This window comes from Rattus norvegicus, chromosome 5 (genome assembly GCF_036323735.1).
Source record: "Rattus norvegicus strain BN/NHsdMcwi chromosome 5, GRCr8, whole genome shotgun sequence".
In the NCBI taxonomy this organism is placed as follows: domain Eukaryota; kingdom Metazoa; phylum Chordata; class Mammalia; order Rodentia; family Muridae; genus Rattus; species Rattus norvegicus.
In genome coordinates, this window is record NC_086023.1 from 125,984,500 (window position 1) to 126,056,588 (window position 72,089).

Below are 72,089 nucleotides of genomic sequence, written 5' to 3' on the forward strand. Positions count from 1 at the left end.
TCAACAAGCCCCAGGCTTACTGTTTATCAAGAAGCTAACCAGAAATTTTCCAGAGAAGCAGACCTGTGAGCTAATCCACACAGGGCCTTGAGCAGGGGACAAGTCACGTCCGTTTTCAGTGCTTCAGGTCTTCAGCTTTTGAATGAAGCTAGCCCTACTCCCCAGTATTCATTCCCTTCCCTTCCTTCTTATGACAGAGACGCCACTGGAAACTGTAATCCTAAGTTTCATTTGCAGTTAAATATGGTCACTTGACTAAGTCCAGTTCAGGATGTGTTAACTTTCAGGTCGTGCCTTAAAGACAAGTTCACTACTTATCAAGCCCCAAATCTCCTCCTCCTCCTCCTCCTCCTCCTCCTCTTCCTCTTCCTCCTCCTCTTTTCCCTCTCCATCTCCCTCCTCCTTCCCCTCCCCCTCCCCTTTTCCCTTCCTCCTCCTCCTCTTCTTCCTCCTCCTCCTCCTCCTCCTCCTCTTCCTCTTCCTCCTCCTCTTCTTCCCTCTCCATCTCCCTCCTCCTTCCCCTCCCCCTCCCCTTTTCCCTTCCTCCTCCTCCTCTTCCTCCTCCTCCTCCTCCTCCTCCTCCTCTTCTTCTTCTTCTTCAGGTTACAAAATGGAAACAAGAGGAGTCATTGCAATGCCTTGCATGCAGATGACTGACTAGCCTGAAAGCCTGTGTTCCTGGATGTTCCTTTAGAATACAGAAGTTCTGCCTATCCTGGACCAATTACTCTTGGATTATTGGTTAAGAGAAGGATAAATAACTGCTTTACTGGAGCCGTGGAACACCTGGGTCCCTTGGTGGTACCAACCTTAGCTGTGGCCTAGGTGATCTTCAGCCTTGTTTTGGAGGTTGTAGGTAGTATGTTGAAAACCGCTTGACATGTTGGCTCTGTGATGAGTGCATCCCAGCACCTGTCAAGAAGGTGAACTGATAGAACACGCTGACTCCCTAGCTGTGGGTGCACACATAGGAGATCACTGGACTCTGGGATTTCAGCCTGGGGATTTGGCCATGATGACAGCAATGAGAGTGGAGTGAGGAAGGTTAGGGGGAGAGAGGAGAAGCAGGCTTTCACTGTGTGGAATGGGCTTGTTGGCAGGGCTCTCTGAAAAAGACGCCAACAGGCAATTGAAATGAGAACTGAAATTGAGGCTTGGAAACAAAGATTCCGTGAAGTGAGGCTGTGGGAACAATGGGGTTCCTGAAGGAGGAGAACTGCAGACACCAGGAATGGAAGGCTAATGAGGAGTCAAGTCTGGCAGCTGGTAAAGCTTCTTGGAGTAGGAGAGGAAGAAGGGCCTGGAAAGCAAGTAGGGCCAGACATGGCCGGGCTGCAGATGCCTGCTAAGGAGTCAGGGCTTGTTCTGCAGACCATGGGAACTATGGTGGAGGTGGAAGAGGAAGAAAAGGAGGAGGAAGGAGCTACCTGTTATGCCAGAGTTTCCCTGTGGGTGAGGATAGGGGAACAGAGGAGTCCACTTCCTCTAGAAGATTGTCAGCCACTACTTAGAACCATTTCACTGCTTCCTTAACAAGTGCATAAAACATGAAGAATAACAGCTTCTGTGTGGTATAGCACAGAGCTAGAATGTTTCAAATGCAAAAGGTTAGGTACAATGAAAGTTTTTATCTCAGTGTGCATTATGAACTTGGTAAGCCAAGATATATCAAGCTGAAGAGATTACTATGGAGACAATGAAATCAAAGCTATGGTCAGAGGACCACATGGGTTAGAAGAGAAGACCTTGAAGTAAGAATGGGGGAAGGGATCTCTCATTCATTGCTTCAGTCATCGATCAGCAAATGTTTGCAGAGTGTCTTCGTGCCTCTGTGCACCAGATCCATCTGTCTTTCACCCTGGATGTAGGGCTGAGCCCAAAAATAAACAAACATTCTAGGAGTTTCTGAGTGCTGTGGTGAAAGATAACGCTGGGTACAAATATAAACAAAGGGCACAGCTACTCACCTCAAGGAAGTTCTCAGAGGTGACCTTGGAGCCCAGACATGTGGCAATGGAAGGAAGCCATGTGGCTCTTGGGGCCAGAACATCCCAGTTGAAAGGGACAGCAAGGGCTGAGGGCATGAGGCACGGCCTGTTTGAGAACCAGCCAAGAGCCGAAAGCTGGAAAGAGAATAAAGTAAGCAAAAGATCTGAATGTAAAAGAAAGCCCTCCCTCCCAAAGCCTCACAGCTCATCACTGTGCCTCCTGTCTTGCCTTCCTTTGATCCAAGCCCTGGTGGCAGGAACCAAGCTGCACATGCACACACATTCTACTTCCAAGATTGAAAATACCATGAGTCTATGAACTCAACAAAATGCCTGAGAGAATGTCTTAAAAAGAGAAAGAGTTACTTTGGTTCATGGTTTCAGATGGATCATTCCAGAATTTCTTGGCCCTGTGTACTTGAACATCATATCATGGTAGGAGGAACATGGGAAAGAAAACCTTCCTTACCATGTTTATAAGAAGCAAAGACTAGAGAAGGGGTGAAGACCAGGTACAGCCTTCCAATTTAGGCCCCTGAGTAACCACCACCTCAGCCAGGTTCCATCTACTGAAGTCCCCAGAACCTCCTAGAATTACACCAGCAGCCAGGGCTAAGCATTCAATCCTAGAGCCCAGTGAGGGATGTCTCACACTCAAACTTACAACCAGGACACTGTTGCATCAACGAGCCAACTCCCATGATCATGTTTTACAAATACCTTTTGTGGGAACACAGTGCTGAACTACTTCTTAATCTTCTCCAGAACCGTTGGGTTCTTCGCATCCCTCAGTCACATGCTGACTCCTTTCTCCTTGCTTTACTCTTTGGGAAGGGCCCATGAACTCCTGTTTCACCCTGCCATGGGCTCTGCCTACAGCAGACTCCAAGGCAAGTTTAGACTAAGTTGGAGTACCCTGCTGTATCCTGCCTTATGGAAAAAGAATCATTGCAGAGCCTTAGAGGGACCTCTTCCCTGAGGTTGGAAGGACTGGGGACACTTAGATCCTGGATACTGGCTACTCTAAATTTCCACTTGACTCATGGTGCCCTGCCCAGGGAGACTGCTGGACCCCAGCTGCTCACAGTTCTGGATGCCAGGATCAGTTTGCAAATACAGGATGAGCAAAGAATGGAAAGTCTGGCCCCATATGCAGGGAGCACCCAGGACAGTCTGCCATTCATTGCGAGAACCTGATAGCAGGAAGAACCTGGGAGAGGGGAAGCTCAGCATTCTGGAGATCTCCAAAGCCAAAATATAGGGGTCACCACCAAGAAAGCTGACCTGAGACAAGAGCAAGCAGGCTGAAGAAGTCACTGTGATTTCTTCCCATGTGGGTTTCAACCATTAATGTCTCATTACCCAGAGTGATGGAAGCAATAAGGCCAAGGCCCTAGCCCTAACCAGGATGAGTGGGAGGGTCAGTCTCCAGATCTAGGAAATTCACGATGGGCTACAGTCCAGTCTCGAATAATTCTTTCCTGCCTTGAACTATATAAAGTGCTTCTGCTTGCTCTATACTATCTCCACAGCCTTCCGAGGTGTGCCTTACTATTCCTATTTTTCAAATGAAGAAACTGAGGCCCAAAGAAGGCAAAATGACTTAGCCAAGGCCACATGGCACACTGGAATTCTGTCCCATATCTACTAGAACCTAGGGCATCATTGGAATTCTGTCCCATATCTACTAGAACCTAGGACATCTAGCGAATGCAATGCATGGCACAGACAACCCTAAGAGGTAGGAGCTTATCACTTGCCAGGTTCAGAAGCCTCACACAAGCCAACTTCAAAGGCTGGAGGGTGAACCCCAATTTCTAAACACCAGCAGTAAGGCTCCTCCTACCACTTCATGCTCTATTCACATCTCATACATGATGACTTCTCTTCAAACTGCCCTAGCAGCGTCTGGCAGGTACCAGGTGCCGATGCCTAGCAGATGACTGAGTCCTTCCTTGGGGTGGAGTTGTGTTAGGAGAATGGGGGTCTTAGCTATATGAGACAAATGTCAGTGATTCACCACACTCCAAGCCAAGGTATGAATTAGAGGAAAAGCAGTTGAGTTAACCATGAAGTGTGTCCCTGGGCTCAACTCCAGTTAAAAGAGAACGAGTAGGGGCTGGGGATTTAGCTCAGTGGTAGAGCGCTTACCTAGGAAGCGCAAGGTCCTGGGTTCGGTCCCCAGCTCCGAAAAAAAAGAACCAAAAAAAAAAAAAAAAAAAAAAAGAGAGAACGAGTAAAGGAAATCTCCATTACAGTCTGCCATGAAGAAGGTTTTAGGCTTCTCAACTCCAAGGGATTCATAGAAAAGTGTGGTTCTTAACAACCTTGTCATATCAGAGAGACAGGCAACTAAGTAGCCATCCTCCTCTCCCTGCCCTCTCTCCTTCCAAGTGTCTGGCACAATGTTAAGGTAGACCCACTCACTGAAAATTGGTTGCATTAATAAAACAACGCAGGTGTTTATCTCCAGGGAAAATCCACTCCTGTCGCCCCAAACAGCTAAAGGAGGCAATGAGGGAAAGATGCTGTCACGTGTCAACTTCTCATCCAGACAGGATCCCATTCCACCCTCACAGTAACCTGCAATGGAGCTCAGAGGACCATCCCATCATCATAGGAAAACTAGGACAATGGATATTCTAGATGTAGTTAATTTCCACTGGCAAAACCTGGATTCAAACCTACGACTTCCAGCCTGTGTTGTTCCCACCTGCCCACCATAGCTAGCTAGCATATCGGTAGTGGCAACATTCAGCAAGAACAGTGCCTTACAAGTCAACTCCACATGCTTAGTCTCAGGGTCCTGAGGATCAAATGAGCAGAGCAGAGGAGAAGCAATTTCCATCACCAATGGGCAAGCTGAGGCTTAGCGGTCAGTAGGACTCCTGCATATAGCATATATTAATGTTGAATTCTTATTATATGATGCTTCTGAACTGGCATTCCCTGCTCTCCCAACATCAGTTTAATATTTGGTAAAATAACAGTGAGTTTAAGAAACAAAGCCAGCTCAAAAGTGGATACGTTTGGAATTTAAATCTAGAGCTTTCCAACTTGAAAACTTTTCAGTGTCCTATAGCTCCTACTGTGTGTCATGGAAAGGATGCCTCCTAAAGTATGTGAACAGAGCATCTGGCTGATTGCTGAGCAGGCTGGAGTCTCAGGCTCTATATGGCATACAGATAGCCTTCAACTGTAAGACTTCTAGCCCACTTGTTGGGTCCCAAGCATGACTCAACCTGTGTATGGAACCTGCTTCTGAATAGACTGCTGGATGCACCACCCATGAAGCAGTATAGAGAAGGAAGTTGTGATTATTTTCCTCCCAGAGAGTGGATGATCATTGCTCTATGCCAAATGCTTAACTGGTGATGTTGAAAATTAGAATAGCCTTTGTCCTCTTGAAGGACACAGAAGGCCTTATTGGTCCAAACCACATAGGACAGTCAGGAAGACATTGCTAATCTTGCAGAGATGTTCCTTTTCATTGACCCAAACCCACAGGAATAAGTGTCCATAACAGTGAAGTGTTAAGTGGGAGATTGGGATGGGGAATGCGAAAGCAATAGCTGGGACCAGGAGGTCTTGCAGAAGCTCATGAGTAATGCCAAGTAAGTTTGCTAAGAACCACAGCATCTTATATAATGTTTGCAGGAGCAAAATGGCCAAGGTCAGTGGAAGTATAAATCAAACAATGTTGGCAAAGAGAACACAGGATACCTCAGACCACAGCTGCCTTAGGACTGACAACCACAGCTCTTCAGAGGTAAAAAGGCCAGGTTCCCAAGAAACAAAATCTTAATTATTTTGAAGCCCTGACTCCCAGCCCCAGACCAGACCCTGCCAAGTCTTCCCCTGAACAAGGACAGAGAACTTGAATTCCCTTTGTCCTTTTACTAGGGTTCCTGAGAAAGCCTTGGATCCATCTGACTTCGAACGGCTACTAAGCACCAACCACATGCTCAGGAAAGGTCTCTGGGATGCCTAGAGGAGCCACACTGAAATTTACTGAGAGGATATGAGCACAGATGAAGATTGTGTGCTTCTCTGGAGCTCAAGAGGTGCTAAAGGCTGCGACCTGTGATGGTCTCAGAGGAAGCACTGACACAAGTCAAGGCCTTAGTTTGGAAACCAGAAGCAAACACCACACTGGGTAAAGTGTGAATGTCTAGGCCACAATTTTGTACTTAATTCATTAGGCAATTTTTGAGGGTTTAAGTAGCAACAGATATGATCATAATATTTTAGATAAGTTAGTCTTGTCTTGATTCATCAATTGCCTACCGAGCACATTGCCAGCCTAGATATGTTTTCATCCCTGTGGTGAGCAAAATACTTCACACAGAGACAAATGTCATGACTGTGGTTTACTATCCACATGATTGTGGTAACCGACTTCTAAGACAGCCACTGACTTCCTGGCTTCTATACTGTTATGTAAGGCATTCCCCAGCCATGGACCAGGTACAAACTCACTGAGTCACCCATGCTATGAGCAGTCCCGTGAGGAGGTCTACATGTGGTCACCCCAAATTCAGCCTCCTGACAGAATTTTAACTTGGAGGGGAACGGACCAATCACAGATGACTATCTTCTCTTGAGGTAGCCTAGTCAGAACCACCCAGCCAAGCCCTGCCCAGCTTCCCACACTCAGAAAGAATCCACATGAACGCATCCCTGACTGTCATCTGCAGCTACTGAAAGCTTCTCATGTTAAATCTTGCTTTCTGTGGAAAGAAAAGGAAATAGTAGTAGTCTTATAGCAGTAGTCTTCCTAGAAGGGATGATGCGAGGAAAAAGTGAAATAAGAAAATCCCTGAGAGAGGAGGAAGCCAGGCAGAATGGGAGCCCTCAGACCGCCTGAGGAGGAAAGCCCTGAGCATCCGCAAGCAAGCACTGACCTGTGACCTCACGTAGAACAAAGTGTCTCACTGAACTCTAGCCTCTTCAGCATCAAATGGCTGAGTGATAGTTTTTCCAGAAGGAAACTGAAGTCCAGTCCCATTTGGTGCCTGGAAATCGTTCAGGGTAGGGAACGAGTGATGGGTTTGAGGATTGCTGGGTGATATGAGGGATGGGGGAGATATGAGCCTTGCTGACAAGGAGATCAGGCAACCCTGAAAGAAAGGTCTCTCCTCCCTCCCAAGCCAGCTGAGACTCGAGCTGAGCAGGACTCTCTACAGGGCTGCCTTACTTTGGATCCTTCTAAAGCAAAAGAATTCACAGTGTACCCAGACCATGTGGATTCCCAGAAGGGCCATTCCCCACCCTCCTGATGTCCAGGAACAGCGTCCTGAGAAGGAACAGGGCATGCTCACCACTCCTTCCCGTCAGCAGCCCAACCCGGCTCTATCAAAAAATGACTGGTGCACTTTGCAGCCCGCTCCTAAGAGGGAGTTGCTGGTTGCTGCCAGATGGGATTCCCACAGTCTTGGAAGTGACTGGATGTGGTAGAAAGTGGGAATCTGGACCCTCACCTGGCTGGCAGTGAGACACCAGGACCACCTGGCCATGGCAGCTGCTAAGCTACTATTTCATTTCCAAATTGCCATTGTTTTATTCATTGTTTGTCTGTCTGTTCTGAATCCAGACCTCCTGGCCTTGAACTTAATAGGGATTGCCCTAAAGTTGGCAGTGCCAGGGTTGAAACAATAGGTCTTGAGCACACTATGCACTCTAACCGTAAGTGCAAGCCCAAGTCTAGCCTTTACTTGTTAATGTTATAAAGTATAAAAAGACCCATGGCGTGGGCATCTTGTAAGTGAAACGCACACTGCAGAGATGTATGGTTACAAAAACCAAGCTATGTCTACCAGAAACCCAACTGTGTTCATGATAATCGCACTTAACAGATAAGTATCTGTGCTTTGAAACTTGTAAACTACATTTTCTCTTTGCTTTCACAGCACCCTTTATAGCCCCAGAGTAAAGGCCATGGTCTACTCTGAAGAGACTGGCATCCTGGGTATCAGAATGGGGTGGAAGGAGTGAGGTAAGAAGCAGACACACTCTTCACTCCCTGGCCTGGAGTGTCTTCCACTAGTGCCCTCCCGTGTAAGAACACATATCTGCTTCTGTGAGGCCAGGAGGCTGACAGCTTCCTCACAGCACTTCAGATGCAATGATTACTCAGTGCTACTCTTCAGATCTTGAATATCTCTATGTTAAAGTTTTAACTCTTAGCCCAGGCTTAGTTTTTGAGGTTCTGGCACCTTTAGGAAGTTGGGTCTCATGAGGGGAAGCTAGGTGCCTGAGAGAGTGTTCTGGAAAAGGTTATTGGGACCCTCTCCCTTCCTGCCATCTTTCTGTCATGCCCTAGCAGTCTTGAGCTAAGCCGCTTCCTCTGCCACATACTCCCACCTGGAACCAGTGAGCCACTGTACCACAGACAAGAGTCTTCAAAACTGTGAGCCAACATGATCCTCTCCACTTTTTAAGTCAACCGTCTAGGGTATTTCCTCATAGTAGCAAAAAGCTGACTACTAACAGTTCGGTAATGACTACTCTTCCTCCTGTGCAGTTCTTCCTGGAATTGTGTTGGCGTCCACTTCAGGAAAACAGGGAAGGAGCAGCAGGACTTTGCAAATTCATTGTGTGGTGCCGGGAATTGGAGCTGTCCCTTTTTTAGGAAGCAAAGTTGGGCATTACAACATGGATTTCTATTCCTTTGGTGATTAACTGTGTGATTTTTCTTTATCCCAAGTAGCTGGGCATGGTCTGTGGAGATGCATCCCAGGGCAAAACAAACAAACAAACAAACCCACTCTCACGAGAGGAAGGAGCATGGGGAAGCCGGGTGGAGAACAAAACTGCTATGCTCTGCCTTAAATGCCTTTGAAGATTCAGCCTTTCCTCCTGGCTCCTGGATGAAGTAACTGACATGAGTCTGTGACCTTTCAGTGTGTCCCTAGAGCCTAAAAGATGAGATAAATCTGCCCTCATTGAGTCCCTCCCTAAGAGGCTCCTCACTACCATGCAAACCCCAGTCCCTCTGAGCAAATATCCCTCCACCCAAACCTCACTCCTCCCCTTCCCAGAACATTGCGGCTCTTCCAACCATCCAAACCCTTGTCCTTGCTGTCGCCTTTGTCTGAAACACCTTCCCTCCCTTCACTGTGAACTCCTGTGTATTCCTCTATAGGGAGGTTTGCCTGTCCCGTCAGTAGACGTCTCCCTAGAGATGGTTATAGAAACCTCGAGCATCACTTTGTCCTCTATTTAGCTCAAGACCTATTCAGAAGATTTTGGAGCCAGAAGGCTGAAGACTTGCACTCATATGTTGATAACAGGGGACTGTGCTAGTGGAGATTTGTCTCTACAACCTCTCAGTTCTAGAAACCGTGTTAGGCTTCCTAATATAGATATTTGGTCATTTTCAGATTTCTGACGGGGTTGAAGACTGATTATAGTTTCATAGTTTATCAGGCTGTTTAACTCCAAAAATACATATTTTATTGGATAGTTATCAGATAGTATACAAGCTAGCCAAGATATAATATAGATTTTAAGCCTTTCTTAAGCTGGAATGGATAACTAAATGTTCTGTTTAACTGATATAGTGATGGACTGGGTGTTGAGTATATCATATGCTTTATAAATTGTAGAATGGTAATAATTGTACTCCATTTATATATAAGTGAAAAGGCTCTTTAACTGGACAAAAAGGGGGAAATGTTATGGTTTGCCCTGAAGTTATCTATATTTTGATGCTAATTCCACTGCCCCAAGGACAGCTGCCTAGTCGTATTCAGGAATCAGTTGACTTCACCAGAGCCTTCTCCCCATTGAATTTGTAAAATACAGGTGAGGGGCAGGTACAGTATCCTGAAGGAGGCCTGTCATTGGAGGAGAAGGAAGGATGGGTGGGAGAGAAATTTGAAGGAAGAGGAGGAGACTGGAATGGAAAGGAGGAGAGGAGAGGGGGAGAGAGAAGCCGTGGCAGGACAATATGGCAGGTGACGTTAAGATTCTACATTGTACCTTTACAGGTTGTTACAAATGTTTTTAAGGGATGGATGGTACTGGGCTTTGTATATTAAGTGGGCAATTATATCTTACCAATTAGGTCAAAGATTTAAAAGAAGAAGAAGAAGAAGAAGAAGAAGAAGAAGAAGAAGAAGAAGAAGAAGAAGAAGAAGAAGAAGAAGAAGAAGAAGAAGAAGAAGAAGAAGAAGAAGAAGGTGGTGATGGGGAGAATGGCTGTTACCTCAGTAATCACATGTCTCTTGGCATCGATTATTTTTAAAGGGAGGGATCCTCTAATACTAACCATGGAAAGACCATCACAGACTTTAAGACACATCATTTAAGAGAGGAGGGCTTCTGTCCATGACCACATCTCACCGGGCCCTGGACATACAGGTGCAGTGGGGAGGAACGGAGCAGTGATAAACCAGTGACACACGCTGACTCTGACAGCTTAGAAAGTCCAGTTAGGACTCACTCACAAGGACAGGACATGAGCTGCCCCTCCCTGTAGCCCTATCATCAGATCCTAACATCCCCACTGCTGGTCTCAGTGGCACTGAATCCAGTCACTGTTTCCTATCAGGTAGAGGTCCAGTTAGAGAAACCAAACCCTTGTTCTGCCACTGGACATCCCTCTCCCTCTCCCTCTCCCTCTCCCTCTCCCTCTCCCTCTCCCTCTCCCTCTCCCTCTCCCTCTCCCTCTCCCTCTCCCTCTCCCTCTCCCTCTCCCTCTCCCCCTCCCCATTACCCTCCCCCTCTCTCGCACGTGCACACACTCACATACCTACTCCAAGAGTTCCAGACATCTCTATCTATGTAGCACCGACCACTATGCTGAGTCCTTTCCTCACCCGGCACTTCAGCCTTTAGCATGTGCCTTCCAGATGGGAGCCCCACAGCTGTCCTCTTCTGCTTCCCACATGGACCAAGCTGGTAAAGTGGAGTGGCTCTTGCATGAAAGGCAGAGACTGTTTATGCCTAGAACAAAAAACAAACGAAAAATAAAAAACAAAACTGCCCACCTTTAAGATCAAAGCAGGAGCTTCTGGGAACACCGGGACTTCTTTCTTGTTGGACCCACGAGTCTACTATGTGCCATAAACCCTAGGCCAAGGTCTCGACCTGTCAGTCCATATCTTCAGAGTCTAGCTCCATGTCTGCTGAATGATTGATGATAAGGTTGATAAAGAAATGAATGAAAATGGAAGAACTTCCTATAAATTTTAAGGGACTGTCTTTGGCAGAGTCAGAACCTAGAAGTGAAACAGTGGCATTGTCACAGAAGCCAGCCAGGCCTGAAATCCACTACCACTGTTATAGCTGACAAGACAGCACATGTTTTGGATCACAATGCACTCTAAGTTTTGCCAGCTACCCAACTGAAAGAGAGTTCTTGTTGAGACTATACAAAGAACTCAAAAACCTAAGCACAGACAAAACAATCCAATTAAGATGGGTTATGAAACCAGAGTTTTAAGAAGAAGAAATGCAAATGACTGGGAATATTTCAAGCGTTCACCTTCCTCATCAGTGAGAAATGATTTGGTTAATAGCTTGACATACCTGCGAAAAAGAACCCTCAACTGAAGAACTGTCTCCTTCAGATTGGCCTGTGTCATGTCTGTGAGGTGCTTTCTTAGCTGCTAATTGGCATAGGAAGGCCCACCCCACTGTGAATGGTACCATCCTTAAGCTGATGGGAAAGGGAAAGCTGAGGAAGCCACCGGAAGCAAGCCTACTTAGTAAGCAGCATTTCTTCTTTGGTTTCTGCTTCAACCTCCTTCTTGCCTTGAATTCCTTGGTCTCACTAATGATGGGCGGTAACCTGTAAACTACAAAAAAAACTTCCCAGTCGAGGTAATGTGCCCTGTACTTATCTACCAGGTCACAGCTGACTCAAGCTTTGGGACACGGTGTTTACCAGAGAAATAAAAAGCAAACTAGGACATGAGCCATCAGGGAAATCAAATTAAAATTGCTTTGAGATTTCATCTTATTTCAGCCAGAATGGCTATGATTAAGAAAGCAAAACCTAGCAAATATTGGTGATTGTGCAAGAAAGAAGAAATTCTCATCTGCTGATGATGGTGGTGCAAACTGCAGCAGCCACTATGGAAATCGGTGTGGCAGTTCCTCAAAACACTAGAAATGGATGTCCCATATGACCCAGCTATGCCATTCCTGGGCATGTATGCAAAGGACTCTACAGCCTGCTCCAGAGACACAGTTCACTCCTGTTTGTCCCTGTTCTGTACACAAAAGCTAAGACACTGGAACAGCCTAGATGCCCCTCACACGATGAATGGATATAAGAAAATGCCATGTCCACACACAATTGAATGTTCTAAGAAGCCAAATCGCTGTGCGAGAGTGCTTGTCTAGCTTGGGTAAGAGGTTGCTAAGACAAGCTGAGCAGTGAGAATGCTATGTGACCACAGAGACTGGGATTACAGTGACGCTTCTAACAGCCAAGGATTCGGGTGGACCAGAAGCTAGTCAGAGCAAGGGGCCTCTTCCCAGAGCTTCCTGAGGAGCACAGCCCTGCTGACACTTAGGATGGGGTATCTCACTGTAATTACAGTCTTAAACCACTCAGTCTGTGGTACCTTGTTATAGCAACCTCTGGAATACAAAGGCTGCAAGAAGAGAGGTTTCTCTGCAAGACAAACAAAGTGGAAAGCTTTGGAGAAAACCAGTAAAGATACTGATGGGGACAAAGCCACAATTCTAATGAACTCAGAGACCCAATGGCCCCTGTTCACACAGCTTAGGAGGCTAGAAGGCAAATACCATTATCAACACAATCATGCTAATTTCTAGAACCCCATGTGAGTGATATGTTTACATGGTTGGGAGCGGTACTCTCGCCTGACACTCAACTTATTTGCTCATCATTTGGACAAAAGTCAATGCATTCACTCAGCCAACAGTCGGAACGAAAGGGGCTGCTACTGAGTTGGGTGCACACACTGTGTTGCATTTTAAAAAGCATTTGTTTGTTTGTTGTTTGTTGTACTGGGGGGCAAGTGTGTCATCGTGTGCATATGTTGAGGTCAGAGGACGACTTGCAGAGTGAGTTCTTCCCTCCTTCCATGTGCGTTCCAGGGATTGAACTCAGGTAGAAGGGGCTTGGTAGCAAATGTCTTTTCCCACTGAGCACTTTGGCTGGCTCCACATTCAAGGGCGTTGAACCAAAACTCTTGGAACCTTAAGAAGGTAAACAAACAAGAGCTAACCAAGGAGGCACAGACTAGAGCTGAGTCAAGGAGGAATGTGGTTGTTGACAATACAGAGCTAGCAGCAGACCTTCCAGGAGTCTTTACGATAGAAAAGGCTCACACACAAAGCCCAGAGCCCAGCTCATTGAGAGATGATGGCATTCCCAAGGTGGGCCTTTGCAAAGGGGACGGAGCTGAATTAGAGTCATTGATTACATGATTAGCAGGTGAGAATTTCTCCCTGTATCCATTCAAGTGTATAAGAAACACAACTTATTTTCTCTGCCAGGTACATTCTAGGAAAAGTCTGTCCAGGGGCAGAAATTCTAATTAATAACTCACTGAGATTTTTTTATCCCCAGTAAATCATGGTTTGCTCCTTCCTAAGTAGTTCTGAAGATGGCCCATTCTGATGGGAAGAGGGTGCTGGAATAGGAAGTCTACCCTGTAGTTGCATAGTGTCAAGACACTAGGAGGAGGGCCGGGGAGTCTCTGATGTGTCTCCCATCTCGGCAGTGGCCGTTACAGGATTGCTTATGTGCCTCGTGTCTTCTCCTGTCCCTCTACCTACCCTGTGGCTCTAGATCTGCCCAACCTCAGTGCTGCTTTCTGTAGCTTCAGTCATATGTATCAGGGTCACTAAGCTAGAACTACATGTCCCAGAATTCACTTACAATATAACATTACATTGGAATTGGTCCAAACATCTATGCAAGATTTAGAAATTAAATTAAAGTAGTATTCTCTGTTCTCTTGAGACCGTTCTGTGTAAACTCAGTGAGAGTCCACTGCAGAAGGGCTGCCCAGAATAATAAGGCATCATTTCCCTTCTTCATGAGTCTCACGAGGGTCAGCTCAAGACTTCTTCCTGGTCCTTTAACTGCCTTTAACTATACATAGTCATTCCCCCAGGTTTCCTACAATCACTCGATGTCGTATTACATTGAAAGACAAACTTTAGAAAAATTACATTTATCAGAGGGCCAGCCAGATGGTTCACTGAATAAAGGTGCCTGATGACTTGTGTTCAATACCCAGAACCCACAGGGTAGGAGAGAACTGACTTCCACAAGCTGTCCTTTGACCTTCACAAATGAACCATGGCATGCGTGCACACACAAACACACACAAACACACATAAACAAGTAAATAGATATAACAGATTTTAAAATTAACTTGTGTGCTTTCCCTGAATATATCTCTAGTCCTTATGTGCATGCAGTGCATGGCCTCTGCAGAGGCTAGAAGAGGGCATCAGATCTCCTAAGACTGGAGTTAAACATGGTTATGAGCGGCCCTGCAGATGCCAGGAATAGAACCGGAGTCCTTTGGAAGAGCAACCAATGCTCCTAACTGCAGAGTCATCTCTCCAGCCCCAGATTCATTTGAGAAAAAGAAACAGTTTGTGAACCAGGTAGCTCTGGGTACTGAGAGTGGCTGGGTATGCTCTGCCCAATCTCTTGGCAGGCTATTTTACAACAGGAGACAGTAACAGAGGTGATTTGCAAAAGGACCTGATTGGCTAGTGTTGGCATTTGCCTTGCTGTGATTGGTTGGAGGCCCTGCCATTCCTGTTGGCAGAGATTTGATATCCTGTGAGGGTATACTTTCAGGTTAGGGTATGGGATATGATGCTTACATATCAAATTAGGGTACGATTCACTGCATTCAGGAACACCCTTAGGCTAAACTTAAAATACATACAGAAGTGTCTCTAAATTGAATTTAATTCCTCCTAACATTTCTATAACAAATGTCCCATCTCCCGAACATAACAATTACCTTCTTTGAGCCCTGAGTGAACAGTGGCAAAGCTATTTTCTTTAACCTCGCTGTGCTAAGGCTGCTTGTTCCCCAGTGTCTACTCGATCCTGATTCCTGTTCACTGTAGCCTCATACCTGCACACTGTGGCCTTGCAGGGCTGTGGTCATGGAAGTAAAGACTGTATTTCTTCCATATTGCTAAGAGTAACTCGTGACCAAGCCCTGCCAGTCCCACACCTCAGACTAAGAACCAACAAAAGAGCAGTTGGGGGAGCATGAAAGGGTCCCTGAGAGACAAGAGTCAGGACCATACCACAACCCTGGATCACCCACCATCCACATTTCCACTCACCCTGTTGTGATTTGGGGTCAAAGAGACAGAGCAAATATTCTATTTGTTCTGTTTTGCCTGCTGCAAGCCACTCTTGAGAGAGCAAAGCAGATAAGCCCCTCATAAACTTTACTAAGAGAAAAACCAGTCACTGAGCAGTGGCTTCGCACATTCACTTCTTTGGGAGTCAGTCAGACCCCAGACTGGGTTAGGGTTGAGACTGACCTTCTGCATACCTCCGGGAGACAAGGCAACACTTGTATCAGAGACTCACGCCATCTCCCTGTGAGCTGGGAACGCTTTGACCGATTCTGCAAGAAAAAAAGCAGTGTTCCTACGTCTTCCTTGTTTAAAGCAGAAACTTCCTGCCGAGTCCAGGCGTATCTGCTACACAGACTTCTTCAGATACCTACATAGAAAGTCGAAAGCTACAGTGGGGAGTGTGTGTGTGTGTGTGTGTGTGTGTGTGTGTGTGTGTGTCTGTTGTGTCCACGCCCACATGTGTAGAGGTCAGAGGTCATTCTTGGGTATCATCCCCCACCTTCTACCTTATTCGAAAGGCAGATCTCTTGTTCCCCACTAAGTACAGCAGGCTAGCTGGGATATGAGCCTCCAGGAATTCTCCCATTTCTGCCTGCAGCCTGCTGCAGCAATGCTGAAATCAGGGGTATGTCACTACTGACTTTATGTGGGTCCTGGGGACCAGAGGTCAGAGAACTCAGAACTGTAGCCTAGCTTAGCAACCGTTTGGCCATCTCTCCAACTCCCAAACAAAAAAATTTTTTAAACTAGTGTCTCTGCCCTAACAGCCCTGTCCCATGAATAGTGTGTCCCAATCACATTTACTGAACACAGAGAAGAGGAGGGTACCTCGATTAACATGTCAAAGCATCCCCCACACCTGTGATGTGCACACCTCCTGCTTGTCAGGGCTCATGTCTCTGTGACCCAGGCTTGAGGACTAATTCCCTCACATTCGAAATGGGCATAGTATGACCCAGAGGAATTAAGTCCAAACTTTCATGGTTGGGAAACATTGGGTCAGAAGTGGATCTGGAATCCATGCCTTGACAGCTGTGCCCCTTGCACAGAATACCAGGCGAAGGTTAAGTGACAAGCTCCTTGGAAGTCAGACTAAGGAAGATAAATGAGCGTTCTCTTCTGACTTTCAGTTTAGTTTTGTTTGGTGCTAAAAAGTTTTTAATAATTGCCTTCCTTTCATTTTCTTCATAAAGACCTTGATTAAATTCATGTTTAACTTTTTATATTGCATAAAATTCTAAGCTTTAAATAACACGAATGTCAAACCATGCTTCATTTCAGGAAAAAAAACTGAGATATTAAAACAGAAGCATTGGGAGCTTTTTCAAAGTCACACTTGAACACAGTATTGAATTCTAAACTGTTACTATGTCACACCGATCATTTTGACAATCTACATATTAAAATTTTCCCTGTGTAGTAAATGAACATTGAGAACGACATCTTGCCTTTGAAAACCTGTGATTTCTACAATTAAGTAGAAATGTGTATAAACGTTTTGACTGTTTTCCTGTTGAAACTGAGCCCTGTTTACGTGCAAGGCTGCCAAAAAACGATCCCTTTGCTTCCTGCCAATGCAAAGGTGCATGCGAGAGAAGAAAGCACAACTATGACCATTCTCGTTGTTGCTGTCATGAGTCACCCCAGAGTTCGTGGCTTAAGACAAAGATTTATTCTCTAGCATTTCTGGAGGTCAGAACTCAAAATTCAACTACTCGACACTAAAGGCAAGGTGTCAGTGGATCGATTCCTTCCAGAGACTCGAGGGTGATCTATTTCCTTGTGTGGATCAGTGTTGCAGCTGCTTTCTACATCTAAAAAAATCGTCACCTCGATGCCATTTCCTCTGACTGCCATTTAGCTGGTTAGTCTTACAAAGACCAAGGTGTTTACACCTGTCCCACCAGACCATTCTGCATCAACTACCCATGTGCTAAGGCCCCGCCCCAGCCCCGCCCCCTGTCCCGCCCCAACCCTGCTCCACCCCACCCCCATCGCACTAGGCATACTCAGAAGCCTAGTGGGTAGATAAGGTCATTTCTGGGGACCGTCATTCAGGTTAATACATGAGAATACTTGGGTGAGGGGCTGTGGCTAGGAGTCTGATAGAAACAGAAGACGTGTCTAAGTGATACTACAATGAGGGGGAAGCAGAGATCTGGAGGCTAGAGAGGCCGGTTCAGGACCAGATGTGGGACTTTCAAAGCCTAGTGCGGAATCAAAGTGCAGGGTCTGTGTCCTGAACTGACTAAGGATTTCAATGCGGGAAGAGCTGTCCATTGGAGGAAACATGGGCTTCCCCTGCAGCACCTGGGTGGCAATTGCCTGGGAAGCAGGCCTGAAACTGGGAAGAATCCATACTGGAGCATTTGCTGATTCTGTGGCCTTGGACAGAGTCATAAACCTTTTCTTGGGCTGTTTTCTTCTCTGAAGAGTAAAAAATAATCTCTGTATTATAGGCCTGTTGGTTTCTTGGAAAACAAGTGCTGTTAGAACAAATTACCAAAAACTTCCAGACTTGCATGGAAATTTATTTTCTCACAGCCTTGAGGCTAAAAGCGTGAAATCAAGGTGTTGGCAGAGTTGATTCCTTTCTGAGTCTCTGAGGGGGAAAAAAATCCCATGTTTCCCTACTGGGATCCAGTGACAGCTAGCGATCTTGGTAATCCTCGACCTGAGGAGTCATCCCTCCAGTCTTTGGCCTCATAGCATCTTCTGTGCCCTTACCCGTGGAGACAGTGTGTGTGTGTGTGTGTGTGTGTGTGTGTGTGTGTGTGTGTGTGTAACTGTGTGTGCATATATATGTGTGTCTGTGTAAGTGTGTGTGCGTATATATGTGTGTCTGTGTAAGTGTGTGTGTATATGTGTGTATGTGTAAGTATGTGTGTATGTATGTGTGTGCCTGTGTATGTGTGTTTATGTGTGTGTAGGTGTGTGTGTATGTGTGTGTCTGTGTAAGTGTGTATGTGCATGTGTGTCTGTTTAAGTGTGTGTGTATGTATGTGTGTGTCTGTGTAAGTGTGTGTATGTGTGTGTCTGTGTGTAAGTGTGTGTGTGTCTGTATAAGTGTGTGTAGAGATGTGTGTGTGTATGTGTGTGTAGGTGTATGTGTATGTATATGTGTGTGTGTGTAGGTATCTGTGTGTAGGTGTGTGTATGTAGGGGTATGTGTGTGTATATATGTGTGTGTATGTATGTGCATGTAGGGGTGTGTGTAGGGGTGTGTATGTGTGTATATATGAATGTATACATACCTACATAACCACACACATACACATACATACATACACATAAACACACAGATACATAATCACACACATGCACACTACACACATGCATTCACACACACACACACTCAGGAAGAGTTGGGAGGGGAAAGGAACAGAGTACTGAGAGACATGAATGCAGCACTCACGTACAAAGTTCTAAATTTAAAGAACAAATAGAAAACATGGCAGATATGGGTTGATATCTGTGCACGCTCTGTCATCAACTTACTGAACTTGAGTCAGGCACAGTGGCAGGCCATGAGGACACCAAACGCAGAAATAAAATCATACTTTTATCTATTTCTTTGATATGGCCTTTGTAAAGCTTCTTTGCTCTTACCATGAAATTAATGCAAGGTTCTTGGTAAATAGTGAAGGCAAACAAAAGAACTGAGCAGACACTGCTGGGGCTCAAACTTGAGGCTTTGAAGCCAGACCAAGTGGGTGTAACCCTGCACATACACACGCCTCAGCCATGTCAAACCAGCTCTCTGAGCCTCTGCTTCCTCTGTAAGAAGGCTGCAATTGACTTCTGTCCCAATGGAAGAGGTTCTATAAGGTAACACACAAAGCAGTTGGGAGCACATGTGGAATGTGAGGGCTTACGACAAAGACTGCCTTGCAGATGGGTGTTTTGGAGAGTCCCAAATGTGTTTGCACTCTGCTCTATGTGACATTACTACCTCCTAGGTTGATGCTCATCAGACACCAACAGGCCGTTGTTTCCTGGGTTGTTGCTGGTTGCGTTTTCTTCCTCATTTCAAGCAAGATTATTTTCCTCCCCATGTGGTAGCTGGAAAGGAAAGCAAGAAATATAGACTACAGTGAAATTGGGAAGTCTTTCCTGTAAAAACCCCAGCAGATTTATCACAGATGTCTGGCTTACTCATGGCCCTTCTCCTGAATTCTATTAAGAATAATAACAAACAATCAGGAAACTGAACCCCAAAGCCCAGAAAACAGTGTTCTGGGTCTTTGGCAAAGTGGGGTCATGTACACACACAGGGGACCCGAGGCCCTCCGGGCACTTCTTGGTTGCTGCGACGAGGAAGCAGGCAATTAGAAAGCACCACTGTGCACAGCACCGCCGAACAGGGCTCTTTCACAGCCCTAAGCCCTTTTAGATCCTTTCAGAGATCCTTAGGTCCCAGTGGCCCCCATTTTCAAGTGAGAAAGTGGGGGACTCAGAGAAGATGAATGCTCTATGCTAGAGTTCTTGGGTAGGGAGTTGCATCCCAGCCACTGGGCGAGCTTCCTTGAACAGAGGTTGCTATCACGTAGGTCATTGGCAAGACCACAAGACAGACTTCATTTTGGAGGTGTCAGATGTAATGCCAGTGGGTGTCTTCTGCTGCTGGCTCTTCTGTTCTCCACCCGAGCCAATCATGCAACAGGTAGCAATTCACTTACCTGCTCTGAGTCTCTGCTCTCTCCTCTGCTACTTGGGAACGTAAGACTCCATTGATTTCAGCCAGGGTTAAATGTGCAGTGGGTGCTTTTATCGGTGGCCATAGCACACAAAGTGCTTGTGTTATCCCCTCCCCTCATCACCTCAACAGAATCTTGTAAGGAATAAAAAGAATATATTTGGGACCAGGCACGCTAGTTGGGTTTTGTCAATTTGACACAAACCTAGACATGTCAGGAAGGAGGGACTCTTCATTGAGAAAACACCTTGGTAAGATTGCCGTGTAGGCAAGTCTGTAGGGCATTTTCTTGATTCACGATTGATGCAGGCGGGCCCATCGCTTTGTGGGTGGTGCCATCCTTGGGCAAGTGAACCTGAGTGGTATAAGAAAGCAGACTGAGAAAGCCATCCTGATCAAGCTAGTAAGCAGCTCCCCTCCATGACCTCTGCATCAGCTATTGCCTTGTGTTCCTGCCCTGACTTCCCTGGATGACGGGCTCGAAGCTGTAAGGTAACGCAGGTTGCCTTCAGTCTGGTGTTCATCACAACAACAGAAACCTGGATGGTTTAGTCTACCATGGAGGGGAAGGCACAGCAGAATTCATGGTGGTCAGAGCCTATCACAAGAGCAGCCGAGAGGCAGAGAAAACCACTTAGAATCAGCAGTTGGTCTAACCTCAGTGACACACTTCTACCAGCCAGGTTCTGCTTCCTAAGGGCTGCATGGCCTTCAAACCAGCGCTACAAGCTGGCAACTAAGTCTTCTAACATGAGCCTTGGAGGTGCACTGCACCGTGCTCAGTCATGGAACTGAAAAGTCCAAGAGCTGATTAGTCCTGTGACCTTGAGCAATTACCTGAACTCTGACCCTTTCTGTCCTCTTCTGTAAAGTGAAACCTCCAGCTAACATCTTGCTCTGTTTAACCTTGGACAAGCCCCTAGCTCCTCCCACTGTGAGGAGGGATGTTAAGGAAGGAAGCAATGATCATGGGCTGAGGAATTGAGCAAGAAAACATTGACTACTCCAGACCAACGTGCTTTTGTTCTGTCCTCTGAAGAACTGGCCCGTCTTCTGCAAACCATATCTCAGCCAACACTTGCTGACATGTTTGCGAATCACTCCCAACGTATTCTTCCCAAGATGCTCTCTCTGTGCTGCCCAGGGTTACATAACAGGCCATGTGCAGTGGGGAGGGGCATGACTGAGACAGACCACAAGAGTTCCATGATCTAATTCTTCTGCTCTCAATCACAGGCTTGGATGAGTAACAGGTAGAACATACATCCCTTCCACTAGTGTTTGTGAAGCACCGACTATGTGCTGGGTGCTGAAGGCACTGAGACAAGACACAAATCCAGTCCTTGTGTGTCTCCTGCAAAGGAGGAGAACAATCAGGAAGGAGTCAGGAATGTGACAAGGAAAAAACGAGTGGCTGGGGTTGCTCAAAGATAACTTCAGTGCCAAGTTCAGGTTATTTTATACATTGATTCCTTCATATGAGGACCTACTATGTGCCAGGCTCTAAAGAAGGCTCTGAGTTTTCTGGTTCTTCCTCAGAATCAGTCTTGAGATTTGAGCCATTTGTAACTCAGGATACAGAGATCTCACCCACCCATGCCCTAACAGTGATATTCAATGTTTTTGTATCCCTTTGCATTGGAGCCTCTAGAGTCCTAGGCAGCTGGAATTTCCAGCCTCTATGAGGAGGAGGCTGGGAGGGCCTGCCATCTAACAGAAAAGAGAAGTCAGAGGGAGGGAGAAGCTGTGTATCCTGGATGAAGAAAGGAATGAAAATGTCTCTCAGATAGACTGCTCAGTAGGGCTGAAAGCCCTTAGGACTAGAGATACAGCCCTGTCCAAAGCCCAGGCAGAGGCCTTGGCAAAGCTGGAACCTGTAGGTTGATGTCATTATGCAGGTGAAGGCAGACAAGATAAAACGAGGCCTGTCATTGGATGAGAAGGAGGGGAGGCGGGAATAGAGGTTTTAGAAGGGAGGGGGAAGCAGGAGAGAAGGAGCCAGAGTGAGGAGAAGGAGCTGGGAGAACATGGTGGCAGATGTTAAGATTCCTCTCTGCGCATAGATATAGGTTCTAATGAATATTTCTAAGAGATGGGTGTGTGTAGGATTTTGTGCTGTCTGGATGGGCAAATGATATCTTATTAATTGGATCAGAGGTTATTGTGTGGTGTGTTTTTTCATGTGGCGATTTAATTGAGTTCAAGAAAATGTGTGGTGGCAGGATGCACCAAGCCCACCATGGAATTGGGATGTGAATGCCTGGCGTGGTAAGAACCCACCAAGGGAACTGTAAATGGAAGCAAATGACTCAGGAATGCCCCATGGGGGCCAGCATGGAGCCACTGGGATAGATTAGCTCTAGGTCCTATAGCACGACCGCCAGGGTCAGAGAGAGAGAGCCCAGGAGAAAAGCAAGGAGTGGGACACACCAAAACAGGCTGCACCTTTTTTCTTTTCATCACAACAGGAACCCAAGGCCTTGATCACAGCAACACTCCCGGAGAGCCTCATTGGAAGCTACACATGGGCTCCAAAGGAGGTGACATGTGCAGCCCCAGACGTGTATGTCGGTATTAAAAGAGGGGTGAGCACTGTTCGCCTTTAAATGTGTCTTACTTTGTAACTCTCCTTGGACTTTCGCACTTGCTCTCGGGTTTTCTATGATAGCCCCAGAGAGGTTACTGTTGCCTTGGTGAAGGGCATTGGCCAAGGCCCTGATCTCCACAGAACTCTATCTACGAGTAGCTCTCCCCTTAACGTCAACGTCACTTCCTGATCTGCCTACACAAAGATCTAAGGACTGAAAGGAAGGAAAAAAATTAAGTTCCCCAAGGTGTTGACACTTCCTAGAACTGTGCAGTTTCCAAGACACAAAGTCTGCCCTGGGCCTGTGTGCACAGGGCCATTTCATACAGGCAAGCATCCTGCCCACCCTCAGAGGGGAGGCTGATGACTCTGCAATTTCTCACAGGAAAAGAAATATGGCCAGAAAGAAAGCTCATTAATCTCCCCATATCCCCTTCCTATGGGAAGGAGAGAGATGGCCCAGAAAGAGACTTCAGGTGGAACTGAGCAAATTTTGGCACGAGTGTGGGCCCAGGAGAAATCAGTCTTGGGAGTGAATCCCCAGAGCTCACCCCTCAGCCAAACCCAGTCTGAGGAGACCAGCAGGGAGGACTGCAGACGAGATCTGACAGATGTTAAATAATCCCAATCATGGTGGCTTCCTAGGGGCCAGGAGCTATTCTAGGACCACAATACCTGGCTCCTCCATCGTTTCACATCAACCCTCAAGAGCAACAACACTGCTCAGATGCAAGTCGTCAGGCTCCAAGAGACACACTAAAGGTCACATGGTTAGTGGAAAAGGCAGGAGGCTGGAATCTGAACTCTGACTCCAGGCAGGGCACTTGACCAGGCCTCTATGTCTTTGTCCTTTTGTAAGCCACATGTCTCCAGGAAAATAGAACAGTTATTTAATTCCCATACAGTAGACTTGAGCAAAGAATCTTCAGAAAGAACTTTCTGAAGCCTGGCATTGCAGCTCCTACTATTTTCCCCAAAGCTCCACTCTGCACTGAGAAGAGGCAAGGGGCCCACACCCTGGCTTGGCTTTCTCAGACTGACACAGACACTCGAAGTCTGCCTTCCTGGCTTCTATTTAAACATTCTTCTCACAGCAAGATAATACAAGCACTTCACAGAACCAGGGACAGGTACAAGTTTATCCCAAATGTCCAAAGACAAGACAAATGGATGACCCCTGAGGGACACTGTGCCTCCCAGGAGCTGGCCACCCACCATTAGCCTCTGGCTAGAACCACCCCTCCCCCTTCCAGGCCTCAACCCCACTGGTTTTCTCCCACTCTTTCAACAATCATTCCTCATTCTGGAGAGAGAGAAAGGCTGGCACTGTGTAGAAGATAAGCTTCAATATGACGTTCCCATCAATCAGATGTCCGTGCCCTTCCTGTTGTTTTCCTTGAACTAACCTGGAATCTAGTCACTCTAAGAGTGAAGGAAAACAGAGCTTTTCCAAGTCTGCTTCTATCTGGCCCCAGTTCAGCCTGTCACTGGATGTGTAAGTGAGCAAGTCCACAGTCCTCACCTGGCCTCTGCTTCCCCACCTGTAGCTGTGACAGCTCTGATAACAGCGATAGCCAGCACGTCCCCAGTACCTGCTGTGTGGGGGGCAGAACTCCAAGGGCTTTCCTATACAAATACATCTAAATAAATCCAATGAGCCAACTTGGAAGCAGCCTGGATCCCTGTGGCCCTGAGGTCTAGGACTTGAGGCCTGCTTTGGGGGTTCCAATAATTAAGCAAGGCATTAATGGTGCTTATCGTCCCCAGATCATCAAACAAACAGGCTCTATGATATTAGCACTGGAGTATTGGGAGTCTCCCTGGCAGGGTGACCGGTGTTTGTGTCTGCTCGGGTGACTGATGAAGTGAGGGACAGTAAGTGAACACAAAACAAAGGATAAAGCAAGCAGGATGGGGTGACCAGAGGTGAGGAGCTGCAGGCCCCTTGCCTAGCAGCCGCCCTAGAAGGACACTCCTTGGACACCTTCCAGACCTGACACAAGACCCTCCTTAAGCAAGGGACCATCTAGACCCTTTCTTAGAAGCCTGTTTAAAAGGAGTTTGCACTCTCTGGTGGCTTCCTTCTCCTCATTTGTGGATTACAGGGAGACAATGGCCCAGCTCCAGAAAAAGATAAAGCATTTTGCCTGCTTTAAATTGGCTCCAGTCGCTACTGTGTGTGCCCCTCCCATGCCTGGTCCCCACCCCTGCCCACCGCTGTTTCCTCTCTATGCAATGGAGACCACTGGCTATAAATGTACCACAAGCCTGTTCTTTCCAAGGCCTGGAAACCATCTTTCTACCTGGCCAGTTGCTCCTTGATTTTCAGGGTTCGGAATCAAGAGGCATTTGCTCATTCTTCTCCAATGGTCTGGATCCCTCTTGTCCCTGCTCACTGAACCAGGGATTTGGGCTGAGTCTACATTCTCTCCATACTGTATCATGATCACCAAGGCATATGTTGTTAGACCACAAACTTGTTTTACCCACCAGAAGCCAGAATCCGTACTCTGGCTCAATGCTTGCTACTTATCTGAACTTTATAAACTGCGCAACTGCGGCTGACTCCAGTGAGAAGCCAGACTAGGGTTGCCCTCAGAGTGTTTGTTGAGGGAACTGGTGTTCACTGTGAGCCTGTCAACCCACACACGCCAAGTGGCTTCCTAACTCCTCAGAAGAGGTGGAATTTACAAATCTTATGTCTGAAGAGCGGGGCCACATCCTTCAGCAAGTGCTTGTGACACTTGGCAAGGGGTACTGGCTGATGGCTTCCGTGTCCATAGGCTCACCAAGTTCTGCTCTTGGTTTGGGGACTTAGAGGAGCCATTACTATGCAATGGCTGAGATCTCTTGGGTCTTCGTACAAGGCAGATGACTGTCATTGCATTCTGGGTCATCTGCGAGATGTCACATCTTTGCACTGCTCCAGTTGTCCTGACTAGGTGATAAGGGAATGAGGGAATGACAGGCACATAAGTGCTACCCATACATGGAAAAGCTGGGATTGGGTGGACTGGACTCTGGGATGAAGAGTCTGCAGCTTCCTGCTCCCTCTAAGCTCAGTGTGCTTTCATATACATAAGACAGGGCTGTGGAATAATCGCACACAGCTGAACACAGAGGCATGTTAACTAATCTACAGCGATCTCTATAGAGAAGTGGACCTCAGGTTGTAAATGTCCCAGAAGAGAAAAGCATAGACTGTTGACATCTACACCTGGACCAGAGGGAGACCTAGTCATCCCTCTGAGTCTCACTGGGGAATGCTGCACCATTCCCGTGGGGCTGGGACTGGGGTCCTCGTCATAGCCAGGACCATGTGAATAGCACACATTCACTCAGTGACTTCCCTATAGAGAGGCCAATATCCTCAGTACTCCTCATAGAGATGACAAGAAAGAGATATCAATGGGCTAGACTGCCATCTGCTACTCACCGGCTGTGACCAGAAATGCCACTAAAGCTCAGGATCAGTGGCTTCCAGCCTTCCTAACACTGCAACCCTTTAATACGGTTCCTCATGCTATGGTGACCTCCAGCCATAAATTATTTCATTGCCACATTATAAGTATAATTTTGCTACTGCCGTGGATCATAACATAAATAACTGATAAGCAGGATACCTGGTACGAGACCCCAAATGAGTCATGGTCCACAGGTAGAGAACTGTTGCTCTGGAGTTTGTGCCTAGGAATTGGGCGTCATGTGCTTAGCTCAGGCAGGAATGGGAAGAGACTACATGGGCCCACGTAGCTAGGTGCTGGGGTGCAGGAAAGCCAAGGCCCACAGACCACAACTTGTGACATTAAAGCCTAATGTCAATTCCTCTCCTCCAACCACTCCCTGGAACCTCAGTGACCGCCTCAAGTGTTCCTTCCCACTCCTTAGGATTTGATGAGTCCTTCAAGGTACTTCAGGTTACCTGAAGTGCTCCATTCAATATAGCTGGCCTACGTGAAGGCTCTTAAGGCCTCATTAAATATCACCTCCTCCAGGAAGTCTTCCTGCTATCCTCAGACTGGGTTATTGCTCCTGTGAGCATTCTAAGCTTCCGCTGACGTGTCATTTTGAAGATAACTAGTTCATCGACCTGTGAAAATTGAATTTCTGCCACATCTACCCCGCCTCCATCCTCACCTTATATTAATTCCACATGGATGCTGTGCACAGGCAAACGGAAGCACAATCTTGCATTCACCTTTCCCACATGGGAAGAGCTTCTCGACACACTCACATCTCACCTTACCTGGCTCACGTCATGCTCTGCAATCAAGGTCTATCAGAAACAGCTTTAAGGAAGACGGGCTTGATTTGTCTCAGTGTCAGATGCCTCACTCCATAATATTCCTGACCCCACATGCTTGGGAATCAAACAAACATGTTAGTTGGGAGCATATGGAGAGGAGCCCCCTTGACCTGTGATGGACAGGAAGTAGGAAGGGAAGAGTTGTCTGGACACCACGGGTGACCTTCAGAGCCACACCTCCATTGATTCTCTTCCTCCCCTGGTCCACTTCTAAAGCTCCCACTACCCCCTAATGCCACCAGCTGGGAACCAAGCATTCAACAAAGGAACTAAGACAAATACTTCAAATTCAAACCGTAACTGAGGTTTCGACCTCTGGCCACACAGCACTCCTCACTCTGTCCTATAGTAAGCCTGACAGTTCTTGTGCTGGATTTAGGTTATATAGCTAGTAGATATAATTGTAGATATGCCAGGGGCTGGAGAGATGGCTCAGCAGTTAAGAGCACTGGCTGCTCTTCCAGAGGTCCTGAGTTCAATTCCGAGCAACCACATGGTGGCTTACAAGCATCTATAATGAGTTCTGATGCCCTTTTTTGACATGCAGGTGTACATGCAGATAGAGCACTCTTACATATAAAATACATAAATAGATCTTTAAAAAACAAAAAGAAACAAACCAAACAATTGTAGGTGTCAGCAGTTATAACGCTGTATGTTGTCTCCTCCAATGACAAGCCCCATGAAAGTCATGACATTTGTCCCTCCCTTTTTGTCCTCCAAGCATGAAGCTCAGGCTTAGCACACTGCAAGAGCTCTGCTCCCTGTAACCACTCAGCTCTTCTGGGAAAGGAGTGTCAATAACCAGCGTCTCCTCAAGCCCTATCCATCCCCAAGTGTGTACTGAGTGACCCTGCATAGCAAGGGCGTGACCTGCAGGAAATTATTTGTTTGAAGGTTTGCGTCAAATTGTCAAGTGATCCTAGCCTATCAAGGTGAGAGGAAATAGAATCTCTAGCGAGCCAATGCCGCTGTGTTTGAGAATGGATGGGCAGCCTAGAGAACCAGGTGGGAGGACTGTCCAGAAGAAGGGGTAGAACTCACCGTTCCTCGGCAGAGCCCCGCCCAGCTCAACCAATAGATGAAACACACTCTGTCTCTGCCCTGTAGCACTGGAAGAGGCGGCTTGCCTAGAACAAACTCTGGATCCTTGAAGCACTCACAGTGACAGGTGTTACCATGCAACAAGACAAGAGGAGTAAGATGTGCATACAGGGCGTGGAGGTGGACAGAACAAGGACCCTTAGTCCCGTTTGGAGCCAGAGGCAGGAAGACATTCATAGAATTTGATGACTCAACTCTTATTTATTTATCCATCCAACAACGAGCTGCTGAGAGCCTGATAGGACAAGCACAGAACAGTGACGCATGCACTCAGGCGAAGTCAGCTCCGAGGACTCCTGGACAGAGAAGGCTCGTGCCTGAGAGAGGCTTAGTTACACCGCAGATCACTGAAAGTACTATAGAACTTCCCAGGATACAGGGGATTTCCTGTGGCAGTTTTCTGTGCTTTGTGAACAGAAAAGTCACTACACAGAAAGTCTCCGTTCTCTGCCCTCTTCCCTCCACTTTAGCGCTAGCTATCACTCCTCAGAACCCATCCAGGGCTCTCCATCTCGGGCCCCTCTAACTCTTCTACCTCCTTACCTTTCCTGGGCTCTTCAATCAGCTTTACCCTGAACAGTATCATTTCCAGCCGCTTAGATGAAATGATGGTCGTACAAATACAAAGTGAACATGTGTTAAAGATTTATTTAACTCATTAATAAGGGGAACAGCCAGATGGCAGAGCTGGAGTGGAGGGACTCAGAGCACTGTTTGTATTATATAAGCACCGCAGGAAGAGCGCTGGGGAAGATTTCTTCCTAGATACAGAACTGGTTAATACTTTCAGGAGAGTTAAGGCCACAACATTTGGAGTTATTGGGTTTTTTTTTCCTACAAGACAAAAGCTATTTGCATCTAAATCAGACACTAATCCACAAACCAACATGTAATTTCACAGAGTGAGAGCCTGAATCGACAGGAAACAACGTGTCAGGAAAAAAAAAAAAGAGCATTCCCACAGAGCGGGGACCGGCACTGGGCTCTTGTTTTTGTAAATAAAGTTTTATTTACTCCTTTCATGTGCATTCATTTTACCCTGGCTTGTCTTTGGCTGCCAGGGTTGGTATTATTGACTGTAATCAAGACCCTATGAATCATATGACCAAAACATTCGTTATCGAGTCTTTTAAAGGAGAAGCCATGGTGGATTAACCCTTGGGTGGATCTGTTAGCCAATGCCCTCCTATAACAGGGAAAAGGAGACAAAGACCTCCTCCGTACCTCACTTGCACATTTAAGACAGTTAGTCTTGTGCCTCTTCACCCTGGCTTCTTTTCTATCTGTTGTTCAGACTGTTACCAGACCTTCAAAACCATACATCTCACGTACTTGACTCTCTGCTTAAAATCTTTCTAAGTCCCCATAACCTGCTGGTCCAACTGTCCTTGCACAAAATCTCAAGTCCCTGGGCCCCCAGTTACCTTGTAGTAGGTTCTGCTAGGATACTATAGGTGAGACAACACGTCCCCCTGCAGATGCCCCACAGACATCTGCAGCTATGTCTGTGATGAGCATGGCTTGCTGTCTGTCCACACCCTAGGGCAGAAGGAAGACCTTGGTGCAAGGGAAGGTTCAGAAGTCAGATGTCAGAGATCACAGCTAAAGGTATGTTGGATGAACAATCTAGAGACGTAGTGTACAACATAAGGAAGAGAGTTTGTAGACATGGGTTGTGCACTGTTTGAGAAATGTGCTAACAGGGTTTCAGTGTTCATACCCTATAAACAAAATGTATTTGTCTGAGGTCAGTGGATGTGTGAGTTTACTTGACTATAGCAACCACTTCTCTGTCATATCTATGTATCAGAACATGCTGTCCACCTTAAATGTGAACAGTAAAAGAGGGTTTAGTAGCAAGTGCCCCCCCACCCCGGTTTCTGGGGACAAGCTTGTTTATGAATCATGGCACCTGGTTCAGTGTGCCACGGCCTGCCTGTGTTCTCACAGCCCTGCCTTTGAGTTGCTTTGAAATGAGTGCTGTGCTGAGATGCAGAGACTGGGGAGAGACAGGGGCACAGCTGGAGGGGTGGACCAAGAGGACAACATCTGCTTTCTATTCCCCAGGCTCGGGGCCAGGCGCCCTCCTGGTGTAGCGTTTCTCCATTCTGTATAAACAGAAAGGATGATTCTCATAATCTCGGCAACAAAATACGCAGGCATAAAAACGGGTCATATTTTACTTTAATGAGAGAAATGAGGGACGATTTCCTTCACACAGAGAAGCCTGGGTTGCTGTAATTAACACCAAATGGTCCCAAGGCCAGTTGCAAACATGATGAAGAGGTTGTTGGGACTGGAAGGAACCTGGAGCTTCAGGAGCTGTTGAAACATTGCCCGTCTCCATTACACCATCCGCAGCCACCACCGCTCCTGCCCGCCAGGACTGGCTCCCGAAAAAAAGGAATAGGAATGAACATCATTAAGCACTTGCTATGTGCTTTACAAACATACTTGTTCAACTAAGCGGAAGAGCATACATATGCCATATAACACACTACACATACCATCCCATACTCATACACTGCACACATACTACACTCATTCACACCACACACACACATATGTACATATATATATATAAACACACACATGTCCCACAAATATACCATACATATGCAGTCACACACAGCACATACATACATACCACATACCTACACCACATAGATACCACATACATACATACGTACGTACGTACGTACATACTACATGTATACCATATTACCATATACACACACATGCACACACACACATGCACACACACACATGCACACACACACATGCACACACACACATGCATACACACACAGTCACAAAGAATATTTTGCCTGATTTTTTTCCAGACACTAAGGTTCTGAGAGATAGAGTAACCTTATCAAAGATCCCACAGCTTGCAAGTTTCAGAGCCTTACCCACTGGCATGGGTTTGACTTTCAAATCTTATCTGTCACCATAAGGTGTGTACGTACAGTTTTATAAACGAGTCACAGGGTACCTACCTCTTCTTTCCCATTCACACTTCCTTCCCTATCTGTTCAGGTGCTGATGTCTCAGGTTTAGACAGTCCACTCTAGCTATTTTGCTTGCCCTTCAAAAACCAGCTCACCAGTAAACAGCCATCTGGAAGGAGCTTGGAGTGCTGCCCTGCAGCAAACATGTGGCTTACCCAGGCCACATTCCAATCAAGTTTCCATCTGACTCACCTTCTCTTTGAGCCGCAGTTGCCCATTTGTGACATGAGGATCACTGAAGGCCAGAGAAAGGGAGGCTGAATAAACACAGGGCTCTTCTGTGTGCTTTTGCATGGTGCTTGGCACAGAGATTGCCTGTAGAAGAGCTGCATTGCCCATCGTGAAGACCCCCGATGAGTGAGCCTGACCTCTCACTCAGTGGTTTTCTCAGGAGATCACTGGTATCAGAAGGAGCTATCGTGTGTCCCATTGCTCCCTCCCTCCATGCCTGAAAACTTATTACCCCGGTATGAGTGTGTCTGCCTGCCAGTGATAACACAGCCAGTGCCTGGGGCCAGCCTGGTCTACTGAACTGAGAATTTTAGACCCTCTGTTATCGGCACCACAAAGAGCATGTTCAGCACCCACCCCCCAAAATCCACTTTAAAGGAGGACTTGGAGAGACACTTGGGACCACAAATATTTTCAATTCTTTGGCTTCCAGTATGACAGCAGCGGTAGGATCATATGACATCCTTTGGCCAAGGACACATGAATAAAGGCAAATGTGTCACTTCAGAAATAGTTAATGGTGGCAGCAGACGTTCAAGAATTTTCTCCTCTTACTGTTGATTAGGAAGGCTGTGTTGATACACACAGTCAGCCTCACTGATGAGTCTGCAAACTGTGCACACACAGAACAGAGCATTTGTATTTAGATGCCCTTGACATTACAGAGGATGAGAGACTGATTCCTGCAATATAAATTGGCCAATTTCACAAACACAAAGCCAGAGGGAAAGTGTGAGCAGTGTGAGAGCCTTCTTGCCTGTTCCCCTTTGCCTGGAAAGAGAACGGGATATATGCTGCTGTTTCCGCTGTTACTGAAGACACTGTTGAACCTTGTGAATTCTCAGTGTGTGTGCCCGTGCCCAGAGCTGAGGAAATGATAGCAAGAAGAACTCTTAAAAATGAACATTAAACTAAAACAAGAGTCAAGGTGAGGAAGTTGGTATGCATAAGAAGGATAGTGAGTAAGCAATCCTGTAGAGAATTAGAGTTAAATGTAAGAGGCTGATGAATGCCGGACAGGGAACGGTAATACGAGTGAAGTAGGGATTATTGAAACACGAGAGGTATATGGTAAGAAAACATCAGCTAATACGGCGACTGTTCTGTGTTTACTCAGCAAAACCCAGGAGGGATATGTATGACAGAGAGAGATGTGGGTAGGTTGTCAAGGGGAGATCCCACAAGAGAGTAGACTAGTGAAGAAATTAAAACATTTAAATTCTTCATCACTGTGGAGAGCACAAAGCCAAACAAAACAAAACTGAGGGAGGAAAGAATTAGGAAGAGTTATTAAATTTTTATAGAGCAACAGAGAAGCATTTTGCTATAGAGATGGTTAACAGCTTTGATGATTGTGATACCCACTATTTATTCAATAGGTATTGGGGAGCAAGTCCGTTCCAGGTATGTTTCAGACAGCTGGAGTTTCATGAGTGGGTAGGTCACTAGGTAAAACAGATGGGCTCCTGCTCTCACTCTCTAGAGGAAAACAGATGTGGGACAAAAAAGCAAACCAGATGATTTCAGACACAGATCGCCACCATTTCTGTTCCTTAGGAGAGAATAGAAATTAGCCATATTAAGATGAGGAGAGCATTCTAGGCACAAGTAAAAGTCACAGCACTCAAAGGTGGCCATAAATGTGGTATGTCTGACCATTGAAAAGAAGGTGAGAATGGACAGGGATGCATGAGGATCCACAAAGCCCAGTCACAGAGATTTTACCGCTAAGAACATGATACTCGTGTCAGAAGCCTTTAGGGAGTGTCCTGATTTTGTTTGGAGACCACTAGCAGATGTGTGGGAAAAGGGTATTAAGGGCAGAGCAAGGGTGAAAGTGGGACACCTATTGGAAGAAGAGGTGGCTGGGACAGGATGGTGGTAATGGGCATGGGGGGACAGAGACAAGGTTGTGGTTCCTTCTCAAAGGCAGTTATGCTGTTGGGCCCATGGGCTACGTGAGGAGTAGGGATGGATCTGACTTGGTTTTACTTAAGCCCTTGGATAGATGTTAAACCAAGACTGAGATAGAAAAAGGTGGAGGCAGGGAAGGCAGGTTGTAAGTGAATCGTGTGTTGAGCAAGTTCAGATTGAGATAATTGAACATCTGGTGGAGAAATCAAAAACATCCTTGGACATACGAGCTGAGAAAGAAGTCACGGATATACATAAACCTTCATTAAAGAGGCGGTTTCTAAAGCCAAGGTGGGTTCTGAGCCTGCTGTCCAAAGGGAATACTAAGCTACATGCACGAAGCAGTTAGTTAAAGCCAGCTAACTCACTGACAGGATTCTCTTCTTCCATTTTGGAGATGACCGAAGGTGGTCTTCCAGCATGACCCTGGATTGAATTTCAAGACACTAGCTGTGACGGTCTGAATGAGAAATTTATAGGAGGAAGGATGTATTCTGCTCATGGTTTCAAAGGTTCCCTACTCTGCCCGCTTGCTTCCATGCCTCACTGCTGTTATGGACTCTCCCTCTACAACCGTAAGCCAAGATAAACACTCTTTGGTAAACTGTACATGGTATTTTATCACAGTACAAAAAGGTAACTAATGCATTGAGTATCAGCCTTGACATGGGTAAGGCACATTACTGTCCTTCTGGTCCCTAGCTTTCTCTACTATGAGAAAAAAAAATCAGATCAGTAGTAGTCACCTGAAAATGAGGCTAAAAATAGGAATGATTAGCCATGAAGTGTGAGGAAACTTAGATGGAGTTGGGCATGTTCTTTGCAGCCATTGTGTTGATAGAGCAAAGGCATGCACAGATCTTAAACTGTCACATTGTGTGCTTCAAGGAAATAGGTTCATAGATGTCAAGTATACCTCAGGAATGCTGCTCACTATAAAAGGAGTGAGCGCCTTTATTGCTCATTGATTTTGTTGGTTGGCTGGAGTTTTGTTTGTTTACTTGGTTTCTCAGTTAGCATTTTTTATTTTTAAAACAGGGTTTCTCTATACATCCCTGGCTGGTCTGGAACTCACTCTGCAAACCAGGCTGGCCTCCAGCTCACATAGATACACCTGCCTTGGCCTCCTAAGTACTAGGATTAAAAGTTTGCACTGTAACACTAAACTTAAACTTACTTCATTTATATGAGTAATTGTACCCTTATGATTCAGATAATGATTAAAATAGCTGGCACTTCCTGTGTTCACCGGAAGTCCCACACCCGCGGATCCCGGCCCGCAGCAGCTCTCTGCTCCCAAACCCCGTGGGAGAGAGACCTCACCGCCTGATCAGGTGGGCACTCCTGAGGCTGCAGAGCGGAGGAGACCACCAACACTGCCCACCCCTGCCCACATCCCTGGCCCAAGAGGCAACTGTATAAGGCCTCTGGGTTCCCGTAGGGGAGGGCCCGGGAGCGGCAGGACCCCTGCGCCTGAGACACCGCCGGAACCTGAAGGAAACAGACCGAATAAACAGTTCTCTGCACCCAAATCCCGTGGGAGGGAGAGCTGAACCTTCAGAGAAGCAGACACGCCTGGGAAACCAGAAGAGACTGCACTCTGTGCACATCCAGGCACCAGAGGAAAACACCAAACGTCATCTGGAACCCTGGTGCACGGAGGCTCCCGGAAAGAGCGGCGCAGATCTTCCCGGTTGCTGCCACAGCGGAGAGGACTTAGGCAGTACCCCACGAGCAAACTTGAGCCTTGGAACCACAGGTAGGACCAACTTTTCCCCTGCAAGAAACCTGCCTGGTGAACTCAAGACACAGGCTCACAGGAACAGCTGAAGACCTGTAGAGAGGAAAAACTACACGCCCGAAAGCAGAACACTCTGTCCCCATAACTGACTGAAAGAAAACAGGAAAACAGGTCTACAGCACTCCTGACACACAGGTTATAGGACAGTCTAGCCACTGTCAGAAATAGCAGAACAAAGTAACACTAGAGATAATCTGATGGCAAGAGGCAAGCGCAGGAACCCAAGCAACAGAAACCAAGACTACATGGCATCATCGGAGCCCAATTCTCCCACCAAAGCAAACACGGAATATCCAAACACACCAGAAAAGCAAGATCTAGTTTCAAAATCATATTTGATCATGATGTTGGAGGACTTCAAGAAAGACATAAAGAACTCCCTTAGAGAACAAGTAGAAGCCTACAGAGAGGAATCACAAAAATCCCTGAAAGAATTCCAGGAAAACACAATCAAACAGTTGAAGGAATTAAAAATGGAAATAGAAGCAATCAAGAAAGAACACATGGAAACAACCCTGGACATAGAAAATCAAAAGAAAAGACAAGGAGCTGTAGATACAAGCTTCACCAACAGAATACAAGAGATGGAAGAGAGAATCTCGGGAGCAGAAGATTCCATAGAAATCATTGACTCAACTGTCAAAGATAATGTAAAGCAGAAAAAGCTACTGGTCCAAAACATACAGGAAATCCAGGACTCAATGAGAAGATCAAACCTAAGGATAATAGGTATAGAAGAGAGTGAAGACTCCCAGCTCAAAGGACCAGTAAATATCTTCAACAAAATCATAGAAGAAAACTTCCCTAACCTAAAAAAAGAGATACCCATAGGCATACAAGAAGGCTACAGAACTCCAAATAGATTGGACCAGAAAAGAAACACCTCCCGTCACATAATTGTCAAAACACCAAACGCACAAAATAAAAAAAGAATATTAAAAGCAGTAAGGGAAAAAGGTCAAGTAACATATAAAGGCAGACCTATCAGAATCACACCAGACTTTTCGCCAGAAACTATGAAGGCCAGAAGATCCTGGACAGATGTCATACAGACCCTAAGAGAACACAAATGCCAGCCCAGGTTACTGTATCCTGCAAAACTCTCAATTAACATAGATGGAGAAACCAAGATATTCCATGACAAAACCAAATTTACACAATATCTTTCTACAAGTCCAGCACTACAAAGGATAATAAAGGGTAAAGCCCAACATAAGGAGGCAAGCTATACCCTAGAAGAAGCAAGAAACTAATCATCTTGGCAACAAAACAAAGAGAAGAAAAGCACACAAACATAACCTCACATCCAAATATGAATATAACAGGAAGCAATAATCACTATTCCTTAATATCTCTCAACATCAATGGCCTCAACTCCCCAATAAAAAGACATAGATTAACAAACTGGATACGCAATGAGGACCCTGCATTCTGCTGCCTACAGGAAACACACCTCAGAGACAAAGACAGACACTACCTCAGAGTGAAAGGCTGGAAAACAACTTTCCAAGCAAATGGTCTGAAGAAGCAAGCTGGAGTAGCCATTCTAATATCAAATAAAATCAATTTTCAATTAAAAGTCATCAAAAAATATAAGGAAGGACACTTCATATTCATCAAAGGAAAAATCCACCAAGATGAACTCTCAATCCTCATCTTCGGTTGGTTTATATACAAGTGTGCAATCTCTAGGCTTGAAAGTAAAATGATGCTATCTGGTGCTGGATAGAGGAGCCTTATTTTTTATTATGGCAGCTTGCTATTTTTGTAACATGGTGATTTGGTTGAACACAATAAAGTACAGTAGTAACTGATCTCCCCTTCTTCCTGGATGAGTGAGGAGATGATTAAATGTTGATGTCAGCATCCTTGAGCATATTCAGATGAGCTTCTGCTTCTGTTGAAAAGGATGCTGTGTTTGATTGTGGTCCTAAGCTTTGAAGCACTACTTGGCATCTCCTTCCTTGGAGGTCTCACTGTTTAAGCATAACAGATTTGATAGCTTGTTGGTAAGGTGAGGTCCAGCTTGTCTCCACTAGGTCATCTTCATGTGAATCCGGTGGTTATACGGTTTTGTTCTAGGGATATTTCATTTTTTTAATAACGGTTTTAGCTGACATTCATGGAGAGAATGAATCCTTAGAATTGTGCCACTAGTGAAAGGAAATCCTGTCTAGAGTATGTTTCTTTACAAAGCTGTGTCACACCATCCTTTGGGCCCTCTGCTGGAAAAGTAGAATCAAGTCTCAAATAATGCCTTTTAAATTGTATCCTCTAGTATTATAGATGTAGGACAGTACTGTATCATACCTGGATGTAAAATAGCTTGTACCTGCTTTATGATACGTAGTAGTGACCGTGCTTTATCAGAGCTGTTTTTAATGATGTTGCTCAGAATGTTTTCTTTCCAGATGATGATTGAGAAGCTAATTTTAAAAAAAAATGGTGCCAGGTACCACAAGAATAACAGAACTGTGCTGTTTTCTCGGGTTTTGTTTTTTTACTTTTTTTTTTTAATGGAGTGTGCTGGATGTCTCTACAGTTTTGTTCAGATGACTGCAGAACCTGGAAAAGCTGTTGCTGCTGTTGATGCATAACTCACTGCTATTATTGGTCTTTCTATATAAATATAAATATATATATACAGAAAAAAAATAAAATATAGGTTGTGTGCTGGCAAAAAAAAAGTAAAAAATAAGAAAACAGAGATATGTTAGGACAATTTTCATAATATGAGTAAGCATATTGTCTCATCTTAAAGAAGAAATATGTTTGAAGAGCAAAAGTTCTGAAAAAATATACTAAAATATTTTCCCTTGGTTCCCAAAAACAAAAAAAAACAAAAAAAAACAACAAAAAAAAAGATTAGTGCTTCCTCCAGCAATATAGTATTTATACCCCCCAAATTTTTCTGTTTGAATTAATCATGTCCAGTTTTATAAGCTGATGAACTCTATACATTTAGTAATTCAGTGAGAAACAGTCTTTTTAGAAGACAAATTTTGGTCCTGATAATCAGCATTAGATTATGTCTTTTCAACAGGTAATCAACATGTCTTATTCTTAACTTTCTTTTTTGTGTAAGTATAGTTTGCATAAAAGAAATTAAATATACCTTGGCTAATATTCCTTAGTCACACAGAGAAGAAACTGCAAGTTGATAAAGATCCAGTATGAGGACACTACAACTAAAATAATAGAGTGTAACAAGTAATATTATTTATATTTATTCCAAAATTACAAGTTTGAAAATCAGTCTTTGTCATTACATAGAAAGAATTTCATGTTAAATTTCCAAACTACTAAACTTCAAGGTCAAATTTTTTCCTTTTGTACTAAAAGGCATAAAGTTTGACAAATTATGTTGACATATAATTACTGCTTAGAATTTACCTGTAACTATAATGGAATCATATGTGTATATGCTTTGGATCACTTTATTCAACAAGCATCAACTACCTGACCCACATTCTCCACCATCTAAAGGGCATTTGTTGTAGTCATTTATCAAGAATAAATATTCCTTTTTACTCTAAAAAAAATAATTAAAATAGCTGAAACAGTAAAATTTAGACAAGTGAGTTATATCCCATTTCTGGAGATGCTTGTTTCTCCTGAAATTGACACTTCCTTGAGTAGAGTGAAGGAAAAATGTGAAAATTTTGCTGAAAATATAATAAGGCAGATAGGAAGAAGTCAATGAATGTTAACCAATGTGATAGATACATAGATATATACATAGATAGATAGATAGATAGATAGATAGATAGATAGATAGATAGATACAGATAGACAGACATGATAGGTAGGAAGAATATATTTTTCTACATAAATACAGTGTGTGTGACAGTCGTTTATCACTGTGACAAAATGCCTTTCATAAATAATTTATAAGAGAAAGGATTTATTCTGCTCATGGTTTCAAAGGTTTCAGTCCATGGTCACTTGGTCCCATGCCCTTGAGTACAACTGATTTAGGAGAAGAGAATGAAGGAGTTCCTCCACCCAATGGCAGGCAGGAAACAGGGAGAGAGCAGATGAGAACCAGATACAACCTTCAAAGGCATGCCCCAGTGACATACTTCCTCAATGAATCCCTGCCTCCTAAAGTTTCCACTACCTCCCAAAATAGTGCCACCAGTTCAGGACCAAGTGTTCAACACATGGGCTCATAGGTGACAGCTCATATTCAAACTATTAAAGAGGCACAAAGAAACCAATCAATAGTTATTCAGTATAAGGAGCAGGCTGAAATGATTGGGGCTGACAAGTCCCATACTCTGCTATTGGCAGCGTAGAGACCAAGAGGAGCCAGTGGTGTGGAGACCATGGTGTGGTTCCAGTCCAAAGGCCTGGAGGCTCAAGAGCCAGTTCAATCCCAAGGCCAATAAAAGCTAGTGATCCGATCAGGGAAATGAGGATTTCCTTCTTAATCTCTTGTTCTACTGAGGCCACCAACCCAAATGGCTGAGGCCCGTGCATATTGTAAAGGACCATTGGCCTGACTCTATCCACAGATTCAAATGTTAATACCATCCATAGTCACACCAAAAACACGGTTGACCCATATCTAGGTACCTCATGATTCAGTCATATTGACATATAAATTACTCATCATGAGGGCTATTGATTAGTGAACTCCAGATTACATCAAAACCTGGTTGTTAGTAGTGTTTCACAGTTAGCACAGAAAGGTGATATCAAGAGCTCAAGAACAGAGAGCTGACAAAATGACAGAGAGGAAATTAAATGTCCTATCTATCCGAGAGTGCTTTACTGAACTTCCTATCCTAGTCTGAATGAGAAATTCCCCATAGGTGTGTATGTCTGGACAATTGATTCCTAGCTGGTGTCACGGTTCAGGAAGGTTGAGGAACCTTTAGGAGAGGAAGTCTTGCTAAAGGAAGTGACTCACTAGAGGCGGGGCTTGAGATTTCATGGGGAGTACTTCCTATAATCAGGTAGCCTACTGCTCCTGGACAATGCCATTCCATACTAGAAAGCATTCTCTGGAATTATAAGCCAGAATTCGCTTCTTTTCTTAAATTGATTCTTGTCCAATATTTTGTTGCAGCAACAGAACTAGTGACTAATACATTCTTCTTAGGGTCTCAAAATGCAGAGCAGAATGAGCCCTTCAGAGCATCTGTTCCCTTCCTTGGGGATTGTCACTAGAGAGTGACAGCAGCAAGGCCACACACTGAATGCCTAGGGGTCCCCTTCCCTTCAACCTAGTGTACCCTCCTCCCCATTGCCCTGGGATTTTGTCTTTAATTGAAACCTGACTCCATATCTCACCACATTGGCTAGCACAGAAGCAGGTTGGAAAAGTCTACTTTAAGATCCTGTTCCAGTCTCAGAATGTGACCTTACGGCCAGATCAGAATGGGTGACTTCCACCCTACCCTCTGACCAGCTAAGTCTTCCTTCCCAGCTGCCCTGGTAAAATCTCAGAGAGTTCCCAAGAGCACCTCCTTCCTCCTTTCCTGGGGGAAAAAAAAAACTGATTCTCACACTTGAAAGCAAGGGTGGGGCCCGCCTAGCAGGGCCATTCTTTGGTAGGGAAAACTTATTTCTTTAAGGCTATGAATACCTGGATCCTAGAATCCCCCTGAATGCTAAAGACAATAAAAAGTAGAGAGAATGACAAGAGACACACTTAAAGATGTTGCCAAGATGGAGGAGAAACCTAGTGCAAAAGAACTCATAAAATCTATGAGATTAACCCTAGAGAAGATTCCTAGTAATACAGAGCCTGCCCCAGTCATCTTCTGTAACCAGGCTAGGCCTTAGCTGGAGGGACCAGGACATCAACCCAGTCACGAAACATGGACCCACATCACCAGAGAGACTTCATCAGGCAACTGATGGAAGTAGATGCAGGATCCCACAGCCAAACATTAGACAGCGCTTGGGGAGTCCTGCGGAGGAGGGGGAGGGAGAATCAGAAGAAGCAGAGGGGTAGAGGACACCATGGGAACACAGACACAGAGTCATCCAACTGGGACTACAAGACTCACAGGCATCAGTCTGGGGAGAGGCCTAACCTAGGTCCTCTGCATGTAGGATATGGCTAAGTAGCTTGTTGTTCCTATGGGATTCTTGATGGTGTTAAAGGGGGATATCTCTGGACCTTTTGACTGCATGAAGGACCCTTTACCTCCTTCTGGGTTGCCTCATCCAACTCAACACTAGGACTTGGGCATAGACATAAATCCGAACAGTAGGTTGCGAAGTACATTTTCAAGTAATCTTATTAGAATTGCAAGATCAAGCAACTGCCTTGAGTTGACTCTTTGCCTCGAGTTCATGCTCTATAAGCAAGTTCAAGGGCAGAGACCCTAAATCATGCCTACCCAATAGATCAGTAGTGAAACAGAGAGGTAACAGTGTCTTAACGCTCCCAAATATTTACTAACTATTCATGTAAATCCAGGAATAATAACTATGTTGTTATAGCCTCCTGAGTAACAAAACAACAACAAAAAGTCCGTGTTATCTGTAAGTCTTTATGTGCCCTGCTAATACAGATTCTCCTACTGGAGGATGGACCAGCATTTTTGCCCTGTTCAGACCTTCAACTGATTGGAAAGACCCCACTCTATCCCCCATGTTAGAGAGGGTGATATAAATTTCTCATCTTATCAAATTAAAGTTAATCTGTTGCATAGCTATTGCCTCCAAATTGAAACATTCCTTCCTGAAGGGAGGAGGAAGTTCATAAGACTCAGGAAGCTAATGAAATTTACAAGGCAAACTTACAAGAGTCAGGAAGCTCAAAAAGTTACAAGACTCATGAGGCCCCTCCCCGCCATTAAAATCAGCAGTTATGAATTGCTCTGGGAGGGCAGACTCCAGTAGAGCTGCCTGAAAGGTGTTCAGAGGGCTCTGGGGAGGCAGCTTTCATGAGTGGCCACCCATGCTGGATGGACTTTTCAGTGATACAGCTGTCTTTGAGCCACCCATGGCCCTATAAATAGCCCCTCACTCCATACATTTATGGGTTCACACCATGCTAGACTTGAGTGGGATCACTTCTTTGGTCTGATATCAGTGTCCTACATAAGGTGAACAGATACTTTTGTTTGTATTGCTCTAGAAAAAGTCATACAACATAATCTTATTAAGAAGCCTCATAGATATACCCAAGACAATCGACATTATAAATGAAATACTGCAGACTAGCAAGACACAGAGGCAGCTACAACACCATCTGACTTTTATTATTGACTTTAAAAATTTATTGTTTTTAACAACATAGTCAAGTATACAGAACAAAGTTATAGCACAATAAATGCTAAATATGGATATATGGATGTGAATATATGCAGGTAAAAGGGCAACTACCCTTTTAGTCAGGTCTAAACTATCCCCTGCACCACAGAAGTCTCCCTAAAACTAGTGGTCACTATTTTTCTGCCCTACTTCACTGTGGATTCATTTTGCCAGGTTTGATCTTCACTTGAATTGAGCTGTGTAATGTGTAAGTTTGCTGCCCATGTAGCTTGCAGAAAACCTTCATGCCAACCCAAGGAATTACCATCTCTGAGCACATGCAGGAGCTAGCGAGGCCTGCCTTCGTGGTCCTGGGAGAAATGTGCTCCTTAGAAAAGGCACCCTTAAGCAAAGTGGTTCATTGCTGCTAAGGACACCCTGGAAGGGGCTGACAGGCTGAAGGCTGTCTGTCAGGCAACTTTCATGCCAGTTGAGCAACAATTCCACCTTGCAGGGGATCAGGACAGCATATTAATGACACCATCATACTTTAGCGAGTTTATCTACTCTCCTGATGAGCACACAGGTGGGTTCTAGTGTAGGTGATTAGGAACATTTCCGTGGACATGTTTAAAGATCTTAAAGATACCACTCGATGCTGGTAGATATAGAATCTCCATCATAGACTATACAGCAGTTTATATTCTTACTAACAGTACATCAGAGTTTGGTTGTTCCAACTGAAAGGGACCTCAGAGTCAGCACAGAACACCCCAAGACCAAGGTCTCAGCACAAAGGAGATTTATTTGCCCCAGTGGGACAAAAGACAGGGGATAAGAACCAAAGACAGAAGACAGGATAAGGGAGGAGGGGAAGTGAACAGGGGAGAGGGGAAAAGGGTATTTGCCCCAGAAGGACAAAGGGCCACTTCTAGGATAGAGAGAGGACAAATGTAACCTATAAGCAGATGGCAGTTTATAAAGGGGAAACCCTGTGTTAGGATGAGTTGGCTTATCTTGATTGGACATGTTAATTAGATGAGCTAAAGGGGACTTTGAATGCTGGACCTCAATACTTTGATAGCTGGATCCTGGTAGTCAGCCTCAGGAGGAGGAAGTGGCTAAATAAGGGGACGGATCTTGGAGGCTGGCTCAGAGGGAATGGAGCAGGGCAAGGCCTGCCATGGCCATGTTTGCCAAGCTCAGGCCTGCTAGACCACCTACTCCAACAACTTTTAGGGGCGAATATTTAGAGATAACCATTAGTTTTTCTGATTTGTATTTATTTGCCTGGTTTCACTCTTGTATGTAGTCAGAGTGGAGCCAACTTTGAACTCAAGGTGGTCATTGCTTCTAAAGATGCTATGCTTTTGTCCCTATGCATGGTAGCCACTCCATGTTCCAAGGTTCTGACAAGTAACTAATGAAAGCTAACCTAAGGGAAGAAAGATGGATTTTGGCTCAGCATCAGAGATTTCACCTACTTTCAGCTACTCTGCTGCTTTTAGACTTGTGGTGAGACAGAGAACACGTCAGAAAGGTATGTAGAAAGAAAGCAGTTCATCCCACAGTGGGCAGGAAACAGAGAGGCCTACCCCTGGTGACTTATTTCCTACTTCCAAATAGCCATTTGTCCATGAACTCAACAGTGGGTGACTCTATCAGTGAAGTCAGTTACCATGGATCTAAATCACTCCCGATGGCTCTACGAGCTGAACACATGAGCCTCTGGGGAGATCCAGACTGCATATCTAAACTACTAAGATCATGTTGTTCCTTGGATACCAGAAGTGTCTGGATCAAAGGCTGAAGTATTTCTGATATAGTCACTCACTGGGAACTAATTCATACCCCTGGTCATCCTTATGGCAAAACAGAAGTATGGCAAATCCTGAGGCCAGTGCTCACTGCTTACTGCGACTCATGTACTTTCCCCATCACCTATGTACTGCTACATTCTGGGGAGAAGGATCCAGCACCAAAGGAAGACTGGAAATGACATGTTGGGGTTTACTGAGAACTATCAGGGGTTCTCTGATAATATTGAAAGCACTGAGCTAAGAACCCTGGAACCTGCCTCGGTGACACGATGTGAAAACTACATTAATACAGTTCTTTCATCTTTTAAGCGTTTTTTGAGTTCTAACTTTGATTATTTACAGATAAAAGTATCTTAACTCCCCTCACCCACCTCTGAACCTGAACAGGTTGGAACTCTCTGCTAGAAAATACAGAGACCCTGGTCCTTAGCTTGTTTCGTTCTTATGCAAAGTAGCACAGGCAGCAGATGGGAATGTTGGCTCCACTTTAGGCCAGTGGACGAGATGCTCGCAGAGTTCTAAGCAGCAACCTCCTGTTCAGAGACTCTCATCAAAACCTAGCAGAAGAAAGCATGTATGCTTGTGGTCAAAGGACAGTGCACTGAACTACTAAGAGCAGGTGGACTCTGAAGTATGCACTCTTTCCTACGGATCCCTACGTAGATAGTTCTTGTCATAAGAAAGAAAAATACTGCATGTGTGCATTTTTAATAGACTCATTGGAAAGCCCCAGCACACCACTACCGCAGAATTTAACTGCTCTTTAAAGAAGATGATTTGCTCAAATGGATGCACCCCCCTCCTGCCTCCAGTGTCCCTCATGTATCTTACAGAGGACGGATATTCTGACACCAAATAGAAAATAAAAGCAGTTCCTTGCCAAGACTCATAAAGTTAGCACCTTCACATCCATGGACAGTGTTTACTGAAGCTGAGAACTCACTGAAAGCCAGTAAGTAGGGCTGTGCAGAGAAAAGGAGGGTTGGACTCGGCTCGGCTCCCTCTCCCTGCCTCCAGGGCAGGTCAGATGAGACCAACTCCTTTGAAACAGCACATTTCAACAGTCCCAAGGTCTCCACAGCAGGGCCTTTCTCACGCTCTCAAGAGTCCAATTCTCCTGAAGGCCCCTGTTCCTTCCTCCTAGACTCCCAAAAACCAACCAGCTTCCTTCTCTTATTTCATGCTACCAAAGTCCGCCCTCTGTGGGGTTCTGACCCTGCATCCTCCACACTACCTGCTCAGATGGCCTCAGCCTTCCAGGTCCACAGCTTACGGCACTTGCTGCCCTCAGGCGGAGTCTTTGTTTCTTCTGTTGGGTGATTAGATGGAAAAGAGAGACTGGAGTTGGGATCTGAAACATCCCCCAAAGGTTTGTGTGTTATAGGCAAAGCCACAGCTGTGGCTATGAGGTGACAGTCTCATTAAGAGGTGGGGCCTACTTGTTGAGCACCAATGGGAAGAGAAGCCCTTGGTCCTGCCAAGTCTTGACCCCTCAGTATATGGGAATGTCAGGGCATGGAGGCAGGAAGGGGTGGGTGGATGGGTCAGGAGGTTTATGGACAGGAAAGCAGGAAAGGGGATAGATAACATTTGAAATGTAAATTTAAAGATCCAATAAAAAAAGAGGTGAGGCCTAGTGAGAGGCCTCCTGGTCACTGGGAGTACGGTGCTAAAGGAGATAGTGGTACTCTGTCACCACCTCATTCTCTTTGACTTCTCCCCCATGAAATGAATGTCTGCTCTGCCTCACACACCACACCATTATGTGTTGGCCCCCAAGTAAGAGTTCCCTCACTGAAGGCCAAATTAGTCTAAACTGTGAGCTAAAGGAGCCATTGTCTTTTCCACTGACTATCTTGAGTACACAATGGCAGCCATAGAAGGTCTACATGCTGACTGAAGCTGCTTGACGTTATAGAGAGCACAAGAGGAGACGAGGCTGCTGCAGCTGACCAGAAACCAGGAGTAGGAACAGCCTGTGCTTGGACCCATACAGGACCTTGCAGGTTCATGCAGGAGTGTGCGTTTCTTGTGAAAGCAAAGAAAAACTATTGAGTGCCTTTTACAAAAAAAAAAAAAAAAAAAGCAGAAATGCAAAAACATTGAATCTAAGGTTTCATGAGAGTCATTCTTATGTCCAAAGGGAAGTGTGGAGGATTGAGAAATTGTGGCAAATCTCTGGGCTGCTTTATCAAGGAGGTAGCCTTGTCCCTGGAACATGCACACAGAGCTGAAGACGCTGAGCAGAGTGTCCCACAAAGACACCACATCAAAGTAGTTCAATCCTGGGAGTAAATTTACCTGACCCAAAGTGATTGCCCCTCCCCTCTGGACTCCAGGTCCAAGGCTTTGAAACGGAGGAGCGTCAAGAACTAGAGACCAGAGATTACATTCTCTGACAGAAGCCTGAGTGGGCTTCTGTCTCTGTGGCATGCCTGAGGTCCCCTGCCAGTGCACCCCAGGGGTACAGGGGCAGTTCCATTTTGTTGTGCAACAGCTCATAAATCCAGGAATCACAAACAAAAGGGATTCTGTTACAGGTAAATACAATTTGAAATCCAATCTCTGTGAGGACTTTATGTTTGTCATGAATTTATAAATTGTTGCAGTAATTAACAGGGCATAAAACAGGCTTCCTACCCCCGTTGGGAAAGGCCTTCCTGAATGCCCTCATTGTCAGCTGTGCCCTGGGGATCTCAGGGCCCGTGCCCGGGGTGACGCTGGGTGTGGGAGAGGGCTGGGGGAATGTAAAGCTGGGAAAAACGCCTCCATTCATAGGAGGTGGTTTAATGGGCTTATTTTGGGTGGCTCAGAAAATGACACAAAGATTTACCTCCTTGGTCCTTCCCTCCATAAATTAGACTGGGGTCCATGGCCTGAAGGACAATTAGGACCTTCCCCTGCCTTTAAAATCAGATGCTATATGGGAACAACTTTCTCATTCGCAGTAACTGCATGTGTTTGGGGCCGTTTCTCACTTTGTTTTTCCATTTGTTCTCTCTCTCTCTCTCTCTCTCTCTCTCTCTCTCTCTCTCTCTCTCTCTGAAAAACTTGTCGAACACCATATAGGAAATAAAGACCCCAATTCACAAACAGCAGTTTGATGTTTTTCTGCTACCTAATACCTTCTTTTTTTTTTTTTTTTTTTTTTTTGGTTCTTTTTTTTTTTTTCCGGAGCTGGGGACTGAACCCAGGGCCTTGCGCTTCCTAGGCAAGTGCTCTACCACTGAGCTAAATCCCCAACCCCCCTAATACCTTCTTGAAGTCTCACTTGACCTTTGATCTGTAGCATACTAGTTCCTAGCACCCTGGGCGTGCTGTGTCCTTCCAGAGTTTGCTGCCTGCCCAGAGAGTCGGTAAGCACCGTTTCCTTGCTGTACACTCCTCCTGTGCTTTCAAATGAAGAAATATTTCAGGTGGACAAAACTATTTAACTAGTATAAATAACATGTGAGCCCACGCCCAGCAGAACATGCAGAGCATTACAGAGCCAACTGACGCTCCCAGCTTCCCTTCTGCTTCCAGAAAGTGATATGGTTAGACCAGACTTGACCTCTGTCTGGGCTGGAAGGACAAAGCCTGGACATGCAGAGTCCACAGTTGTAATCCTCCTGCCTCAGCCTCTCAGGTGCTGGGATTCTAGCTGTGTGCCACCATGCCTGGCTCTTTGGAAAGCCCCAGCCTCTAGTCTTTGAGCTCTTACTATTATTTCTGTCTTGGACCATGGATTAAGATAATCAACTGGACTCAATAGTAATAAAAGGAGCGTTTGCTAAGCAGACACTGTTTGGTGCCAGGCACTGTTAATTTATTAGTGCTGTCTCATTCTCATTGGCTTTCTCTATCACCCTCTAGAAATTCAATAATCCCATTTTACTGTAAAGTAAATTAAGGCCTACAGAGAGTAATTAACTACTCCACAGTCATAGCCCTGGTAAATGATAAGGTAGAATATTCATTCCAAGGCCTGTGATCTTACACACTTGACTCAAGATCAAATGTCCAAAGAGCTAAGTAAATCTTGGTATTCAGTATAATATTACCTACTTTTAAACTGATATTTATTTTTAAATGAATATTTATGAAAATGCAAGCAGTTTTCATAAGTTTCGTAGCTTAATGAAATATAAAAAGTGTTTTGAAAGTATTATAACAATGATAAAATGATAATAAAAGTTATAAGCAGGCACACACACACACACACACACACACACACACCCAAAAGAACGTAAACATATCAGTGTTTGCAAAAAGTAATTAGACCAGTTTGGTACGTTTTTTTAGGCCTCTACTTTTCAGATATTTTATAATTCTCATGATAATTTTTAACAGTAGGAGAGGTGTGTTTATTAAGAATGATCCGACTAAAAACCTGTGACCAGGGAGCTCATAGGCCTGAGACCCCACTCCTCATTATTTTCCTGAATGCATACAATATTAAACTGTCCTCAAAATACAAATCTCTCCACCCATAGGTTAGTGCAGCTCTCAGACACCACTAGAGAAGCAGCTTTGTGCTGTGGACCATGCATAACTCAGAAACTCACCATTGATCAAAGTGCAGAGGATAAGAGGAAGTGGAGTGCACAGCTATAAATAGAACATCTGTATCACATGCTCTCTCCCCAAGGCTCAGGGACCAATGCAGAAGAGGAGGCAAGAAGAGGAGTGAAGTGTGTCATCTGGATTTGACAGGACCTCTGCAATCATGAGTTCACTGCAGCTGCAGTTGCCTGCACAGGACCTGCATAAGATCAAGCCAGTCAGCATTCCCACATGGACGGGGAAGGGGCCTCAGGAGTCTCCACCCCTAAATGAGGAGCTATTGACAATGGATGGCTGCTGAGGAAAGTCAAGCCCTTTCTCTTTAAGGGTATAACATAGACCCAGGAGATGATTCTACACTCATGGGCAGCACACATTGGATTCAGTGGGGAAGGATGGTGGGAGGAGGGATGGATCCTGGGAGAGCTGGAGGGCAAATGGATCAAAATACATTGTACACATATATGAAATTCTCAAAGGATTAATAAAGTATTTTGTTTAAAATAACTCTAACAGGTATCCACCCTCATATCAATCATCTGGATCATCTTTTAACAAAAACAATCATCTGTGAGCACCGCAAAGAACTAATTTTCCAGTCTTGCCAATTAAAGCTCAACCGTTAAGAGAAAAGCACAACAGTGTGTTTACGGTTCACTCATTCTCACTGCTTGCTCTGTCTTGGCTTCTTCTCAAGATAAAACAGACCTGGAATCTCTGGTTTGGATGGATCCCTTACAAATCTAACCAATGCGTTCAGTGCAGAAATCTTAGCTACAAAGTCTTTGAACCATTCTGGTGCTGGGAAGTGGTTGCCTGAGGCAACTTCTTATAAACAGGCACCTTTTTCAAAGGCAGAAGGAACAGCCTTGGGAGATAGCACCTTCCTTAGGAGCAGAGGGCTGTCTTGTTTACAGCCATGTTTAGTAAAGATAATGACTTTCGCTGGAGCTAAGGCCTTGTGGTTTATTTGTAATCCATTTTAAGATATGTGATGTCTCTATGACAGATGTGGAGCAACCCTCCTTACAAACAGTACCTATCAGGGTCACTTTATGTCACTTCATAGACTGGAAAGGTAAGAAAAGCCAACATGAAACAAGTGTGTGCTGTCTGCTCTGTATACATGAGCAGCGAGCTAGAGTCTGTGGGCAGAGTCACGCAGCTTCTACCAAGAGCCTTCAAACTGCAGTGGCTAACTTACTAGCTGGGAAGGGGGTGAACTCACGGAGCCTTTGTAGCTCTTCCATCCTTTGCTTTCCCATGTGTGTGTGTGCTATTTCTAGATGGCAAGCAAAGCTCCTTTCAACTCTGTATTATTGTTCTAAGAATAGATTTAAGCCAGAGGAGAGCGCAAGTTTTAAGGACTTCCTTTGGCTGGATGGTGACCATATGAGCCGGAATGCCCACCGTTTCATTTGTGTCTGTTGTACCAAGGCAACTATTAATAACACCCTTTTATTCTCAAAAGTACCACATTTGAACAGTGAATTATTACATGGGCATCCTAATTCAAGGGAGCTGCGGCCTGTGTAGCAGCCAGAAGTCAAGCCTAAGTGCTCGAGACTCTAGCTCCCTGCAGGATTTTTCTGTCAGGACAATAGTGTACAAAGTAAGACTTTCTGGGCCACTAGGAAAACATTATGCCTTGGGCAAGTTATTCAAATAGTTACGTTTATTTCCTTGTCTATGATAGGAGACACGGGTAGTGTCTACATAATAATTAAGCTATTAGAAAGGTTAAAGCAGTAATGTGCATAAGTACAGGTTATCCTTGTTATACCTGAACTCCAAGCTATCCCGTGCTCTTTCAAGGCAGGAAGACAACTCTTGGGTTTTCCTGGGGGTCACTGAAGGACTTCCTGCCATAGTGTCACAGAACCACAACCATAAGACGCCACATCAAGAACGACTGTGTTAAAGCAGCTCCACCACCTTGGAGCTGACTCGTGTTTATAAGAACTGTCGCCACTTTGTGTGTGAAGGCATATATCTCTGCTTCCTCACGGACTCTCTTCACATTTCCATAGTAAATGGCTCTCCATGGCTCGTATGTTGAGGGCTTAGTCCCACCAGAGCAGTGTTCGAAGCTGAGGAAATGATCTCATCAAGGGTTTATCCATTGGTAGATTCATAACTCAATGGCTACTGGGAGAGAGTAGAACCTGAGGAGGCGGGGCCCAGTTTAAGGAAATAAGTCATTGGAGGTGTGGCCTTCACGGGCATCCTAGGAACCTTGCTCCTTTTCTCTTTCTTGGCCTCTTGGCCACCATAAGTGGAGCAGCTTTGCTTCAGACACAGCTCTCACCATAATATTCTGCCCCACCTCAGGCTCAGAAATTATGACAACAAACTGAAATCTATCAAACCACTAAAGTCAAAATAAGCCTTTCTCTTTTGCTGTCTGTTTTGTCACATGTGTTAGGGTTTAAATCTCGGCCCACACCTGGACAAAGCACACCAAGCCAACATGGTTCCACATGGAAAGGTTTAATTAGAGAAGAAGAGTAGAAGAAGGGAGGAAAGGAGGCCGGCCATGGGCACATGGAGGGAAGGGGAGGGATGGGGAGAGAAGGGACAGGGACAGAGGGGAAGAGAGCAGAGAAGAGACCAACAAAGAGAATGAGGAGGGGGCAGGCAACCCCTTTTATAGTGTCAGGCACAGCTGGCTGCTGCCAGGTAGCTGTGGGGGTGGAGCTTAGACAGAATACCAACAACATGGATTCTCTTTTACATGTTGAAGGATTAGTATTTGCATTCACAAAAAGAGAAAAGGAGAGGAGAGGAGAGGAGAGGAAAGGAGAGAAGAGAGGAGAGGAGGGAAGAAGAGGGGAGGGGAGGGGAGAGGAGAGGAGAGGAGAGGAGAGGAGAGGAGAGGAGAGGAGAGGAGAGGAGAGGAGAGGAGAGGAGAGGAGAGGAGAGGAGAGGAGAGGAGAGGAGAGGAGAGGAGAGGCAGGAGTTAGGTAGAAGCCTGAATGGCAGGTCCTCCAGTCATTATCCTACACTTAATCCTGCTTCAAATGAAGCAAAAGCCAACTTCAACTTGTCTGATCTAACTTAAAGAGAAAGAACAAAAGCAATTTTAGGGAAATACATTGTTTCACAAATCAGCTAGGACAAACACACAAGCGGGAGGCCCTGGGATAGCCCAGGAGCTAGCACACTTGCTCACGTTGGTATCTCATAACCCCTATCTGCGCTGTGAGCAGGGAGGAGGCTCTCTCATTGTAACTAGCCGTGCCAAACAACTTAATAGGATAGCTGCATTTCAGTCACAAATCAAGAGCACAAAACTTCACTGAGATCCTTCAAACGCCAGTGAGTTGGTGGGCCCCCAGGCTCTGGGTCTGTGCTCTCTGTAAAAAAGCAAGACATTTTTATGGCCCTGGGGGGTAATAAATGTTAAAACGCCAAAGGTGGCAATATAACAAATATGCAAGCTATCCTGAAGGCTATTAAATCCTGGAGCAGGGCAGCTTGCATTTAGATCGTCTTCAAGTCCTGACAAACATAATGAATTGTCCAGTCTTCTTTGTGCGAGGGCATCAGGGAGAAAGTGCCGAGCGAGGCAGGCAGGGAGTGTGCCACTCTTCACAACGCACTTGTTTCCCTCTGAAACTCAACCTGCCTCCCTCATGCTCCAAATGAGCAACTGTACAGTGTGACAAGGACAGGAATGTTTGTAAGCAGGGTCAGCCCCAGGGCCTTGATCTGTAGGCCACAGCCACCTCAGAACCTCTCTCCTTCTTGGTAATTCTGGTGGGACAAAAACTGATATTCTGTGTAAGTGTCACTTTGGGTTCCCTTGACCACAGAGATTGCAGGCTTTTCTTAATCAGAAGAAATGCTGGCAGCACTAATATCAGCATGAGAGCAGTTACTGGAAAGGTGACCACCTCACGTACCCCTCCTGTAGTTCCCCACTGCATCTACCCGGTGGAGGTGCCATGTGTTGGAAAGAAGTTGCTAAGATGCCTTAGGGCACAAGAAAGCGGGGAGGGTGCTTGTGAATGTTTAGAGGTCAAGTAGGCAAAATGGGTCTCACAAACACAGGTAGACTGCTCTGATGCCTGGGGAAGAACAGGGTGGGGGTGGGGGCTCCCTTGGAGGCCATGAATAAGTCATTTTCTCTTCCTGCTTCAATTCCCCCTTCATGATTTCCCCACTATTAACTCAAAAAGCCACAGTCAAGGCAAACCCCAGGTGATACCCCCTGGTGCTTGTCACAGTCTTGCTTTTCTGCTGACTCTCCAAGTACCTGAGTCCTGCAACTTAGGTCTTCTTGTCATTCCAATATATGGTGCCAATTCGGGACTCTTTCATTCCCATTCACTCAAGGTGGAGAATGAGCACCAGTCACACCTGTTATCTGCAAATATCCCTGAAAATGGGATCTAAGTCGGAGAGGGGGAGGCAGGGAGAGGAGGAGTTCACTATCCTGGGGACGGCACCTGCACAAGCTGGAGCTCCTCCATGAGAAAAGGCTCAGACCCCATGCACCTTTGTGGCCTCCTTGGCTGCTGGTGACAAAGGATGATGTGCATCTGAGTGGTTGGTGACAAGCTACCCATCTGAGCCTCCGGATATCCTCTGTCCTGATTCCGATGTCCACATTGTAAGCTCCCCACCTGAGCAATAAGGGACAACCCAAGAGTGTATACTGCAATGTCTTACCAGAGATTTGGGATTGCTTCGGACACTGCTTCCTGGTGTTACTTTACACGGAGCTCTTGATAGCCCTCCAGATCTTTACACTTGATAAAGATAATTATAAACCAGGATTTCCCCAAAGTTCACCCAGAATCGAACTCTTCAGGGGAAGTCCAAAGATAGTCTCTCACAAGCTTCTCGTTGATTTGCACAATTTATTCATATTTTTGTTTGCAATGAAAATAAGGCTTTCTGATGCTAGAGTTCACACTCTTACCTACTCACTTCTGATCTACTCACATTCTGACACCTTCATTCTGACACACATGCTCTTACCCATTGATACTCTGACACTTCACTCTGACACTTCACTCTGACACGCTCACTCTGACACGCTTACTCTGACACACTTGCTCTGACACACTCGCTCTGACACCCTGAACTTGCTCTGTATCCATCAGCATCCTGTAAAGATACTGAAACATGATTGTACAGGGAATGAAAATCATGGCTAATTACTAACTAGTACAATGACATCAAGAAAATATGTGGGGCGTGATGCTAATCAGATTCCCACCCTTATAACAATACCTCTGGGATAATTAACTTATAGAGAAAATGGCTGATTTTTAAAACTCGTGGTTTTGGGGACTGCAGTTCATCACTGAATTGATCTAATGCTTTGGCCTTCTGTAGGCTTGCGCCAGACAGCAATGGAGGGAGGCATGGGATAAACCAAAACTGCTTACATCTTGAAGCAAAATAAATAAAGAAGAAGAAGTTGGCGTGCCTCCTTTGGCAGTGTACCCCAGGGCCTTAGCGGTCTCAGAGGTGCCACCACCTCCCATAGTGCCACCCCAAGCCTTTAGAGAGCATTCGATGTGCACACTATAGCAAGGAAAAGCGTGGCAGAGGCATACAAGCTTGGGCATCGTGGGGAAGGTGCCCTGTGCTGGGCACAGTGCTAAGGAGTTAGGAAGTCATTTGTTAATCTTTCAGGTGCAGCTCCTGCCCTCACAGGGTTCGCTATGTGGAGAAAATGACCCCACGTCTTTGGAAGAGTTCAAGAAAACTGATAGTCAAGAGAAGCGGAGACCTTTATAATCTCCCGGGATTCCTGCATTCAACCATATGCAACAGGCATATTGAATTCCCAAGCCAAACCAAGTGAGTCAGGACTTCCTTAGCCACATTCAAAGCCAAAACACAAACCCTACAGACATCCAGAATCAATAGGATGAGTCCAACAAAAACCTTCGAAAAAGCTAAGAAGAGTTTGCATTATCACTGCGTACTGACCTGATCTGAGACCCTGGTTAAGCTTTCTGCATGTTTCTGTCCTTAGTCCTCCAGCTCATCTCTACGTGTCGGGAAATTAGGCAAAGAGCAGTTGAGCCACTTGCCAAGGTTGCACAGTTATGGTTTAGCTCTCAAGTGTGCCCTCAACAAGATTCTTGTGTTGAAGAAAGCTCGGCCCCCTGCTATTGAGAGATGATAGATCATATGGACTGAACCTCATTAGCGTTTTAATCTAGTGATGATGCCACAGCTAAATGGACTACTGGGAGGAAGGGACTATTTGCAAGAGGCAGGTGATGAGGAGTGTACCTTTGAAGGACATGTCTTGTCTCTGCCCCTTACCTTTTACAAAGTGAGCTACCTTGCTCCACCCTGTGACTCTCTCTGTCTCGGCACTCACAAGGCCAGAAGCAAGAGCTCCAAGTGACCATGGAAGGAGACCTCATGGCACCAGTAAGATTTTCCTCCTTTGTAGTTGTCTTCTCCCATATTTCGTCAGAGCACTAGAAAGGCTAACATCTGAAGAGTTAGGAGAATTCCTCAGAGCGGCACTCTTCTCCACTCTGCTGACTACTTTCCACCTCTACCTGTTGGAATAAACTGCATGTGGAAAGGCATAGGCCAGGAAAGCATGGGCCACTTAAGGGGAACATAAAACTAAAGAAGTTAAATGATAAGGGCTTAAAGTCCAAAAAAAGAAGTTGCAGGCCATAAAATCAATCAAGTCCCAACTAATGCTTTGAACACTACTAGCTCACCTGCTTTGACTGCCTAGACACATGCCGTTCTGTGTCCTGTGCCAAGGGAGCTCAACCCTGCCTCAGCCAGTCACAACATGAAGATGTCTAAGAACTCGGTGAGAGGTCGTTGGCAATACCACCAGCACTGCATTTCCCCTCCCCAGTCCCGCAGACATCCAGCCTCCAGCCTCTGATGCCCAGGGCTTTGCCTAACCTTCTCTTACAGAGCCTGGGGTCGAGCCCAGCTTGCTGTCTGCCCTTCGGCCATCAAAAGCCCTTCATTTTGTGTCATCATTGATCTATTAATGTGATGAATGAATTTTGTGACACGCCTGGCAGTGGGAAATACATAATGAAACTCACCAAGCTTGTTTTAGGACAGAAGAAGTGGAGTCAAGTTTCGGATCAGCTCACTTCTCTTTAAAGATCCTAACCTTAGCTGTCTCATTTGAAAAGTGAGCTAAACCCTGACCTCTGCTCGCTGAAGAAGTCAACTCGCCCATCCCTCTTGTGAGGCAGAATGTTACTATGCTTCCCCAGCTAACCCAGAATTGGCTACGTAGACCAGGCTGGCCTTGAGCTCACAGAGACCTCCCTTCCTCTGCCTCTCAAGTGCTGGGATCAAACGCTTGTGCCATCACTGTGCCACCATGCCCAGCACCTTCCTGTCATGTGTTATACATACATAACAACCCATGCTTGTTCTGTCTCTAGTACGACGTTTACTTTTAAAGACCGTCTGCTTCTAATGCTCATTCTACAGGTCTGTGGTTGAACCTGAGATTCTGCCACTCGGACAAGCTCCCTGTTGCTCTATCCTGACATCACATGATGAAGAGGAGGCTGCCCCAAAATACCCAGCTCTTTGTGACCTGGGTTTTGTATGTAGTTCGATCGCCTTCTACTCTTTGTTGTCAACCATCAACTTCCTGCCCTTCCTGCAGAAAGTCTTCCCTGACTGCTCAGGTCAGTCAGGCATAGGACTCAATTCGCACAAGCCTTTGTGAGTCTCTCTGTCACAAGGAAGCAGGTGACTACAGTATAGTGTGGCATCTTCTCTGGTCAACCCATGGGAGTCTGCTAATCTTGTATTCTTATCATATGATGTGAGGCATGCAGTAGGTGCATGTCAGCTTCCTTATTAAAGTGGCCTACTGAGGGGGAATCAGAGTCCCTGGTGACCAGGAACAATTAGAAAGACCCAGAACTGGATTCGAGTCCTTACCAGGAGGCATGCATATATAACCTGGGCTCTCCGAACCTGTTGTAACTTTTCCTGTGAAATGAACTTTACAGTATATGCATCTTATACATCCTCTGACTGTGGGATTAAGTCACATGTCTGGCCCAGCAGCTGGCACACAGTAGGCAATGAATAAAGGATTGTTGCAGCTCACTGACTGGCTTGTGTGGCCCTGAGCACTGCAAAGTTGTGAAAGAAACCAGGGCCTGGTTGGAAGAGGCCTTTGATCTGACAGACTACAGTGGTTTATGACTCACACTGCCTTCTGGGGAAATCTAAGGCACATCCTCCTCTGCTCACAGACAAGGCCTGACACAGCGGGAACACCAGTGGATGGCATTTGGCCTTCTCCTTTCTGCCTCTGCTTTAGACTAATACGGTTAGCTGTTCCCTTTCCCAGCCTCTCCTCTCCTGGCTATGGAGGGATTTTCTTCCTCTTCTCTCCTCTCCTGTCTTCCTCACCACTATTATCTGAGCCAAAACTCATCATCTTCATATGAATGAGTATACTAGAAAGAGCTAGTCAGACATGCGGACATCTGGTTCTCTCTGCTCCTTAGGATCTGTGTGTCCTCAACTTTCCCAAGCCTCGGTGTTCTTTACCTACTGCTAAATAATAAACAACTCCAAAGCTAGCAGCGATGTTACAAACAAGCATTCGCTGTCTCAGACTCCCTGTGGTCCAGAGCCCAGCAGAGCTGTGCCAAGTGGGGCCAGCTCGGGATCACTTGTGAGGTTCCAGTTTCCTGAATGTTTGACTGTGGCTGAAAGACCTGCTTTCCCAGTGGCTCTCAGCAGGAGACCTGTGCTCCCAACAACATGGGTCTCTCAATATGGCAGCTGCCTTTCCCAAAAGGGAGTGGCTCACTGGAAAGCCAGGAAGATTAATGAGAAGGAGCCCTTCTGTAACCTCCCACTGGAAGTGACATGCCATCACAACCCCTTCTGCTGTGCATTATTGGTCACACGGACCAGCTATGGGACACTGCAGAAGGGACTGTGCTTTGGAGTCAAGATCAGAAGGCAGGACTGTTGGGGTCTTCTTGAAGGCTACTTTCCTGTTATACGTCCCAGTCTCCAAAGTCGTAAGTTGAAGATTCTACTGTCTAGAACCTCCATATGCAACCACGCTTGAAGATCTTAAAAAGGGGGTCACTTGAAAAGATGAAGTCACTGGGGGTGATTCCCAATCCAATGGATTACCATTCTCCTAAGAACACACAGATGGGTATATAATGGGGAAGACAGCCACCTATGAGCATAAGAGGAAAGTTTCAGAAAAAACTCTGCCAATGCCATGATCTTGGACATCTAGCCTCCAGTATCGTATGAAGTGTATTTCTGTGAAGGTCCCCGGTTTTTGATACTTCGTCCTGGCAGCCAGAGAAGGCTAATTTATTACCAGGTGGGAAACCACCACGCTAACCACAAGCAGCATTGTATCCTTGATGTATACAGCAGGGACCAAGTACATAGCTCAGTCAACAGGTCTCCATGAATAGTCGTATCCCGTATCCCCCTTCTCCTCAGCTCTGTGGGGTGGGGTCCCACAACCTCAGGGGTCTCTACCTTGAGCAGATCTCATTTTATCCCAGTGGGATAATTCTAGCCCTGAGCTTTGGAAGGTAAGAAGCAGGTCATAGTTAACAGAGGACAGTTTTCTCTTCAGAGGCTATCAAGGCCTTCAGTCAGGTCATGGGTGAGACGTCCATTTTTTTATGCCAGGGAAGGACAGGACAGACACAGGTCACAAGAACTCCTTTTCTGAGACTAACACTGCACAAGTGCTGTTAAGGCTGTTCTTCCCCAACAAAGTTTAGGCATGACTGGTAATTTCCGTAACTTAAAGAGGGGCCAGGTGTGACCTTGATTCTGTTAGGTCTCAAAGAAATCTGGGACAAATGACTAACTGTGGTGTTTATTAAGCATATCAGACAATGAACACTGTCTACCAGCTTCTTTCAATTCCTGTTCTCTCAGTAATGGTTAGAGTCCTGGATACGCACGCACACGCACACACACCTGCCCCGTACCTTAAACCTTCAGCACCTGGGCTTCCCTCCTCCAGCCTCTGATCCTTATATAACTCTGTCATCTTAGCCAAGCACTATCTTGGTTCTCTATGCTCTTTTCCTTTAGTCCTCTCTTTGTCCTTCTCCCTCTCCTGGTCCCCTCTCTTGCCCCTCTCTCTTTTCTTCCTCTCTTGTCCCCCTCCCCATAGCCTGGTCCATTTGCTGACCATGTTCAGTCTGAACTCTTCCAGACATGTCCTCATCCTCGTTCAGATTCCAGACTTGCCTACTCTGGAACATGACCTCTAACCCCACTGCCATTGCAAGTGGGAACAGTTTAGGCAGATTTGTGTTTGGAGGGCTCATTCTAGCAAAGAACAGAAGTGCCTGGAAATAGAAAACCTAGAGCAGTGACTCTCGAAGTGTGGTCCCAGGTCAGGAGCCTCAGGTTCATCAGGAAGCTCCAAAGCCCATGCCCAGAATCATTACTTGGAGCACACTAGGTTCTGCTTTAATAAGCCAGGCCATTGATGGGACAGTCCCTAAAGCAGGTTCCCAGCTGAACTAGAGGCCACAGGACCAAGCTAGACTCTTGCTTACACACTCTGGAGAAGACAGGATGAAAGCTTAAGCTAGAGCAAGGCTGATATTAGAGAACTAGCCTACATCCTGTTTAAAATCCTTTACATTAGCCACGTATGATTATCAATCATGACCCTGCAGTCTACAAAGATTTCCACTTCTCTGGCGTGGAAATGAGGTTTGAAGAAGTTAGAGCAGGTAATAAATCCACAAAATTATCTTCTAATTTTTTATCCACACAGGGACGTTTTTGAATGTGCCAGCACTAACAAATCACTACCCAAGATCAGGTTATTAAGTCTGTACTGGGACCATCCTCGGCAAACCAGTATATACATGACCAATCTTCATATCTGAAATGGGACAGAACTGGAGTCCAAACTCAGAAGGGGCGAATCCAGTCTCTGCCCCTCCTCAGCCCACCTCGGGAATCTGCCTCCCTGTGTTAGCCTGGGGAGTCCAGGGAACATGAACTGTGGCTCTGGGCATTGCTGGGCATTGTGCCTCATCTTCCAAATGAGCAGGAATAGTGCTGCCCTTCTCTATCTGGTTCTTGTCAGCCCCGGCAGCTGATCTGTTTCTGCTTTGCCTCCAGTGCAAAGCATGGGTGACATGTCCTGGTTTTATTAGGACAGACTGCAAAAGTCAGAACCAAAAGGATCACATGAGCTGCCTCGGGCTTTCTAGAACACTCTTCCAGAAGTTCTGAGACCTCTTCTCCCACAGTGCACAGGCAGCCAGAGTTCTCATCAAGACACAGGCCGTTCCCACCCGACTGGGCATCTGTGAGCCCACCTCAGTGTGCAGAGTGCTTCCGCCTCAGTTGCTTCCTACAGACCTCACACCTGCCGGAAGAAAGGGCTTCAGGTAGCGCTCACTGCACACATAAAGCACCGGCATTTGGGGCTGACAGGAACAGAGCAATGTATACAGCCAGCAGCCCCGCTTGTCTTTTCGGTCCAGCTTCTCTTTCTTTTGTAATTGCCTACTCTGCCATTTGTAAATTTGGAAATAGAAAACCTTGCCAAATTGTTCCAAAAAAAAAAAAAAAAGTAAATCAGACCTCATAAAAATCTCTTCTTCCATTTTTAAGAGAGGAAAATCAAGTCCTTAACGATTAGTTTAAGTTGATTTATTGAACTACAAAAATGGAAAATTTGTCCAGTCCAGTATTTTTTTCTGACTTCAAAGACATTGTACAGCCTGGTGGGATATGGCGGTGGTGGTGCTTGGGAAACCAGCAACGATGTTGCTCGAACATCTTCTGTGCCATCTCACAGCAGATGGCCCCTCACTCAGTCCCCATCCTCCAGATAAGGGAACAGAAGCAGTGAGGGCGCGGTCTCTCTCCAGAGGGATGCAGCTGAGACTTCAAAGTCACTGTCAGAGAGTCTGTTTCAGCTGATGTGTGTTCACTTCGATTTCTTCTGTGCCGAGTCCTGTGCAAGGGACGGGAAAAAAAAAAATGAGACGCCTTTCCTTCTCCTCCAATCTTCAGCACCTCCTCTCTTACATAATCCTAGCTTATGGTTTCGTTTCTCTTCCTTGAGAACATGGATGCATCTGAAGATAACTTACAGACACCTGGCCCCCTCTGTACTCTCCTGTCTCAGGCCTGAGTCACACCTTCCTCCTGTCACCAGAAATCATCTATCCTTCTGTCACCTGCTATCCCTTTCCTACCAGTGGCTTCTACCATCCCTTGTCAATATAAAAGGGCATGGAAGGAACAACCATTTCTTTGTTACTCAAGAACTCCACTTCAGTATGTAACAGTCAACTCAGCAAGTCCCACACTCCTGGGCTTTCCACCAAGCTTCAAGGGCATGCGCCTTCTCAGCTAAAGGAAGCTCTGCTCTTCCAGTCCAGCAAGAAGTGATTTAGTCCTTGGCTTCTCTCTTGCCCTCATGTTCATCAGACAGTGTATCGGCTCCTGGACCTAGCCAGAGTGGTGTGAACTAAGTATCTCTTGGGGTGAAAAGAACCCACTTGGAGACATGGCACAGCAGCTAAAAATACTGCAGAGGACCTGGGTTCTGCTCCCAGAACCCACATGACAGCTCACAAACTGTTCTAGGAGATCTAATGTCCTCATGTCCTTCTAGGCTCTAAACATACACAGAAGTATGCAGGCAAAACACCTATACACATAAAATAAATGGAAAAGAACAGCAATGGTGGTAGAAAGAGTGGTGGGAAAACTCATTACTAGATTAGGGAATAAGGTCAGGGAACTGTGTAGAGAGTCCTCGATGTTAAGTCTCTTGGCCTGGCGATGGCCCTGCTATTACCTGCTCCATAGCAAAACCATTCCCTAAGTCTGAACCTAAGCTAAAACTTAAAGCTAAGGAGACCTCTTCTGGAATCTCCCTGGACATGGATGTTTATCAATCATTCCATGAGTTCCCAGAGAGAAAATTTTCAGTGATACTGAAACAGGGTGGCAGGTACAGTGGCTGTGTCTGCCCTCACTGCCAGCAACAGCAATGGATTAGCTATCAAATGCCATGCAACGAATGTCATCAAACCGAAACAGCCTAAGATAAGACATCCGCCATCACACGCAGCGTCTGAAAGCCAGGGACACAGGAGCAGTTTAGCAGAGTGCTCTTGGCTCATGGTGTATCTTGGGGCTGCAATCAACTGTAAGTGAGGGCGACAGTCATCTGAAGGTTTGATTGGCACTTCCACAGTATCTCAGTCACACAATTGCTGACAAGGGCTCTGGATGTAGATCTATCTTCATAGGGCATCACGTGACCTCAGAGCAAATAGTTCAAGGGTGAGGGCCAGGAGAAGCTGTGAGACCATTCAAACATTACCTTAGAAGTCTATAGGGTAGGGGAGTAAATCTTTTCTCTCAGAGACAGAGCTGGCAAGGAGTTTGTGCATCTGGTTTAAAACCAGCCCCAGAGTCACACCCAGAAGTGTTTCTGAACTACTGTGAAAATAGAGGTGTGAAGGTTATATTGAGGGATGCAGGAATAACTGTAATAGATGGGTGTCGTGTTGTGCATCTTCAAACTGAGAGGGGCTTTCCAAGTCATCTATCCAGTTCTTCTATTTTATATGAAGGAAAACTGAGGCCTATTGAAGAGCCCTGACTCTCTGGCAAGGACCTGCCAGACCCCTAGTTGCAGGAACACTTCCTGATACTTACTGGGGCTTATTCTCATGGGAATACTGCAGTTCGTATCTGAGATGTTCCCAGAGACCCTGAGGCCAAGGGCTTAGTTGCCTACTTGTGGTGCTATTGGGAAGACATGGAACCTGGAAAACAAGGGCCTAGTGAAACGGGAGTCAGTCATCACGAGCATTACCATGAGGGCTCTATCAGGATTCCTGCTGCTTCCTTTTTCTTTTCTTCCTAACTTCCATGATATGAATGCCATTGGCATCATAATGTGTGTCCTTACTATAGGCCCAAAGTGACAGTAATGGCTAATCTTGATTGTCAGTGTGGTGGGATTGAATATCAACATTAAAACAAATCTCTGGGCATGTCTGAGGGAATCTTAAGCTTATAGGACTAAGCACCATGGGTGGCACCATTGCACAGGGTGTGGTCCCAGACTGAACAAAAAGGAGACCGTGAGCATTTGTCTTTCTCTGTTGCCTGGCCTCTGTAATCAGTGGCCCCGTGCTCCTGACTATGTCTTCTTTGTCATGAGAGACTGCACCTCAAATAGTGAGTCAGAATAACCTTTACCGGCTAAGTTACTTCTATCAGGTGTTTTGTCACAGCCCAGAGATAAATAGTCAGAACAATGATAGAGTCAACCCACCAGGACAAGAACCTATGGAACTGTGAACCAAGCAATCTTTTAAGTTGTCTATCCTGGGGATTTTGTCTTAGCAGAGGAAACCCAACACAGAAGCTGTCCCAAGATTAGGCCATGGTGTCCTAAAAAGAAAATGAACTTGAGAGGGTGATATGGCAGAAAATAATTTTAATTTTGGGGGCTCTCTGCAAATGCTTACATCAGTCCAGAGCCAGGTGCCTCTCCCTAGAGAACAGTCAAAAGTGGAAGGGAGTTGTTATAAAAAATAATTGGGTGAGGGGCTACCTAATGGGCCAATGCCATAGTGTCCCCTGAGAAATCACGCCATGCAACAGATGGCAAAGGGGGTTATTTGGTGGGAGGGAGGGGAGTAAGGACCTGGAGAAGGAGTAGAGGCAGACGAGTGAGCATATAGACAGACAGACAGACAGACAGACAGACAGACGGGAGCAGAGCCATGAGGGAAGAGAAGAGGCTAGGGCACAGAAAGCAGGAGAGAGAGGCCAGCTAGGAACACGTGGGAACACATGGAGAGAGAGAGAGAGAGAGAGAGAGAGAGAGAGAGAGAGAGAGAACTAGAATGGTAAGCAGTCCTTCTATAGACTCCTCACATCTGGCAGTGGCAGGTAGGTAATGGCAGCAGATATGACGTAAGCCATTTCTAGGTCCCTGGGTAGAGCCTGGTGGAATCACCTATAAGCTGAGCTGGGGTGGGGGAGGGGTAGTATAACCAGCAGCAGCCACCAAGGACTCTCACTGCAGCCAGGACAGTGACCAGAAAAATGCCTGCCTTAAGCCAGTCCTACTCAACAACTCAAGCCAATAACATGAAGCAGTAAAGAAATGGGCAGATGTAGCAGAGGTGACATTTCTACTGTTTTCCAGGCTGTTTGTTATGTCCCTTGCATATCTTACACATTATGTGCGCCATAGTATGCTGTGCTGACAGCCCTTAGGGCTTTTAATTGCATATGCTACACAGGAAATCTTTAGATCCTAAATCCTATAGACCCTTCCTAAGAGCCCCCAAAATACTAGGAGGGGTGGCAGCTGTCTTTGCTATTGCTGTGGAGGGGTCTCAGCAGAGTGAAGGGCCCATCACTCTAGAGTCAGACTACCATGGGTCAGCCAAACCCTGCCTTCATTCTGTACCAATTGAGTGACTTTGGGGAGAGCCATGTACCTTCTCTATGCCTCAGTTTCTTTATGGACAACATGGAAATAATGGTGGGACCTCATGAGCTCACTGGGAGAGATAAATTACTCTTCAAAACACTTAGGGACCAGTGCTTCACAAACATCAGTGTAACCATTAGTGACTACAGCTGCTGGGTGTCTTCTACAACACATCATCCCTAGGGCAGTGCTGGACAGGCAGTGTGACTGACCTACTCAAGATTGACAACAGTCTGACTGTTATGTCTCAAACAGGACAGATGGCTACCTGAGGTGCCCATTCACATACCAAACTGGACACTGGCCAGGTTCTCCCTGCATTCCTGAGTCCCTATCTGTTTACAGGGTATGGCTGGCATATCCTACTGCCCCCTACCCACCCATCAGCTCCTTTGGCCCTAGTTGTATAGGGGCCATTTTGGCTGTGCCATTCTCTTGGCCCAGGCCACCCTTCATGGTAAATGATTCCTCTCTTGCCTCCCCTCCTCCTCACATGGCCCTGCTCAGTCTGTCCATGTTCACTCTGAACTTTCCCAGCTATCTCTGCCTCTGACAATGCTCTCCCTGTAATCTGCAATAAACCTTCTCCTCCACCATAACTAGGGGGCAGCCATTCTTCCTTTTTATTTATTTCATCCACTGACTTGTTATCCAAACTCCAAATGGAAAATCTTTGAGGTGACATTCAAGCAATTACTCCATGTGCTTCAGAAGGCTGAATATGCACTGAAATAGCCATGAGACATCAGACAGGATAAGAAGAGTAGACTGCTTATTATGAATTCACTGCTTATTATTCAGCACAGTCCCAGGTCATCGGTGTGATAACTACCACCCTTTCCAGATATAGAAAGAGAAAGCCACAGACTGTAGAGCCAGGCTCACACCTGACAGTCAGGCTCCAGTGTCCACTGTGCTTCCCTCCCTCGATGCATCAAGCTGATGTTTCCCCTTGTGTTGACACAGGTAGAAAGCTAAATGAGACAAGCTAGAAGGAAATCTACAGGCAGGGGTATGCTCCACTTTCTATCCATTTAGCTGTCAGCTTTCATTTACCAGTCTTGGTTGGAAGGCCTGCACTGCTCTTAGCATCTGGATGGGGACACAGGCATGAGTCACACAGTGTCCTTTCGCCTGTGCCCCCTCAGAACCATTCTGAGTTGCCCTCTGTTCCCTGCTTTGTATCCTGTCTCTGTCCTCTCTCTTGCCTGAAAGGTGCCCTGACACAGCTCTGTGTGAAGGACGCCTTATTTAATTCTGCTTTGAGGTTCTGCTGGTATCACTTCCCCCAGACCATTGCCTCATCATCTGTGATCCCTCAGATCATCCACCTTGGGCAGCTGTGTATCAGTGTGTACTCCATGCTCCAGATCATGCCCTGTCCTATCTCCCCTATTTCTCAGTAGTGCACAGCCTAGGGGTAGGACCTCATCTTTGTTTGTCTCAGATCTGCTATGCCCAGTGTAGGACTGCCTCGTGGCAAAGGCTCATGGCAAATGATCAAGTTGACTGGTTTCATGAATGAAATAGGTTTTGTAAAGAGTCTTGTGATATGATATAGTTTCTCTAAAACATACAGTCTACTGGCCAAAAGGATCCTTTCCCATCATGTCTATAGTAAATGGTTCCAAAGAGTTTGGCTTCCAGTCTCATTCTGGGCTCACTCTTTGGTCCAGAGGAGCCTTACAGGAACCCAAGAGCTCCTATTTCCTGTGGAAACCTTCAGGGGCCCCAAAACTAACCAGCTTGGCACCCTGCCCGACCAATCCCATCCTAGTCAGATCCACACACCATTCCAGTATCTGTCTAGGACACAGCCTGCAGAGGGGAATGACAGGTGATCCCCTGGGTGCTACTGTCTAGCTCTGAGCTTGCTCTTCAAGCCAGGGGGGCCTTGAAGGACCCCAAGAGCATCCTGCCTCTCTGTGGAAACTTTTATGGGTCCCAAGACTAACCACCTTAGATCCCTGATCCATCAATTCCACCACAGTCGAATCTGCCCACCATTCCAGTTGGGTCCAATGAATTTGCAGACTAAGGTCCCCCACAGACACACCCTGCAGAATGAGATCTGCCTGAGGCACAGCTAGCAGAGTCAGGTACACTAACCTCCACTGTCTGGCCCATGCCCCGCCCTCACCTTCCTGAGAAGTCCTGCAATCATCAGGATCATCCAGCCAACAGCAGGGAAAACTAGATGCCTCGAGGACAGTATCAGAACACAATCAACAAGACCCAGGGCAACATAGCACCACCAGAGCCCTGCTAACCTGCTACAACAACAAACTCTGAAATGAAACTGAAGCATAAGACAAGGAGCTTAAATCTAATCTTCTAAAGATGATAGAGGCCTTTAGAGAGGACATGAATAAATCCCATAAGGAATACAGGTAGAAGCATTTAAAGAGGAAGCAAATAAATATAAAGAAATATAGGAAAATACAACCAAACAGGTAAAGGATATGAATAAAACTGTCCAAGACCTGAAAAGGGAACTAGAAGCAATAAAAAACCCACAAACTGAGGCAATCTGAAGATGGAAAACTTAGGAAAGAGGAACAACAGACACAAGCATCACAAACAGAATACAGGAGAAAGAAGAGAGTATCTCAGATGTAGAAGATATGATAGAAGAAATCAATATATCAATCAAAGAAAATGCAAAATCTAAAAAGTTTACAACACAAAAATCTAGAAAATTTGGGACACTATGAAAAGACAAAACCTAAGAGTAATAAGAATAAAAGAAGAAGATTCCCAGCTCAAAGGCCCAGAAAACATCTTCAACAAAATCATAAAAGAAAAATTTCTCAACCTAAAGAAAGAGATGACTATTAAGGCACAAGAAGCTATAGAACACCAAACATATTGAACAAGGAAAGAAAATCCTCCCAGCATATAATAATCAATGTACTAAATATACAGAACAAAGAAAGAATTTTAAAAGCAACAAGGGGAAACAGTCAAGTAACATATAAAGACAGACCTATCAGAATTACACCCAACTTCTCATCTGAGACTCTAAAAGCCAGAAGGCCCTGGGCAGATGTCCTGCAGACCCTAAGAGACCACAGATGTCAACCCAGACTACTATACCCAGCAAAAATTTCAATCACCATAGACGGAGAAACCAAAATATTCCATGACAAAACCAAATTTAAAAGAACACCTTTCCACTAACCCAGCCCTACAGAGGGTACTAGAAGGAAAATTCCAACCCAGTGAAGCTAACTACATTTAAGAAAATACAAGAAATAAATAATTTCACACCATTAAAGCCAGTAGAAAAGAAACACACACATGCATAAGTACACACTCAACCACTGCTAAAATCAAAATAACAGGATAAAATAATCATTGGTCATTAATATTTCTCAATATCAATGGACTCAATTCTCCAGTAAAAAGACATAAGCTAACAGATTGAATGTGTAAACAGAATCCATCATTCTGCTGTATACAAGAAATATATCTTTGCAACAAAATTAGTCATTATCTCAGTATAAAAGGATGGAAAAAGGATCTCCAAACCAATGAGCCCAAGAGACAAGCTGGAGTAGCCAGTCTAATATTTAATAAAACAGACTTTCAGCCAAAAAGCAATCTAAACAAACAGGAAGGAAAAAAATCCCACCAAGAGGACATCTCAATTCTGAACATCTTGTACCTTTACTTTTACATTTAAAAAAAATACTAAAGCTTAAATCATACATTGAACCTCACACATTAATAGTGGGAGTCCTCAATATCTCACCATCACTAATGGACAGGTCATCAAGACATAAACTAAACAGAGAAATAACAAAACCAACAGAAGTTGGGATTCAAATGGACCTAACATATCTATACAACATTTATCCCATGCATAAAAAATATGCCTTTTTCTCAGCACCTCATGGAACCTTCTCCAAAACTGACCATATAACTGGTCACAAAGCAAACCTTAACAGATACAAGAGAATTGAAATAACCCATATATTTTACTAAATCACCATGGATTAAAGCTGGACCTGAACAACAATAGGAACAGCAGAAAGCTTACATATTCATGGAAATTGAATAACTCTCTACTCAATGATCATTGGGTCAAGAAAGAAAGAAATTAAAGAGTTTCCAGAATTCAACGAAAATGAGGGCACAACATATCTAAATGTATAGGACACTATGGAAGCAGTACTAAGAGGAAAGCTCATAGCACTAATTACCCTCATTATTAAAAGTACATCTGAAGGTGCAAGCACTCCCAGGAGAAATAGAAGGCAGAAAACAATCAAACTAAAGTCAATCAGCTAGAAACAAAGAGAACAATACAAAGAAACAACAAAACCAAGAGTTGGTTCTTTGAGAAAATCAACAAGATAAACAAACTCTTAGCCAAACTAACTAAAAGGCAGATAGTACCCAAATTAACAAAATTAGAAATGACAATGAACACTGAGGAAATTAAAAAAAAATCATTAGGTCTTACTTCAAAAGCCTGTATTCCACAAAATTGAAAAATCTAAATGAAATGGATGTTTTTCTAGATAGATACCAATTACTAAAGCTAAATCAAGATCGGGTAAACTATCTGAATAGCCCTATAACCCCTAAAAAAAATGGTCATTAAAAATTTCCCAACAAAAAAAGCCCTGGGCCAGATGGTTTAGTGAAGAATTCTATCAGACCTTCAAAGAAGAGATAATACCAATACTCCTCAAACTATTCCACAAAATAGAAACAGAAGGAACACTGCCAAACTCATTCTATGAGGCCACAATCACCCTGATACCTAAACCACACAAAACTCAACAAAGAAAGAGAATTTCAGACCAATTTCCCTTATGAATGCTAATGCAAAAATATTCAATAAAATACTCACAAACTGAATCCAAGAACACATAAAAAAACATCATCCACCATGATCAAGTAGACTTCATCCCAGGGATTCAGGAATGGTTCAATATATAAAAAATCTATCAACAGAATCCACCATGTAAACAAACTAAAAGAAAAAAATCACACGATCATTTCACTAGATGCTGAAAAAGTATTTGACAAAATCTAACACCCCTTCATGATAAAAGTCTTGGAGAGATCAGGGATACAAGGCACATACCTAAACATAATAAAAGTAATATACAATGAGCCAATAACGAATATCAAATTAAATGGAGAGAAACTTAAAACAATTCTATTAAAGTCAGGGACAAGGCAAGGCTTGTCCACTCTCACCCTATCTCTTCAATATAGTACTTGAAGTTCTAGATAGAACAATAAGACAACTAAAGGAGATCAAGGGAATACAAATTGGAAAGGAAGAAGTCAAAGCATTGCTATTCTCAGATGATATGATTGTATACATAAAGGACCCCAAAAATTCTACCAGAGAATTCCTACAGCTGATAAACACCTTCAGCAAAGTGACTGGATACAAAATTAACTCAAAGAAACCACTAGCCCTCCTTTACACGAATGATAAACCAGCCGAGAACGAAATTTGAGACAGTACACAAATAATATAAAATACTTTGGTGAAACTCTAACCAAACAAGTGAAAGAGCTGTATGACAGGAACTTCAAGTCTCTGAAGAAAGAAACTGAGTGAGATATCAGAAGACAGAACGATTTCCCATGCTCATGGATAGGTAGGATTAATGAAGTAAAAATGGTCTTCTTATAGCATTTTCAGCAAATGGTGCTGGTTCAACTGGAGGTCAACATGTAGAAGAATGCAGATTGATCCATGCTTATCACCCTGTACAAAGCTTAAGTCCAAGTGGATCAAGGACCTCCACATCAAACCAGACACACTCAAACTAATAGAAGAAAAACTAGGGAAGCATCTGGAACACATGGGCACTGGAAAAAATTTCCTGAACAAAACACCAATGACTTATGCTCTAAGATCAAGAATTGACAAATGGGATCTCATAAAACTGCAAAGCTTCTGTAAGGCAAAGGACACTGTGGTTAGGACAAAACGGGAACCAACAGATTGGGAAAAGATCTTTACCAATCCTACAACAGATAGAGGACTTATATCCAAAATATATAAAGAACTCAAGAAGTTAGACCGTAGGGAGACAAATAACCCTATTTAAAAATGGGGTTCAGAGCTAAACAAAGAATTCACAGCTGAGGAATGCCGAATGGCTGAGAAACACCTAAAGAAATGTTCAACATCTTTAGTCATAAGGGAAATGCAAATCAAAACAACCCTGAGATTTCACCTCACACCAGTGAGAATGGCTAAGATCAAAATCTCAGGTGACAACAAATGCTGGCGAGGATGTGGAGAAAGAGGAACACTCCTCCATTGTTGGTGGGATTGCAAACTGGTACAACCATTCTGGAAATCAGTCTGGAGGATCCTCAGAAAATTGGACATTGAACTGCCTGAGGATCCAGCTATACCTCTCTTGGGCATATACCCAAAAGATGCCCCAACATATAAAAAAGACACGTGCTCCACTATGTTCATCGCAGCCTTATTTATAATAGCCAGAAGCTGGAAAGAACCCAGATGCCCTTCAACAGAGGAATGGATACAGAAAATGTGGTACATCTACACAATGGAATATTACTCAGCTATCAAAAACAATGACTTGATGAAATTCGTAGGCAAATGGTTGGAACTGGAAAATATCATCCTGAGTGAGCTAACCCAATCACAGAAAGACAAACATGGTATGCACTCATTGATAAGTGGCTATTAGCCCAAATGCTTGAATTACCCTAGATGCCTAGAACAAATGAAACTCAAGACGGATGATCAAAATGTGAATGCTTCACTCCTTCTTTAAAAGGGGAACAAGAATACCCTTGGCAGGGAATAGAGAGGCAAAGATTAAAATAGAGACTGAAGGAACACATGTGGCCCATACATATACAGCCACCCAAATAGACAAGATGGATGAAGCAAAGAAGTGCAGGCTGACAGGAGCCGGATGTAGACCGCTCCTGAGAGACACAGCCAGAATACAGCAAATACAGAGGCGAATGCCAGCAGCAAACCACTGAACTGAGAATAGGACCCCTGTTGAAGGAATCAGAGAAAGAACTGGAAGAGCTTGAAGGGGCTCGAGACCCCATATGTACAACAATACCAAGCAACCAGAGCTTCCAGGGACTAAGCCACTACCTAAAGACTGACCTTGGTCTCTGACCTCATAGGTAGCAATGAATATCCTAGTAAGAGCACCAGTAGAAGGGAAAGCCCTGGGTCCTGCTAAGACTGAACCCCCAGTGAACTAGACTGGTGGGGGGAGGGCGGCAATGGGGGGAGGGTGGGGAGGGGAACATCCATAAGGAAGGGGAGGAAGGAGGGGGATGTTTGCCCGGAAACCGGGAATAACACTCGAAATGTATATAAGAAATACTCAAGTTAATAAAAAAAAAATGGCCTTCTTACCAAAAGCAATCAACATATTAGATGCAATCCCCATCAAAATTTCAACACAGTTATTTACAGACCCAGAAAGAACAATTCTCAACTTCATATGGAAAAACAAAACAGGAAAGTTAAAACGATAAAACAATAAAAGGTATCACCATCTAGAGGGATCACCATCCTTGACTTCTAGCTGTACTGCAAAGCAATAGTAATAATAAAACCTGCACGGTATTGGTATAGAAACAGACAGTTTGGTCGATGAGATCCAATGGAGTACCCAGAAATCAACACCACACGGGGTGTGAGGGTGAGGAAGGTGGGGGTGGGCTGATGTTGGGGTAAGACTTACAGGAGGGAGTACTTGGAGGAGAGGAAGGGCTGCTATTGGGTTGTAAAGTGAATAAATGAAACTCGTCACTTTAAAAGACGAGTTTGGCTTCCTGGAATTTTGCTTACATTTTCCTTATAATTGCAACCCATTGTTTCCTATTTGCTTGACAGCTCCTAATCCCCCTCCTTCTTTCTTGACTAATAATTACAGGTTGCTATCCCCCAGTTGCTGCTGTCAAGTAGGTTAACTGGATTGGCTTCTTCTCAGCAGATAGAATCCAGGAACAACATTTTCTGTTTGGGACAGTTTCCTCAAGCTGCAGGATAGGCTTGATCCTGGACTGTGCGCTCTGCCA

At 45.2% G+C, this 72,089-nt stretch overlaps 1 long non-coding RNA gene across 2 annotated transcripts; it reads right to left on the reverse strand.

The window, feature by feature from the left end:
• Positions 1-30,171: 30,171 nt before the first annotated feature.
• LOC120103170 (uncharacterized) lies at positions 30,172-45,383 on the reverse strand. Of its 2 annotated transcripts, none has more exons than XR_005505274.2 (2): positions 45,234-45,383; positions 30,172-30,393 (listed from the first exon to the last, which is right to left on the reverse strand). It is a non-coding gene; the product is annotated as an uncharacterized LOC120103170 (long non-coding RNA). The 2 variants fall into 2 exon arrangements; XR_010066793.1 differs by lacking the exon at positions 45,234-45,383 and adding an exon at positions 31,007-31,578.
• Positions 45,384-72,089: the final 26,706 nt, after the last annotated feature.